The sequence below is a fragment of the Malus domestica genome, chromosome 02 (assembly GCF_042453785.1).
Source record: "Malus domestica chromosome 02, GDT2T_hap1".
In the NCBI taxonomy this organism is placed as follows: Eukaryota; Viridiplantae; Streptophyta; class Magnoliopsida; order Rosales; family Rosaceae; genus Malus; species Malus domestica.
In genome coordinates this window covers 34,577,501-34,633,445 of record NC_091662.1, presented here as the reverse complement: position 1 = coordinate 34,633,445, position 55,945 = coordinate 34,577,501, and the positions used below count along the sequence as shown (strand labels likewise).

At 38.9% G+C, this 55,945-nt stretch overlaps 4 protein-coding genes and 1 pseudogene across 8 annotated transcripts; 2 read left to right on the top strand and 3 right to left on the bottom strand.

Moving 5' to 3' along the window:
• The first annotated feature begins 7,952 nt into the window (after positions 1-7,952).
• LOC103407424 (flowering time control protein FY-like) lies at positions 7,953-19,484 on the top strand. Of its 2 annotated transcripts, XR_524772.4 has the most exons (20): positions 7,953-8,204; positions 8,680-8,994; positions 9,421-9,512; positions 10,017-10,085; positions 10,225-10,329; positions 11,798-11,893; positions 12,250-12,332; positions 12,427-12,498; positions 12,569-12,666; positions 13,985-14,044; positions 14,135-14,195; positions 14,278-14,365; positions 14,449-14,512; positions 15,728-15,806; positions 16,405-16,494; positions 17,404-17,492; positions 17,877-18,394; positions 18,606-18,842; positions 18,940-19,126; positions 19,217-19,484. XR_524772.4 is itself a non-coding variant. In XM_008346361.4 (19 exons), the coding sequence occupies exons 2-19, from the start codon at positions 8,700-8,702 to the stop codon at positions 19,006-19,008; spliced, it is 2,265 nt and encodes a 754-aa protein (XP_008344583.3). In that variant the 5' UTR covers positions 7,953-8,204; positions 8,680-8,699; the 3' UTR covers positions 19,009-19,484. The 2 variants fall into 2 exon arrangements, 1 of the variants encoding a protein (XP_008344583.3); XM_008346361.4 differs by having other exon boundaries at positions 18,940-19,484.
• A 1,490-nt stretch (positions 19,485-20,974) lies between these two features.
• LOC103407446 (putative disease resistance RPP13-like protein 1) lies at positions 20,975-25,354 on the bottom strand. Its single transcript, XM_070813194.1, has one exon. The coding sequence runs from the start codon at positions 25,352-25,354 to the stop codon at positions 20,975-20,977; it is 4,380 nt and encodes a 1,459-aa protein (XP_070669295.1).
• Positions 25,355-28,947: 3,593 nt separating this feature from the next.
• LOC103411438 (F-box protein At3g54460) lies at positions 28,948-35,268 on the top strand. 2 transcript variants are annotated; one of them, XM_008350071.4, is made up of 9 exons: positions 28,948-29,728; positions 30,356-32,872; positions 32,965-33,178; positions 33,274-33,555; positions 33,643-33,702; positions 33,805-33,935; positions 34,209-34,323; positions 34,497-34,646; positions 35,006-35,268. In XM_008350071.4, exons 1-8 carry the CDS (start codon positions 29,193-29,195, stop codon positions 34,641-34,643), a joined length of 4,002 nt encoding a protein of 1,333 aa, XP_008348293.2. In that variant the 5' UTR covers positions 28,948-29,192; the 3' UTR covers positions 34,644-34,646; positions 35,006-35,268. The 2 variants fall into 2 exon arrangements, 1 of the variants encoding a protein (XP_008348293.2); XR_003770167.2 differs by having other exon boundaries at positions 28,986-29,728; positions 33,274-33,510; positions 33,618-33,702.
• A 380-nt stretch (positions 35,269-35,648) lies between these two features.
• LOC103411430 (PH, RCC1 and FYVE domains-containing protein 1-like) lies at positions 35,649-43,965 on the bottom strand. 3 transcript variants are annotated; one of them, XR_011578545.1, is made up of 10 exons: positions 43,365-43,965; positions 42,330-42,416; positions 41,041-41,130; positions 40,684-40,764; positions 40,306-40,497; positions 38,152-40,224; positions 37,644-37,790; positions 36,582-36,946; positions 35,915-36,135; positions 35,649-35,830 (listed from the first exon to the last, which is right to left on the bottom strand). XR_011578545.1 is itself a non-coding variant. In XM_029096088.2 (9 exons), the coding sequence occupies exons 1-9, from the start codon at positions 43,431-43,433 to the stop codon at positions 36,003-36,005; spliced, it is 3,237 nt and encodes a 1,078-aa protein (XP_028951921.2). In that variant the 5' UTR covers positions 43,434-43,944; the 3' UTR covers positions 35,649-36,002. The 3 variants fall into 3 exon arrangements, 1 of the variants encoding a protein (XP_028951921.2); XR_011578544.1 differs by having other exon boundaries at positions 35,924-36,135; positions 43,365-43,944; XM_029096088.2 differs by having other exon boundaries at positions 35,649-36,135; positions 43,365-43,944.
• Positions 43,966-44,930: 965 nt separating this feature from the next.
• Positions 44,931-46,657, bottom strand: LOC103412137 (two-component response regulator ORR9-like; annotated as a pseudogene).
• Positions 46,658-55,945: the final 9,288 nt, after the last annotated feature.

Sequence of the window (55,945 nt, the reverse complement as noted above, 5' to 3'; positions counted from 1 at the left end):
GAATGCTCAATACAAAGTAGGAACTGGTCATTCTTGTCAGCAAACAGATAATATTACATTTGAGCATCATTATCACATTGATATCTTCAATAATGCAATAGATTTTCAGCTGGCAGAGCTAAATAGTAGGTTTAGTGAGGTGGCAATGGAACTTCTTATTCTCAGTTCAGCTTTAGAACCAAGAGAAGCTTTTAAGGCGTTCAACATTGATCACATTTGCAAGCTTGCAGAGAAATTTTTTCCTCTGGATTTCACTTAAAAAGAGCTACATACGTTGAGATGTGAGTTGAAAATCTATGAATCAGACGTACCACATCATCTTCTGTTTTAAAAAAAAAATGTGTACTACTTCGAAATTATGTCGGGGATTAGTTGAAACAAAGAGATCCGAAAGGTACTATTTGATTGATAGGTTAATTCGACTTGTATTGACTCTTCCCATTTCTACATCAACTACTGAATGAGCTTTTTCAGCAATGAATCTTATTAAAACAAGACTTCACAACAAGATGGAAAGTGAATTTCTAGCTGATTCAATGGTTGTGTACATTGAAAAAGAGCTTGCCGAAAAGATTGATTCAGAATAAATAACAAAGGATTTCAATTCCATTAAGGATCGAAGGGCACAACTTGAATAGGTACCTTTCATTTATTTGTTAAGTTGTTATGACAAGATTGATGATGTATGTTTCTTTCTACTATAAGTTGCAACTTCAAATGTTTTCTTTGTTAAATCTAGTTGAAACTTGCTTTATTCATAGTTAAATTTCTTACTTTAAATTATTACTTTCAGGCTTTTTATTGTGTAACTTTATGTAAATAACAAAAAAAATTTAACCATTTGATCTCCTAGTAATAATTTTAGTTTAGCTCACTCACCAAATAATTCCTAGCTCCGCTAATGCTAATACGTAGCCAAATAAATGGCACTCTGACTATCACAATGCAACTCCACCTGCTTCTGATCAACCTCCAAATCTTTAATAAGTCCATGTATCCAAATGGCCTCCTTTATAGCTTCAGCAACAGCCATATATTCAGCCTCTGTAGAGGACAAGGCAACAGAAGACCGCAAAATAGACTCCCAACAAACTGGCCCTTTAGCCATAGTAAACACACAACCTATAGTAGACTTCCTTTTATCCAAATCACCTGTATAATCTGAATCAACATAACCAACTGCAAAGTGACCAATACCAAAGTCATCCCCCTCAAAGCATAAACCAACATCTCAAGTACCGTGGAGATACCTCAATATCCACTTAGCAGCATGTCAATGCTATTTACCAGGATTATGCATATATCGACTCACCATATCAATTGCATGAGCAAATCCGGTCTAGACCATACCATTACATACATCAAACTACCAACCAAATTTGCATATGGTATATTTTTCATTTGCAGCTTTTCTTTATCAGTTTTAGGACATTGTAGAGAACTCAATTTAAAATGAGGAGCCAAAAGGGTACTAACCGGTTTGGTTGAATTATGAACTCCAAACTTCCGAATCAACTTCTCAAGGTATTGTATTTGATTCAAGCATACTAAACCCTTCTCTCTATCTCTAATGATCTCCATGCCAAGGATCTTCTTCGCTTCACCAAGATCTTTCATCTCGAACTTGTTCTTCATTTGTTTATTCAATTTCTCAATCTCTTCGACATCATTTAAGGCAATCAACATATATCAACAAATAAATGAAAGACTCATCTTGCAACTACTTGGAGTACACACAATGATCATATTGACTTCTAGAATAATTTTGGCCTCTCATAAATTTATTAAACCTCAAATACCATTGTCTTAGAGATTGCTTCAAGCCATAAAGTGATTTCTTCAACTCGCAAAACAAATTCTCTTTTCCTTTCACTTTATACCCATTTGGTTGACACATATAGATCTCTTCATTCAAATCACCATATTGTGCAACAAGAGCTAACATAATACGAATTGAGGAGTGCTTCACAACCGGAGAAAAGATTTCATTATAGTCAATGCCCTACTTTTGTGCATACCCTTTAGCAACTAATCTTGCTTTGAATCTCACATTGCTTTTCTCATCGATACCTTCCTTCTTGACATACACCCATTTGCAACTGATAGCTTTCTTACCCTTAGGCAATTTAGCTAACTCCCAAATCTTGTTCTTCAAGAAAGAATTCATCTCATCACTCATGGCATTGCACCATTTCTCATTTTCTTCACTCTCAATAGCTTCCTCAAGATTGGATGGAATCTCATCAGTGATAATAGGAAGAGCAAAAGAAACAGAATCACTATACCGAGCTGGCTTTGTAATATTTCTCTTTCCTTTATTCTTCGCAATAGACTCTTGAGGTAAAGCTTGCATTTCATCTAGAATAGAATCTTCAAATTCAACTTCTTCAACATCTTCTTGGTCTTCCACTTCTTCACTTGTAGTGGCTTCGACATCAGTGGAAATATGATTTGAAGCACAAGAGGCAATTTTCTCAAGCTCCACCTGTTGGACATCTATCACATTCTTCTCAGAGTTTTTGAATATACTTTCTTCATTAAATGTCACATCTCTACTGATTACAAGTTTCTTCATCTTTGAGCACCACAACCTGTAACCTTTGACACCACTACTAAAACCAAGAAAGATAGCCTTTTTGGCTATAGGATCAAGTTTATTTCTAGTTACATGAAAATAAGCAGGTGAACCAAAAATACGGATATAGTCATAATCAGAAGAAGGTTTTCTAGTCCATACCTCCATTGGTGTCTTGCCCTAAACAGTAGTTAAGGGTAACCAATTGATTATGTGACATGCATAAGTAACTGCCTCTACCCAAAATGACTTGCTCAAACCCGACTGAGACAACATACATCTAACCTTCTCAAGCAAGGTTCGATTTAATCTTTATGCAACTCCATTTTGTTGTGGAGTTCCCCAAACATTGAAATGCCTCGCAATTCCTTCCTCTTTGCGAACTTTAAAGAAAGTGTAACATCTCACATCGCCCAGGGAAGTGGATCATGTAAGCTTTATATGTATATTCCCATCTCTACCTAACATGAGGCCTTTTGGGAGCTCACTGGCTTCGGGTTCCATCGGAACTCCGAAGTTAAGCGAGTTCGTGCGAGAGCAATCCCATGATGAGTGACCCACTGGGAAGTTCTCATGTGAGTTCCCATAAACAAAACCGTGAGGGCGTAGTCAGGGCCCAAAACGGACAATATCGTGCTACGGTGGTGGAGCGGGCCTGGGATGTGATGGACCCTGGGCTGGGATATGACAGAAAGGGTCAAATGTGTATTCACCACCATTATCCGATCTCAAAATCTTAATCCTTCTCTCAGTCTGGTTCTCAACCATTTTCTTCCAACTCAAGAAAATGCTCAACACCTCATTCTTGTGCTTTATAGTGTAGACCCAAGACCTTCTAGAATAATCATCAACAAAGGTCACGAACCAATGTCTACCACTCATTTTAATGTACTGCAGTACTAAACTTCACTCTAGATTTTCAAGCTTGAAAACCAATCATTGTGAGGAGTCATATGATGAGTACAATCCCTATCCAATACCCACTTGGTAGCACAATCAAATGATGAGGAAACGGTTAAAGCAAAATCAGAAAAATCATTTTCAAGCTTAGCAACATTAGCTTCAGAACTCACCTTCGGTCTTCAACCTATGACAGTCTTTCTTCCAATGGCCTTTATTATGACAAAAAGCACATTCATCCCTTTCCAAATTTTTTCTACCTTTAGAAGTTCCTCTAGGTTGAGAAAGTGATTTTTTCTTACTAGAGAAAGATCTCCTCTCTGATGATCTACCTCTAACAAATAAAGCTTCAAATGTACTATCATGATTTTTATCTCTATGCCTCATTTCATAATTCATCAAGGCATTTGACACATCTTCAAATTTCATAGTTTCTTTACCATACATAATAGTGGTAACAAAATGTTCATAAGAGTCCGGCAACGAATTCAACAATATTAAGGCCTTATCTTCATCCTTAATATCCTTATAGAAATTCATCAAATCGGCAATCAACTTATTAAAAGCATCAAGGTGTCTAATCATTTTTGTACCTTCTTTATATTGGAAGCGGTAGAGCTTTTTCTTCTAGTGTAGCCGATTCTCCACACTCTTCATCATGTACTTGTCTTCTAATTTTTGTCACAACACATTTGCCAATGTCTCTTGCATCACAATATATTTATGAGTTTTTGCAAGGCACAACCGAATTGTGGAGCAAGCCCACATATTTAATTTCTCCCATTTCAACTTCGACATAGCTTCTGGCTTATCTCCCAAAGCGGCAAGTAGATCTTGTTGAGCCAACACATCCTTGACCTCACATTGCCACAACTTGAAGTTGTTTGTGCCATCAACTTTTTCCACTTCAAACTTTGCATTTTGCACCGTAGTTCTTGCAAATCCGGAGTTGCTTCCAAAATGATTCTCATCTTGCCCGTTTAACATCTTTAGCAACTAGATGGTACCCAATAGCTACCAGTGCTCTGATACCAATTGTTGTGCTAGGATAGCACCAAACTAATTGGAACCAACTCAAGCTAACCCATAGATAATATATCAAATGAAATGCAAGAACAAAATATAAAAAACACCAAGTCAGTGTAACTGGAGTACGTCCTCGAAGCAGTAGGAGCTCACCCAATAATCCATTATCAACCAAATGGAAGTTTACAAAGTGTTGGCAATCTCACAACCCAAAACCCCAATACACCCAATAACTCTCACTCTCCAAAGAAACAAATAGATAAGGAAATATAGTGAATAATTTCCTCTCTATACAAAGCTCAAAGCTAATACACAAATACAACTTTGATTGAGTGAGTACTAACCAAGTGAGAGGAGCACACTTTCTTCTTCTCTCCAAAAAGGGGTTGCGGCACTTTTTTTTTTTCTTTTCTTTTTCTGCTACTAAAAAACAAAGGCAGTTGCTGCTGCCAATTAAAACCCTAGTCACACCCGTGGCTTTTCACATGGGCCAAAGAAGAAAGGCCTTTTAAATGGGCTGCTGGGCTCATAAATAAAGGCCCACGACAATTTGGCCATATATTCAACACAAAACTTAACCCCATGCCCTATATCGACGCCATTGCACATGATCCTTAGTTTTGTAAATAAACAAATGCTTTTCTTAATTTGTACAATCTTTTTGCAGCGAATCACCACATTTTTTACACAAGATTTGATATATGAAATTTGGCACGACATATAGCTTGATTTATCATTTATTTAAACAAGAGTTATTATTATAGACTATCCTTGATATGCCCATAATCGACCATAAATGACTCAACTGCATAAGGGATGAAATGATCTTGCTGTAAAATCAAACAGGTACGACGAAAAGGATAGAGAGGTCGATGTATGAGGTGTGTTTAGACCCAAACTAGACATTGGGTCTGGAGCGCGGCCCAAGTGTGTGTGATGCCCCAGGAAGGCACTAGACCTTCAAAGCAAGGAAATCTAAAGACGGAAACTCAAACCATGAATCAAGATATTAAGCAACGTGACAAGATTGGGCGGCAAACCTATGCAACTGGACAAGCATAGGGGTTATTACGATAGGTTTTGTAGAGGGCAAAAACACATTTTTAAGGCTAAAACCCTGTAATTTCAAGGAGGTTAAGTGTGAAATTACCACTTGTTTGTCATATCAAGCAAGCGGACTTAACTTAGAAGGAATGAGGTGCTATAAAAGCTACAAAAGAACATAAAGAAAGGGACACTCAACTCAACTCTCAGAAAAACACTTAAAAGCTTTGTCATTTCCTTTACGTTCTATTTGCACCCCCATCCATTCACTTTAGTTATAACTCTGTTATAGCCTTCCCGCATACCGATTTAAATTGTAGTCATTATTGAACTCTTTTTCATCCCAAAGATTATCCATACTCTGTAAATTTGTAGAATGAGTGCCTAAGAGGCAAGGACTTGAGCCCGACAAGGTTTAGAACATGTCCGAACTCATTTGTTTAATTTCTATTGCATAGTAGCATGAGTTTGAAAAAATTTAGGGTTTTTATTCCGTAACCATAGCCACTTAGCCTTAGCATCTTGAGCCCACATGATTTCCTCATTCCTTAGGGATTGAATGAGCCGTTTAGAAGCACTGTTATAAAAATCCCCGCCTAGCTCCGCCTAGGCGCTAGGTTGTTGGTCACCGCTCTGATTGATCTTTAGGCATTTGAAAATCTTGAAAACACACCTAGGCCTGCTTAGGCATCTGCCTAGGCCTCTTAGGCACTTGCCTAGCACACTTAGATCCGCCTAGGTCACAATTCTCACTTATACAAAAAATAGATAACTTTCCTTTCGCAATTTAATTTTTCAATAAAATGAAAGAGAATTGTTGAACTCGAATAAACACTTATTACATCATTGTTCCTCATGTTTTCATTATGTTTTAATACTATATAATTCATATGTCATTTTATTTGCAATCTATGTGTTCTTTGAAGTATAAATAGACATTTATTTATACAATATATAATAAATCTATTTAAATATGCCTAGTCCGCATAGGCACTAGGCCCTAGCCGGCCACTTGACTAACGCCTAGTGTCTTTTATAACCTTATTAGAAGTATTCTTTCTTCCTCAGATGTTAAGGGTTAGGGTTGTCGACCATTCTTTTAGATTTAGTATCAACCAAGCTGTCCTGCAAGTTTCTTAATTTCAAACTAATGTTACTTTGTTCCAAACACTAATCAAATGATTAAATGTACCAGCACAAACTCTGAATTGATCATTAGGATTGCCATCAAGTGACAGACCAAAGCCTTTTTAACCGTATCCTGAAACTCAGAGTGTTGAAGCCACATAGCCTCAAACTTAAAAAGAGAACTTTCTTTTAGGGCAAGTTTTATACAAGGTTAAGCAAATAGGGTTGTGATCCGACCCAAAAATAGGGAGGTTATGCAAATTAAAATTAGGAAATAGATTTAACCAATTAGGATTAGCAAGAGATCTATCAAGTCTTTCAAAGATCACAATATGATTCTTATGACAATTAGACCAAGTAAAAGGGACACCAGAAGCATGCAAAGAAACTGAATTTTCATCTCTAAGAAAATTTGAAAAATTAATCATACAATTTATTCGTACTTTGAGTTCTGCCAATCTTTTCCTCTAAAGAAAATATTGCATTGAAGTCACCAATTAGCATCCAAGGTTTGTCAATGGGAGTAAAAAAGGAATTCAAGCCACAATTGTAGTTATTTTTGTGGGTAAGAATAAACAGAAGTAACATACCACTCTACATCCAACTTTAAGTCTTTCAAGGTACAATGAATGAATGTAGACTAAAAAGCAATAACATTAACAAAAATAACATTAGAGTTCCAAAGTAGGCAAAGGCCTCCAGATTGGCCAACATTTAGTGCAACAAAATACTTATAAAAAACCATTATAAATACCCCTAGGCACCTTAGTAAAGCACGATTTGAGTTATGTTAAACAAAACAGATCTACACGAGAGTCTCAGAGGATCTTCACTACATACTTTTGGGCCTCCAGTGGTCATGGGACTACCTCAATGGACATCCATCTGTTTTACTTTCCACACACTATCTGTCATTTTATGTTCTTCATTTTATTCGATTCAACAGTGAAAAATTGAGAGAAAATGTGTGAATGTAAAACAAAAGTGTGTTATAGTAGCAACCTTAAAAAAAGTGCAATTTAAATGATTAAGAAGGGTAAAATATACAGAAGTAATATTTAAAACAGTAATATTAGGAACACCAAAATTTTAAACATAATGATGTGTTATCAAAATTTGGTCCCTTGTATTATTCTTTTTAAAATTCGTAAACGGGCGAAATTACTATGTTAATTATTAGTTGCGGAGTTGTAATTTCCACCGTTGGATGGAACCAACGGCGTAGATGTAAGTAAGTGCAAAACGCAGCCGAATTTGACTGAACATGAACCCGCTCGAAGAGAGAGAGACCCAACTGAAAACTCAGGGACTGCCCTTACCCCGCTTGAAGAGCACAAGCTCTCGCTTTCGTAATCGGATTCCGGAATGCTCAAATTTCTCAGGTTCCTACTTCAAATTTAATCCCTCTCGGATTCATACCTTCCGTCTCCACTCTTCTTCCTCAAGAAACGAAACCGCTTCTAGCATTCTGCATATATCCTACTGCAGTTCTCAGAACTAAATTCTGGGTTGAGAAAGTTATCAAATCCCGGTAAGTCTTTTTTTTAATTGTTTGGTTTTTATTTTTTATTTTTTATTAAATTCCACTATTCAGTATGATATTCTGGTTCAACTCCATTATTCAATTTATGGGTTGTGAAAAAGAACCCCTTTTTATGTCTTTTTGCTGTATTTGTAGTTTTTTTATTTGTTAATTTATTTTGAACAGATTAAATTTTCGCTCTTTACATGCTTTATTACGCTCTAATTGTTCAAGTCTGTCGATTGATTGATGGGTTTTCTCTCAATTCATGAAAAGAAACCATATCTATGAGAAGGCCATGCTGTGTTAAAACTCTAAATTTCCACCCCTTAGGCCTTCATTGCCTTGAATTCATAGCCAATCTGACTGCTAATCCCAATTGAATTCGATTTCAGCTCACCGGAAGGCGTTTAAATTGGTGCAACTTTCCTCTTCTCTGTTCTCTAATCCTGGGGTTTTGGTTTTTGTTTTCTTTTCCCCTTAGTACTTTGATTTGGGGCTACAATGATGTACCCTGATCCACAACAGCAACACCACCAACAGCAGCACCCGCAACATCAGCAGCAGCATTTGCAACAACATCAGCAGCAGCAGCAGCATTTGCAACAACAGCAGCAGCAGCATTTGCAACAACACCAGCAACAGCATTTGCAACTACACCAGCAACATCAGCAGCAAGGTGGAGAATTTCATAGGGGCCCGCCACCACCGGCCCCAATGATGCGTCAGCCGTCGGCATCTTCAACTAATATGCCCCCAGAGTATCACAACCAACCTGGGCTCGCTCCTCCTTATGATGGTTCGTACCAAATTATGCCTTTGTCTTTGCTATTTTGTTCTGGTTCTTTTGGGTTGGAAATTAATGGAAAAAATAAAAATAAAAGAATTTTCAGTGTAGGGAGGTACCTACACAAGAATTTGGTTGCAATTTACTTCTTTTTCTTTTACTGGGATTTTCAACTTTGGATTTACAGTTTTAAAGCGCCACGGCTTTGAATAAAGAATCTGTAAATAAAACACTTAGAACTGGTTTTGGATCTTGAAGTTCTTTAGATTTGCAATTTAAAAGGGTGTGCCAGTGAGGCGGAAGGTGTAAACAATATCCGAAAATAGTGGTTTAATTTTTTTAAGAGGTTTAGTGCAGAATTTAATGAATTTTCCCTTTTTATTTTTTTATTTTTTTTATTTTTTTATAATGAGTGACAAATGGTTTTGTTTGTTGCAGCTCATGCTGACAGTTTTCCTGGAAAAAGGATGAAAAAGCTTACACACAGGAGGGCAGTTGATTATACTAGCACTGTCGTGCGATATATGCAGGTAAAGTTTTCATTTTTTTGCATTATGCTTTTGTTCATGTCTCTTTGACTTTCCTACAGTCATCAGTTCAGCAAGAAGTCATCCTCTAACTTAATGGGTGCATGTAATTTGGATGTGCATTTATTTGTTAATTTTTTTATGTTATTTGAACCTATGTATCTTAAAAGTTATGTCCTGCAATATGGTCTGATCTATGCTTAAGGAAGGGACCATGGTTTAGCATCTGTTCCGGGCCAGAAAACAGTTCAACAGACCTCCCTGCAATGACCCAACCACAACCCCTACGAAGCGCAGATCAGAACAGAAAACACCTCACTAAAATTAAAAATAAACTCCCACCCAGATGTTAAACTCACAAAAGATCACTATGTTATGTCCTTTGGATATTTCTATTTCATTTTCAGGTGTACATAGCCTTTAAGGATTCTGGTTGTCATTGTCTCGTAAACTTGCAAATTTATATTAGTGATCAAGTATCCTAAAATCATTTATTATTGTGTTCAGATTCGAATGTGGCAGCGCGATGCAAGGGATAGAACAGTATTGCAACCCACACCTGCAGCAGCAATTGATGTCAGTTGTCCTTGTTATTTCTATTTCATTTTTTCTTTGTGTTTAAGAAATTCTTAATTGGAAGCATGATGGTAGTCCAATTTTTGTCTGAACTTGGTTTATATGTTCATTTTGCATGAATATTGTGTTTTCGATGTAGATGTTGCCGTCAGTTGCCTACTCAGATAATCCATCCACTAGCTTTGCTGCAAAGTTTGTACACACTTCTTTAAACAAGAATCGTTGTCCGATTAATCGGGTTTTGGTAAGTTTCACTACAATTCAGATTTGGTCAAAAGAAAATCTAAATCCTCTTTCTCTATGTGTTTTTTATGTTTCTCTGTGCATCCTTCATTGAGCGTGTTGATGTTTTCTTTTTGAGTTTGGAGTTATGTTGTTTGGAGGGAGATTTGAACTTGGGGATCCCTATTTTGGATACCGGCTGGGATATTTCCAACCACTTTTCAATAATGAATAATCTTATTGTTCAACTATCACTTCTGTAGTATTGTTGTTTGATTGACATTTGACATCAATGACATGTAGACCCTGTTGGGAATAACCTCCCTCCTTAGTGGAGGTGCATGGCTTTTGAAATTCCCATGAATTTACACGTGATAAACGGATGTGGTTGGACGTGTATTAACAAAAAGACATGCATTATTTGCATACTGGGTTCTTGGTATTGTATTGTAATTAATACAGTGGTCATTTGGCTGATTATTGGTGTATTGGTGGATAATGATGGCTGGCTCAAGAGAGTTCTATTAGTGGAACAACTTTTGTATATTTAATGCAAGTCGGTGCATTGTGCAAGGAAGTGGCTAGTGATTTCTAGATGCTTCTCGTAAGCCCTATATAAAAGTGGAGGCCTTGATCATTTGAAGTATGACTCAGATGGGAATTATCTGAGTGCATGGGATACAAAAGTGGATTTACTCTTGGGTGTGTTACAAGAGTGGGTTTACTCTTGGGTTACTAAAGAGGATATATCTCTAGGTTGAGAGAGTGATCCACACGGTTTCAGAGAGGGTGTACAAGGGGTGTATCCTATTGGATACGAGCTCTGGTGTTATACACTAGAGTGGTTTTACTTTTATGGTTGTATTTTCTCTCTGGTTATACTGAAGATCGAAACACTCTCCATGGACATAGCTGGTTTTCTCGCCGAACCATATAACTCTTGGTGTTCTTTCTTGCTGCGTTTTACTCGTTTGTCATCTCGCTTCCATTTTATTTCTTCCATCGGGTTTCCTTTCCGCAACGATGGGGATTAATTTTCCAACGGACCCCACTTGATTGAAAAGGCTTGGTACTAATTTCTGACTATTTAAATGTTGGACGGTTACTGTATTGGCTATGTAGAAAAAAACTAACATAGTAACATTACTTGTGTTGCTAATTCGCTAGGCTTCAAGTCTATCTATCACAGTGCTATCTACTGTTACAATGCTAGGAATATTAAAATTAGTGGGTGAAGGTTTTAAAAATGGGTGGTGGTTCATCCAGTTATTTTTATTATGTACAAGAACTAGACCTGGCTTCTGTATTGGGCCATGAACCAGAAAGGAAAAAAAATGCGTTAGTTCTCATATTTCGAAGATAACGGGTTTAAATTATATAACTTGGTTGGAAGATAATAGAATTTTTTTTATGTCATTTTATTGGTTTTGTTGGTGAGCTATCATTCTAATCTTCGCTGACCTCATCCTCTCTCTTTTTCTTTTTTACAGTGGACTCCTACAGGAAGACGTCTTATTACTGGCTCTCAAAGTGGGGAATTCACTCTTTGGAATGGACAATCATTTAACTTTGAAATGATTCTTCAGGTTAATAGAAGAATTTTGAGGATTATAAGGGAGTAGGAATAGAGGAACTATGGGTAGAGTAAGATACTGGGCATCAGTTTCGAATGAGTTTAGTGATTATTATCTTTCTTATATAGTGATGGATGTGTTAGCAGCTGTAAAATGAATTTGATACAGCTTTAGTTACTTGTAAAGTAGTCCTACTGGAGAGGTCTTAGCTAGTTGGTGGATTTCTTATCCACTTGTTGTAATTTCTTCTGCTGTTATAATAAAATTCTATAGTTTCTTCTTAAAAAAAAGATTAGATGTCCAGTTCTTTTAATTACTGTCCAATGGATATCAGAATGAGAGCTAATTATTTTTTCGTCAATTTCTAGGCTCATGATCAAGCAATCAGGTCTATGGTATGGAGTCATAATGACAATTGGATGGTCTCTGGTGATGATGGCGGTGCAATAAAGTAATTACCGATATGATTTTAATTTTTAATAAGTTCCATTAAATGAAAAATTATGATAGTTTGATGTGTTCATACATATGGGTGTATTTGTTAGGTATTGGCAGAACAACATGAATAATGTAAAGGCAAATAAATCTGCTCACAAAGAATCTGTTCGCGACTTAAGGTAAATTCTCCCATTTGCATAATATTATTCATTCTGCTTCAGACATTTGTTAACTGGGCCGTTTTAACAGTTTCTGCAAGACTGACTTGAAATTCTGTTCCTGCTCCGATGATAATACTGTTAAAGTTTGGGACTTTGCACGGTGCCAAGAAGAGCGCACATTGACTGGTAAAGTGCTTTGACTACACAATGGATATAGACTGAGCTTGTTGAGCATGGGTTGCGAGTTCAATCCAAGTACTTCTGTACAATGTTATTGATATGTTGTTATCTGTACAATAAAACAAATGCAAACCCTTCATCCAAAGCTCTGAACACATAGACATCCATTTTCTATGTGAAATTGAATTCATCTTAATATTATATTTTCTCTCTTTATTTAAATACGTTTCCCATTCAGATTAGTAAAGGAAAACCTTAGGATCTAGATTCCTTTTTAACCTACAGCTTTCATAATTGGTAACCCCGGTTGTCTACCAGAAATTTTCTGGTTTTGGCAATGGATTGGAATGTTGTGACAGAAATATACTTTATTTCGAAGTGTTAGATTGTTTCTGGGGATTTCTTGTTTTCTACAACAACCACCACCACCACCACAAAGCCTTATCCCACTAATTGGGGTCGGCTGTATGAATCCTAGAATGCTACTGCGCTCAGTTTAGCACCAAGTTTTCCATTAGCTCCAAGTACTCCATATCTTTTCTTAAAGTCTCTTTCAAGCTCTCTTTCCAAATACTCCAATTTCTTGTTTTCTGCATTACGTATTTTGACACCCAGTAAACTGATGTTTATTGGGACCTGTTTGTTTATTTATATTTTGTTGTATTGAGAAGTGGGAGTTGCTATATATTTAGTTAATTTGGGTTGGTATGACTTGAGATACATCACATCAACCAAGTTAAACATATACTATGGCTGGTTGAAAATCACAAGTTCATGAAATGAAGAGTCCATTTCCTCAAATGTTTGTTAATGGAGAGTATGTTTACCCATTTCAGCATGTGTTTTGAGTGTGCGTATGAGAAAAGCTTCTAAGTTGGATCTCGCATTGCAGGACCCCTAGCTGTTTGAACGGCCAATATAGTTGTTTCCCTCCCTCCTTAAATGTCAGGAAGTATTACTAGGGTGTAAAGTTGGGTTAGCTAGACCATAAGACCAAAAGGGGTTTTAACTAAAATTTAACTTCGAATGGCACAAAATCTTGTTTAAAAAGCAATTCCTATTCCGTAAGTTTGGGACTGCTTTGATGCTTCATCTAAATGCATAAAGCATGTAGCGTTCTCAGTACTCGGGATATGTTGTTGATCTATTGTTGGAATACTTTATTGTGTTCAAAGCAGAAAATCTATGAACAGATTATCTTAGATTCATAACTGCATTAAGTTTCTTTCTTTATCAAGTTTTTGATGTCATGTTCTTGGGATTTGCTTGCTTAAGAAGTGCATGGAGTAACCTTAGAATTTCTCTGTGGTTTGGACTCAGGCAGGCCATGGTTGGGATGTAAAGAGTGTTGACTGGCACCCTACTAAATCTCTACTAGTTTCAGGTATTTGCAAAAATTCTCTTCCGAGTTGGTATCGAGATTTTATTGTATGTCAATGTTTGATTAATTCAATATGGTTGGGTTACACTGTAGGTGGGAAAGACAGTCTTGTTAAACTTTGGGATGCTAAGTCAGGGCGAGAACTCTGTTCGTTGTAAGTAGAGAGATATTGCAGTTAAACCTGTAAGTTGTTTATTATTTAAATTTCTATTAAAATGTTATGCATGTCTTTGCAGTCATGGCCATAAAAATATGGTGCTCTCGGTTAAATGGAACCAAAATGGTAACTGGGTGCTAACTGCTTCGAAGGATCAAATCATCAAGGTTGGTGGCCATTTTTTTTTTTCTTCGCACTGTCACTTAAATTGATAATGGGCTGATGATATTGTTGCACCCCATACTCTCAGGTTTACGACATAAGGGCCATGAAGGAACTTGCATCCTTCCGCGGGCATCGAAAGGATGTGACTGGTCAGTGAAGTTTCTTCTCATATCACCTTAGTATTTCTCTTATCTTGTCACCAATAGGTGCCACTTTCGATGTTTCCTTAATGCCTTGGTGTTTTGACTTACCTTTTTTAGTTATCCTGATCAATCCATCTTAATATTCTTATCTCTGTGTACATTTTTTTTTTTTTGGATAGGAAACACAATGACATTAAAGAGAAAGGAATAGTTTTCACAAAAAATAAAGAGAAAGAATTAGCATAAAACAGTGGAAAAGATGTTCACCAAACAAAGATTTGGAGAGCTCTAAAATAAAAACAAAACAAAACAAAAAAAAAAAAATTAGCAAAGAAACAATGGACACTTATTACAGCTGCATTCCTATTTGAAAGCTTGCAAAGAAAGAACTCTCTCCCAAAAATACTCTACCTGCCCACCCGCTCACATTGTCAAATACCCTTCTTTGACTCTCCACTCGTAGAATATCTCTGAGCAAACCCTGATAGAATTGCTCAAAAGAGAACCCTCTCCGACAAATACTCCACCCCCCCCCCCCCATCCACTCACATTGTCAATTAACTCTCCACTCATATTACATGAAACGCAGCCATCACGGCGCATCTTCCTAGAATCATAGCCTTCTTCCTCTTGCCATAAAGCTAATGCATCTCCCAAAATAAAGCCTCTCTCATGTTTGATAACCCAACTTAGATGGCCTCGCTGAACACCTTTAACCAGAACCATAGTCTCTGCTACATCCATACATTTCCCTTGCTTTTATTAGAAGTAACATTGGCCCCATAAAGAATAGCTAACCTAATGGCAGTTCTTTTCAAATGATTTTGTGTTTTTTCTATCACAAAAGGATTACCTTCATTTCGTCCATCAAACTCTTATCATCTATTTTCTCGAAATTTTGCCTTATTGGTCCCAAGTATTCCATTTTGTTCATCCCTGTTGGTTTGTTTTTATTATTTCTGGTACTGTTTGTCATTATTGTTGACTCTTGCTAAATTTCTCATGGATGAATGTCATTATGATTATTGTCAGTTGTAACTTGTATTATTAGTATTGCAAAATATTTCTGTCTGGAAAACTTCCTCCCATTTCCTTGCATCTTTATTATGCACATGCCTTATCGATGGAGGGCCAAAGTTAATGTGCTCAAGATATTAATCAACGTTTTATACGTGTATAATGTATAATATTTATGGTTGTCATTCTTTGAAATTTTGTCAGCTCTGGCTTGGCATCCGTTTCATGAAGAATATTTTGTTAGTGGGAGTTTTGATGGATCCATTTACCATTGGCTTGTTGGGTAAATTCTATTCTCAATCCTATTACCTCCTATGATCTTCAGTTTCCTTTATGATTTACTCTTAATTAAGACAACGTATGTATTTTCTAAACCTCTTAATTTTACATACTTGTCTTTGTTGCAACACGTATGTATTTTCTAGAAAGAAATGAATGGTTTAGAAAGTAAGGAAACCCGTATTTTAATTCTATTAGATTTCTAAGGTAACCCTTGAACCAAATTAGTCATATATATATGGAAACTTTAATCTGTTATCAGGAAGCATATATGTAACTGATCCATCTTGAGGGGAGAAAGGACAGTATCAGTGTTTCTTGGAACTTAAGTATCACAGAAAATGCTGGAAATAATTGAGGAAAAATAATAGTAAGATATCTTATGAATTAATAATAGTGAAATATAAATTGCTTTATTGCAAAGATGTATTATTGACCGAAAAAAAAAAGACGTCATACATATTTACAATTTATGTCCTTTTAGATGACTGGAGAAAATGACGATATCTTCAAGTTTTCAGTACGAATTACTATTATTATGTTCATATGGATCATCATTATAACTTGGAAGTTTCTGAAAGCTAAAATATCCTCATGCACAGGCATGAAACTCCCCAGGTTGAAATTCCCAATGCACATGATCACAGTGTGTGGGATCTTGCATGGCATCCTATTGGTTATCTTCTCTGCAGGTATGTATTACTTGTCTTCATAACGTGTTTTCTGTCCTTTTCTTTTTTTTTTTTTTTTTTTTTTTTTTATTAAGATCTTCCCCCTTTCAAACTTTTATGTTATAGATGTGAATTGTGAAAATTGCCAAAACTGGAATGTTCCCAAAATCAATTCACTTCATCAATAAGGGTTTTTTACTTGTAAAATGATCTCCTAAGATGGCCTACCTTTGATTTTCCATTTGTGAATTCAGATGCCTCAAAAGCTATTTCATTAAAGCATTCAATTTTTGACAGAGCACTTTGTCCTAGGATTTAGTGGCAATTCCAAGATGCTCTGATGATTTTTTTTCTTTTTTTCTTTTTTTCTTTTTCTGTGTTAATGAATCTCAAGGGAACTAACATATGGGAAACCAGATGAATAGAAACTATATTGGGTTTGTCCTTAATCACTTTCCTGGCTGGGAGGTTGCTGTTATAAATTTTTATGTCAAAGTGGAGCATAACACGTCATAACGTGAGTTTGCTTCTTGACAGTAATGCAATTTCGTACAAAAATTACTAGAAGTTTAGATCAACGGGAACCACTTTTAGAACCTTGTGATTTGTCAGAGGATGCATGTCTCTGGTATAAGAACATTCTTTGTGCCCTGAGTTGTTTCCCTTAACTTATGGATTGGATCTTATTTGTTTAATATGAGTTGTGTATTTGTCTCCTACCTTTACCAAAATCCAAATTCTGTAGTGATTGGACATCGTTTAGATGTGTCTAATGTTCGGCCAAGGATCAATGAGCATATGGATCTTGATGTTTTGGATTTTTTGTTATGGAATAATATTGGTGTACTTTCAACAAGCTAGTGTCACATTTATCTGAAACACTGTTTTGGTTTGGCAGTGGCTTCATTTACTTTTATTATTCTTCTGCAGTGGTAGCAATGATCACACTACGAAGTTTTGGTGCAGAAATAGGCCAGGAGATACTGGTCATGATAAATCTAACACCGGCCAAAATCAAGGTAGTACTTTGCCACCCCAAAATCAAAATGGTAAACTATATAGCCCATTATCTTATCAAATAGAAGTCATATTTTAAGCATTTTACATTTGACTTGTGCAACACCAAGCATGACTCAACATTTCCCTTTAAGGGTTTATATTTTTATTTAAAAAATAACTAATGTTGTCAGCGTTTAGGATACTTGTTTTCAAGTTTGGGTGTGTCATGGTCTTGATACTCGATATGCTACATACAGGGGTGATATTATAGAGCAAAATGCACATATAAGTGTGTGCGCACACAAAAACCCACCCACCCACACCCTGCATATGAATTTGTAGTTTAATTAAGGTATATGTGTGCTGAATTGATCAGCGCATCATGTTATTTTTATTTCTCTCAGGTTATGGTGAGCAAAACCCTGCTTTTGGTGGTCGCATGACTGGTAATTTTCCAGTACCTGAAGGACCACCAACTCCTGGACCATTTGTTCCTGGGTTGACTCGAAATGAAGGAACTATTCCAGGTGTTGGAGTTGCTATGCCGTTATCTCTTGATGCATCAAATCAGGGGGAGCAACAGCAGCCTCATGCACTATCGATGGGGTTAGGTGCTCCTCCTCTCCCGCCTGGTCCACACCCCTCTCTTCTTGCTGCGACTCAGCAGCAGCAATATCAACAAAATCCTCAACAGATGCCACAACAGCAACAGCAACACCAACACCAAGGTCACCCGCAACAAATGCCCCCTATGCCTATGGCACCTCCAAATATGCCACATCTGCAGCCTCCATCCCATTTACCCTTGCTGCCGCATCCTCATTTACATCGACCGCCACCCCAAATGCCCCCACTTGGTATGCCATCTTCAGGGCCTGGATCTATGCCTTCATCTGTTCCTACCTCACATTCAATGCCAATGGTATGCCTTCTTTTTTCACAGAATTATTTATTACATTATTCACGTCTTATTTTTATAAATTGGAACCCCCTGGAATATTGTTTTATAAGTTAGATATTCTTACTTCAAGAAATAGTGAAGATTGCTTTCGGTTTTAGAACGATCCTTATTGACTATGTACTCCTGGAAAATCTCATAGTTGGTGGTAATTAACATTAGTTTGGTTCTTTAGGGAATTCAAGGTACAATGAATCAGATGGGTCACCCATTGCCACAAGGTCATTTTATGGGCATGAACCCAATGCACTCGGGATCTCTACCTACAAGCGGTGGAGGTTTTCCAAATGGTATGCCAAACATGCAGGGCCAAACAAATGCAAGTGGAGCTCAAATGTATCCTCAGGGTGGTGCCTTCAATCGGAGTCAGCCTGGGCAAATTCCCATGCATCCGGGGTATAATCCTTATCAGGTAAGACAATAATTTGTACCTCGGTGGTACAGAAATTTTCATAAATCTCAACATTAACTCGGGAAAAGCTAATTTGTCCTTGTCTTGCATACTGCAGTCTAGGGGTCAGTCTGGTATGCCCCAACCTCCACCAGGGCCACCACCGCACGGGCAAACACCTCAGTAGACCATTTTATATCGGCCTTGACTTCTTTAATCCTCCCGATCTCCTCTCTCCTCTCTCCTCTCTCACCACCCTCTCTTCGGGCCAGCTTGTTTACATGTAAATCCTGTCATTCGGCTTGGTAGGTTTTTACTTCAGCATAGAATTGAATCATTCGGATAGCTTTGGTCGAGCAAACAGAAATGTTGCACTTAGCGTTGTGCGTCTGCAGGTGGCTTTTCTAGTCTGCCATCAAATTCAAGGTTAACCCCGGACAGAGGGGAAGCTCCTCCTAAGCTGGAGTATGGATATACGTCTTCTGTTCGTTTTTTTGTTGATGTACTGCGGCCTAGAATCGACTCAATCGAGATTGCTTTGCTTGAGAACAAGAGATTTTATTTAAATTGTCTCATGCTCGTTTTGGCTTTTGTATTGTCATTTGTTTTCCTTGAATGAGAAATTTAGACCAGAAAATGAAATCAGTGGCCATGTTCTTCTAATCAGTAGAGATTTTTGTTTTCAGAAAATAGAAATTTGATTAAATACGAATAGAAATGTTTGCATCAGCAACTAAGATATTTAAAAGCCAAATAGGCTCAAAATGATGACATGTATGCTTCTCAACAATCTTTTCTTTCTTTTTATTTTACCAACTATAGGGGTGGAGGAATAAATTAATTCAAATTTGTTATTTACGAGATTTGAACCTAAAAAGAAGTTATTGAGTATGACTTCTTTACGCAATCTTGGAACGAATAAAGCGACACTAACCTTGAATCTTGTGCGAATCGTCGTATATCAAACATCAGGCATTCCAGAACCTCATGCATTTCAGTCTCTGCTCGAATTATTCTAATGAGGCTTATTTGTAAAGAAAACCCTTTTAACTTAATCATAATTTCGCTTTGCTCCCTTAAACTTAAAACGTTCCACTACCTCAATGTCCATTTCTCAAGTTACCCGTTTCCGTCAACTCCATAAAATAAAAGAGTTAAAAAGGACTAAAACTAAAGAAAAATAAACAGTTCTAAATAGACCAGAAGAAACCTTCCTCCACAGACATTACTGCTGCAATACTTTCACATAAAAAGTCGATGTTTAGTTTGCACCTCCATCCGCCAAATACTAGACCACACCTTCTCCCTTCCTTCCTAGCTAGCTCTCCACTGCAACTCAAAACATTTGCTATTTTATAACCAGACTTAACGGAGTAGAAAGATTCCGGACATAAAATAGGAGTGGTCCGGGCAATATTTGGCCTTAAGTGGCGGCGCTAAGAGAGATTCCGGACACTGTAGAATGTGCCATCCAAACTTTGGCAAGCATTTGCTATGTTGTGACCTTGCTCCAAGTACCCCAATGAACTCCTTTCTGAGTGCTTTTTTGTCCCTCCACCAAACCTTGATGGTAGTCTTTCTATTTCCTTGCATAGATTGACCGGCAGTTTCAAGCTTGACATTGCAGAATCGGGTAATGCCGAGGCCACAGCTTTCAGTAGAACCTCTTTACCCGCCGGAGATGAGAAATGTTCCGCCTAGCCATGAACCCTCACCTCCACCATTCCAGACATCGTCAGTACTTTCTTCTTTGAAGCACCGTCCGCCTGCAATCCAAGATGATCTTCATCACTTCCATCAATTGCTTCTTAGGTCTTTTTGTGTGCTCTCCCACATAGTCAGACTATTCGCCGAGATTTGAAAGCCATGTAGACAACCATCTTCCTTCCTCCTCCGCACATAATAAAAACAAGACTGGAGAGACTGGATCACCTTTTCTTAATCCCCGACTTGGTTGAATAAGTCCTGAAGGTTCCCATTGACCAGAATGCTGTGTGTCACATATGTAACACAGATTGGGGGGGAAGAGAGAGAGAAAGAGAAAGAGAAAGAAATACAGTTCACATCCTAGATTTTTAAACGACATGTATCGACTAGTAAGAAATTGAAGTGAATGGATCTTTTGCATTGATGAGCACAGAATTATAATCAATTTACACAAAACCACTAGTGAGAGTAGATCCCAGAATTTCAAAATTTTGAAGCATCTTCGGTTGCTCCTCTTCAAACAAGGTTTCAAGTATGTCACATTCCGATATTTCCAGATTATCGAGAGAGGGGAGATTGTTAAGTCTGTTGGGTAGGAACTTGAGATTTGGCAGTCGCTGAAGCTGAAGAGAGGATAAACTGATAGGCAACAGCCAATCCTCTGGGAATGATACCAGTCCTTGACAACCACCAAAGGTGAGGTTGGTGAGACAAGTGAGTCTGTGCAGCCCCCACTCGAACGAAGGCTTGAAGTTTTCACAATCCATGATCGACAACGAAGATAGATTGGTTGGCAATCCACCCTCTGGAAATGAGACGAGACTAGAGCAACTTTCGATGCATAGTTCTTGAAGAGATGTGAGGCCGTGCATACGTTTTGGTAGAGACTTGAGGTTTCTACAATCGGAAACTTTAATAGCTTTCAGCATGGAGGTTGGCAGGCCAAATTCCGTGATAGACTCGACAAGTGGACACTCAGTAATTTCCAAATTATTGAGATGTATAAGGTTGTGCAGGCCTTCAGGTAAGAACTGGAGGTTGGCGCAGTCGTTGATGATGAGCTGTTTAAGGTTCATGACTAGGCTGGATGTTGCTGCAGGGAGACCAAAAGTACCTCTCGGAAAGGATGTAACAGAAGGACACCCGGAAATCTTAAGAAATTCAAGAGAACTATTATTGTGAATCATGTCCTTTGGAAGGGATTCCAAATTTTTGCAGTTTTGGATTTCAAGTTCTTTGAGTGTGCTGGGAAGCTTACCTTTTGGAAACGACTTCAGAGAAGAACAGCCTTCAATTACCAAGTACTCGAGCGGAAAACACAAGTCATTGCTGTTCTGCATCTTCCATTCTGGTAGGAGTTGGAGAGCATCACAACCCTTGATCTCAAGGCCTCTAAGCGTGGAAGGAAAACCTGTTTCCGGAAAGCATACAAGTGAAGGACATCTCCAAACTTTAAACTCCTTAAGAGATGAGAGTCGGTGCAAGCATTGTGGCAACTCCTGTAAGAATGGACATCCTGAAATTTCCAAGCGTTGGAGGTGCATAAGATTTTGCAATCCAATCTCATTAGACAAAGTGACAACCTCGCTGAGATGCACAATCTTCAAGTCTTCAAGAGCTGTCAAGTGTTGTAGAAACCCTTCAAGTAGACGTGTCAGCCCGGGAATTTGATGCAAATGCAAGTAGGTCAGCGAGGAAAGTCCGACTATACTTTGTAGTATCCCCTCATTGCACTTTTTAAGTTCCAACTCCCTGATCAAAGGGAGCTTGGGCAGCTCTGTTAGTTCTTGACATCCATTTATCTCAAGGACTTGCAGAGACGGAAAGATGCTAGGTAATTCATTTAGGTTGGGACATGTCCATATAGAAAGCTCAAGGAGGTTAGGGAATTCTCCGCGTTGCTCTAAACGATTATCTGTCTTTGAAAGGCTTGGAAGAGCAATCAATTCCTCACACCACTTAATTCTCATTTTTCTCAAGGCTGAGAAGTTGTGAGAGAACTTTTTGAGCTTTGGACAGTTTAGAATTTCAATCTTTTTCAGGCAACAGAAATCTTCCCGTCCTTCAACCCCAGAAGAAGACCACTCCTCCCAGTTTATCATGTAGTCAAATTTTAGGGTTTCCAAAGACGGAAATGGAAGGACAGATGAATGGTAATCCCCATAGAACTCAGCGCCTATACTTGTTATGCCCTCCATCCCTTCAACAATGAGGTCTTTTAGTGAAGGAAGTTGTCCGAGTGCCGGCAGTCGTGTACACTTCCTGCAGTTGATGAGCTTTAAATATAGAATATTGGAGAACAATGGGGACGCAACCCAACGAGGGAATTTTGTGCCTCCATAGTCTTCAATCGTAACTTTTTTTAGATTTTTATGAGGTTGCAGCATCTCGAATACAACCATCTCAGTTCTTTCATTTCTTGAACCATCCATACTGTTTCTCCTTTTCAACCTTAACTCATTGGCCTCTTGTTCATAAGCATCCATGGTTTCCTTAAAACTCGGAAATCTCGTAACACTATGACCTCTGATGTTGAGATCGTCTAGGATTCTGTGAACTTGTGGCATGTCAGAAACATCCTCTTCATCTGTATCAGCGAGTGAATCATCAGAACTGTCACTCCATTGGAACACCAAGTGATCAAGTCCTTCCTTTCCCTTCAGATTAGCCTCCATTGCATCTACAAAATTCACAACATTCTGCAGTCCTGAAATGATAAGGGATCCCTTAAGTTGCAGCATGTCGCTCAAGTCTTTAATTCCACAACCATTCTCCCTACCTACCATAAAATTAGACAAGGATTGGAGATTCTTCAGTCTACACATTTGCAGTGGCATCTCCTTTAATCTGCTTCCGTCAATATGAAGATGGCGTAGGCTTGTCAGGTTCCCCATTTCTGCTGGCAACTTAGTGAGAGAGCGACATTCTACTAATAACAATGTTTGTAAATTGCAAAGCATACTCATAGAATCAGGCAACCTTTTAATTGCAGTGCGAGAGAGGTCCAGATAGCGTAGATGCTTTAAATTGCCTATTGTATCTGGCAATTCAGTAATACGACAAGCATTGAAAGATAGCACCCGTAGATATCGCAACTTCGGAAGTAGATCACGAGGGACTTTGTTAGCCAAATAGCTAAATCCAGTTCCGTCTGTTGGATCCAAATCATCCAATGGAAGGAAGGTGCGTAAGCACTCAAGTCTGCTGAAGGAGTCAAACCTTGTAGTTAACTCGCGCTGACGGCGAATATATGAAGAATGACGAGCCTTCTCATATGCTTTATATTGATTGCTGTCGTCGACTTTATCCTCCAATCTGAAACAGAACTCTCCAGAAACAAATTGAGCTAGCTCTTTCATGAGGTTGTGCATTATAAATCTTGATCTATTGTGAAGTGATTGTTGAAAGAATGATCTGGATACCAGCTCCTGAAAATACTCACCACCAACATCTTCCAAAGTTTTATTTCCTTTTGGTTGCTCAAGCAAACCTTCAGCCATCCACAACAGAACAAGTGAATCTTTGTCAAATTCAAATTCCGTAGGGAACAAGGAACAGTATGCGAAACACGGCTTCAAATGTGCAGGAAGGTGATGGTAGCTTAATCTTAAAGTCTGAAGGATGTTACTTTCATCATCTGGTAGATCCCAAATTTTCCTACTCAACATATCTTTCCATTCATCTTCTTCCATTCTAGAGTGCAATAGGATTCCAAATCTTTTCACTGCCAAGGGCAAACCATCACACCTGTTGACAATCTCCTTACCAATGGCTTCGAGATTAGCATCAATGGTTCGATTCTCAAATGCCTGGCTCTTGAACAATAACCAAGAATCTTCAAATGACAAACCTCTCAAGTGATAAGCTGGAACCGTACCCATGCTTGATGCAACATCGCTGTTTTGCGTTGTTACAATTATCTTGCTTCCGCTTCTCCCTGCTCTGAACGGAATCCACGAGAGATCCCAATCATCATTCCTCTTGTTCCAAACATCATCCAAAACAATCAAGAATCTCTTACCAGCCAATTTTTCTTTCAAACAAACTTGAAGTAGATTCAAGTCATCAAGATCAACATTCTGCATATTGACCGACTCGAGAATTGTTTTCGTCACCCTCACTGCATCAAAATGATCAGACACAAACATCCAAATTTTTAAATCGAAATGCTTGTCCACTCTTTCATCATTGTAAATCAGTTGTGCAAGAGTCGTCTTTCCAATTCCAGCCATGCCAATGACAGGAACTACACCAACCTTACTACTAGTTGGTTCATCACATAACAAAACTCGAATTATCTCCTCTTTGTCACAGCTCCTGCCGTAAACACATGATTCGTCTACCAACGAAGTTGTTGGTGATCTATGTCTAAAGGCTAGAACATTGTCTTTCAACCCTAGAACATTTTTATATTGGGCAATCAATTCCAACCTCTCAATTATCTTTAACAACTTATGTTCGATCCCTCTACTAGATGGACTGAGAGAAGTAGAAATACGGTTCCAATTCCATACCTGTTTAGTGGTGGCCGGAGATTCAGCTGCCGCCTTACAAGCCAAGGCTTCGCTAGCGAGATCATCTAGTAAGTCCTCGGCATCATAGAGCGCATTTTTAGTCATGTGCAACCACTTCTTCACAGCAACTTTGTAAAACTGCTTCTCCTCAGCATCATTAAGCAGCGTCGTAACAGTCAGAAGAGTGACCTTCAACTTGTCCAGCAAATCATCGTACTTCCTCCCACACAGTAAACCTACAACCTCATTGGAAGCCAATCTGTCAAACAGAACTTGAAGAAAGGCAGAAAGAAAGGCCTCTCCGATAGCCATTGTTCCTTTTCCAGGTAAGAAAAGTGAAGAGAAACAAAAAGCACTTCTAGAGGTTGATTTCTAACAGTGAATACTTTTGGCTTATGCTTATGCAACTTCATAAGAAATGCTTCTTCTTTTTTTAACTTCCTGGAAGTTGCGTTTGCAGCTGCCAGGCCAGGCCAAGTCAATACAATACTTTTATGTCCTGATGTTTTTTCTAGGTGGTCAAGTCTGCCGGCAAAGAGTCAATACAACACAAATTGTTACAGGGTCATTAAATTAAATTCCCAGAGTATCCCTATTTCTTTGATTTATTTCCCTCTTAACGTTCATCATCCTATCCGTTTGCAGCTGTCTTTTTCTCTTCTAGTGGGGCATGCCAAACACTAATGGAAGCAGATGTGCAATTAAAAGAACTGGTAAAGAGTTAGGAAGTGTGATCGTAATCAAATGGACGCAGTCAGATTGTAACATTCTGTGTATAACGATATTTACTGTATAAATGAACATACTATATCGTAACGAATGAGTTTCTCTTGGCATCCTTTACATTTCTAGTGATTTTCTATTATTTGAATTTCGAAAGTTAACTGTACCGAAGATTTTGTGTTTGTAGTCGACGATCAAATTTACAGTGATATGAAACTTTCCGATGACATTTTGATGGGGGGTTGAGTTCTAATGGATAGAGTCACCCTGCATGGATTGATTTTTAATGTTTGTAGTTTGACTCCATTAACGCTTCATGTTTTAATTTGACGAGCACAAAACTGGGGTTTGACATTACCATAACACACTGGCAAACCATCACACCTTATTGTTCTTTGTACACGAATTACAAAGATTACATATAGAGAATCACAATTTGTTCAAGAAAAAAAAATCAAATTAACCCAGAGAATTAAATTTGGTCAAAAAATTCAAATATTAATAATTTCTTTATGATAACGGGAATATGAACAGTGGTTTTCCAGAAAAATAATGAGTTTAAGAAGAAATTTAAAAAAGAAAATTAATGAAAAAGAACTTCAAATCTTTGCATTTTATTTAAAAAAAAATCATCAACTAACTTTATTTAATGATTATTGACAAAGGCGAATTTGAATTACATTATTACTAGCCCGTTATAAGGCTAAACTCACCCTCCTCCCCTTAGTATAGATAATATCGATTGATCAAATAAAAAATCATTTACCTAACTTCCACCCACCTCCCCCTGACCTCCCCCCGTCCTCCTTGTCACATCACAGTTCATATAGTAAGATATATATTGTCCGCTTTGGGTCACGCCTTCACAGATTTGTTCTTGGGCTTCCACCCAAAACGTGTCTCACTATAGAGAGGTGTGCATGTACATATAAAACACATCACCTCCTCTCCCCCGGGCGATGTGGGATCTTACACTCCTTTCCACTCTCTTTTTTTCCGTTGTCTTAAGAGTTTGTTTGTTTGTTTTTTTTTTTTTTTTCCTTTTTAGAATATGAGAAAGACTTCAAATTGATTACATTTCCTAGTTTTATTTTTTGATGTGGTGTTTCCCAATAGTAATCAAGATGACGAGAGATTTTTTCAATGTGCTCAGAACACGGGATGGTACACCACGTGTCTCCAAAATGACACCCAAGCTAAAGAAATTGGATGGAGAGCTACATTTAATTATTGTAGGTATGTAAAAAATGTGAGGGAATTTTAATTTGGTAATTGAAAACAATTTTTCAAATATAATTACTGAAGACATAATCTTCTCGAGATTTTGATCTAAAGGATCACTTACGGGTTCATCTTTTAGGCACAATGGGTGCTTTTACAGGACCAAAAATGGTCTAAATTTCAAACCTTATGAAACTGAACTAAAAATTAGACACTATTTATAAAACTTGACCAATAAGTAGACACTATTTATTAAACTTGACCAACAAGTAGACACTATTTATGAAACTAGACCAATAAGTAGAACTATTTATGAAACGAAACCAAAGAATTAGGCACCATTTCTAAAACTAAATCAATAGGTGGAAACTATTTATGAAACTAGACTATACACTATTTATGAAATTGGACCAAGAATTAGAAGCTATTTATGAAACACGACCAAGGACTAGGCATTATTTATGAAAGTTGAGCAATGACTAGACACTATTTATGAAACCAGACCAAAAAATAGACATTATTTATGAAAATGTACCAATTATTATACACTATTTATGAAACTTGACCCAATAATTAGACACTATTTATGAAACATGACCAAGAACTAGGCACTATATATGAAACTGGGCCAATAAATAGTGTAGTACCATTCAATTTTGTAAATAGTGCTTCAGTTTCATAAATAGTGTTCAGTTTCATAAACAGTGTCTTTGATGGACGCACAAGTCTCACGCTTCAGGTCTTTTTTTATAATTTTTTTTATATTAAAATTGTTTCATTTTCATTAAAAATTAAGTTCTTTTATACTCTTTTATTGAAATATAAGGGTTTTTCATTAATATTTAATTTTTTTTTATTTAATAAAATTATAACATGATTTTTGGTTAAAATAAACTTAACCCAAACCCTTTTCACGAAAGCTTCCAATTCAAAATCCCAAAATCAAAAACCCTACCAACAATCTAAACACCAATATATATATATATGAATTTTCATAATGCATTTGGAAGTGGATTTACTATTTATTGAGCAACAAGCTATCATATTCTTGTTCTTCAAAATATATACTTCCGTGCGTGGAGCCCGACTCGTCTTCTGAGCACGTGGGAGTTCGCCTCATCCTGCGTGCACGGAGCCCACCTTGTCTTGTATGTCTCAGTATCCCTCTCTTCCTCTTTTTACTTGCAATCCTTTTGTCTATTTATAACAAAAAGGCTTCTTCTTTTTTTTTTGGTCGAAACCAAAAGGCTTCTTGGGTCTTTGAAAATGGCAAATCCTAAAATTTATCCACACATTTGGAACCAAAATGCAGGGACTGTTGTGGCTTATTTTAATCTGACATGGGAGAGAGGGGGCACAACAGAGAGACTAGAGAGAGATGTATTTGTAGGGTTGTGTAGATAATGTTATTCCCTACCCAGTATCTTTATTTATAGTAATAAGGGAGGGAATAATCATTCTCGTCCAAGGAATACAAGTCCTAATAAGGAAAAATAACTATTTTTAAATCTAATATAGAATTTACACAATCACACTTAAATACAATGTTTATAACAGGGACCAAATTTTTCTTTAATTGATCTAGACTTTTTATTTTATTTTTATTTTTTAATAAACGATATTATCTGCACTAAGAAGGACCTTACAATAACTAGCAATAATGTAGTCCAAATTCGTTTTTTACAAGGTGATAGTACTAATTGGCAATTCATCTAAAGTTAAAATCTTCTTCTTTAATTTACTGTGTTTCAAATTTAAATTATCTATCCTTCGTTTTAATTTAATTTAAAATATAATGTCGATTGTTTTTTATTATTAAATGGATACATATAATAAAAATTTGGTGCCAATAAAAGGCAAAAAAATATAATAATAAATAAAATAAAAAAAGAGTAACCACAGCGCAGCACGGAGTCGTAAGTGCCAAGTAAAAATCGAAACCACGTGCGATTTTATTTTCTGGGAGTAAAAAGTCCGCCAAGTAACTGAACAAACCTCCAAAGCGGGCCCCCAGGAAAACCAAAACCAAACCTCCGCCCGCAGCTCCAGTCCCTCATCAAATCATCGCATCCCCCTCCTCTTCGTGTCCTAATTCCCTTCCAATTCGAAGTTCAAAACCCTAATTTATCACTCAATGTCCCCTTAATTCCATGCCCTAATCCTCTTTTTTATTTTTTTTTCTCACTGCGATCCCCAATTCAGTTCCATGGAGGACGATACGTCGTCCTTCTCCGACCACAAGCTCTGCGGCTTCCTCTACGCCGTTCTCACTGTCACTTCCTCCCCGGACCACCGCCAAATCCCACCCTTCGGCACCCGCTTCCGAATTTCCCAATGCGACGTCAATTTCACTTCCCAAAACGGCGTCGTCCTTACCCCCGTTGACCCAGTTCCCAGCGCCGATGTCTCGGCTGAGGAGCCCAAGCAATGCGAGGTTCCGGTGCGGGAATTTGGGAGGAAGAGGAAGGTCCCGGTGGTGGCTGGGAGGAAGATTGGGATGAGGAGGAGCAGGAGGAGCATAGGGCTGGTGCACGGGAGCATTAGCGTGGTGCACCAGCTCCACGCATTGGTTGTGAACAAGTGCTTGAGGATCGATGCTCGATTGGTTCGGGTAGAGGCCGGAGACAGTGGAGAGGTCAGGGCTGTGGTGCTGGTCGATGTCTATCTCCCTATTGCAATGCTGGCTGGTTGGCAGTTCCCGAGATCAGGCTCCGTTGCCGGAGCTCTGTTTCGACATTTGAGGTAAATGTGTATATCCATTAGGTTTCAATTAGCTATTTCCCAATTGTTAAACCGAAGAGGGAGAGGGCTGAGAACTGAGAAGGGTAGAAATGAACATTATCGTATCAAGTTCTACATTTTCGTTTGGTAGTAATGTCATCTGCTGGTATAGAAATCGCTTGCATTTCTACAATGTAGGTTCTGGTTCCAACGCTATGCAGCGAATATTTTGACTTTTTATACGCAGCATGATTACACACATCTTTGTGGATTCATATGCACCCTCTCATGCTTCTTTCAACAAAACTATCACTTGTAAATAAAAAGCATATACATGTCATCATTCTTTTTTAAAGATTTCCACTTTTCTGTTCTCCGGTTTCTATGTTTTGTCTTTTCTGATATTTAGATGCTGGTACAGAACACTGGCTGGTATGTGTAGAATTAAAAAATTTCATGTTATGCCTTGTTATGAATCCTGGTTATTCTTGTGTGTTGCAGTATCCCAGGGTACACTTTCATTTTCTTAACTAAGAAAATGGTTGTTGCCGCTTTGAATTTTGCTTTCTTTCTTGTTATTTATCTGTGTGGGTAAACAGGCATCTATCCTCCTTCTCACCCTAACAAGTTCAACAACATCAATTGCAGTTCTGACTGGGGAGAGAGAAGTGCAATGCTCATCAATGGAGATTATCTTGAAAGTACTCTAGGAGCAGACAGAAGCATATGGAATCTTTCCGATTGTCATGTTTTTGGTTGCAAGCTGCATCATGACTTCACTGATTCTTCGAAGAAAAGGCTTTTTGAGCTTCATGAAATTTTTAAGAGCTTACCTTGTGTTGCAAAGACAGGAAAACCTGTTTCTTCTAGAATACAACCATGTGACAACTCTGGCAGCTCTGGTATTTGGGAGATATCTGATGACATTTTACTTAATATTCTAGCTGCACTTAACCCAAGTGACCTCGTTATGGTGTCTGCAACCTGCCGCCATCTTAGACTGTTAGCCATCTCAATCATGCCATGCATGAAACTTAAACTTTTTCCTCATCAGCAGGCAGCAGTAGAGTGGATGCTACAGCGTGAGAGAAATGCTGACATCCTGCCACATCCTTTATACTTGTCTTTCTCAACTGAAGAGGGATTTTCTTTCTACATAAATACCATCTCTGGGAAAATAGTCACTGGGGTAGCTCCCACTGTGAATGATTTTCGTGGGGGAATGTTCTGTGATGAGCCTGGATTAGGCAAGACTATAACTGCTCTTTCCCTTATTCTAAAGACACAAGGAACACTGGCAAATGCACCAGACGGGGTACGTGTTAATTGGTGTACACATAATGGAGAGAAAAGAAGTGGTTATTATGAGCTTAATGGTGATTATGTTGCTGACAGGAGAATGCTCATGGAAAAGAGAGACACTGGTCAGAATTCTCAAAATTATATTTGGGATTCCAACTACCAACGATCCAAAAGAGCTAGGCTAGTTCTTCATGATGAGAAAATGACAGGATTTATTAATTCATGTCCTGGACCTTCTGGTAAAGGAATGGAAACACCAGCAGCTGCATATTCTGATTTAACAGTGGGTGGGGTCCGATGCACCGGGAGCTTGAGCTGCATCAGTAAAAATCTTTTTCCCACATTTGAAGGTGCATCTAACGAGGCGAGCAAAAGCTCTAGTAAAAGGAGGCCTATGAAGGTTAATGCAGATAAGTATGATTATAACGACTCCTGGGTTCAGTGTGATGCTTGCCACAAGTGGCGGAAGCTTCCAGCTAGTATTGCTGATGCTAGTGAAGCATGGTTTTGTAGCATGAATGCTGATCCTTTCTACCAGAGTTGTAGTGTTCCTGAAGAAGCCTGGGATAATTGTCTTCAAATAACACATTTACTGGGATTTTGCACAAAAGGAACCTTTGAAGGAGAGGAACAAAACGTTCGTTTCTTCATCAGTGTGCTTAAAGAGCATTATCCCTTGATAAATTCCATAACAAAGAAATCCCTAATTTGGTTGACTAATCTTTCTTCTGACAAGCTTTCAGCAATGGAGACAAATGGTTTGCGAAGTCCTTTCATAAGCACTTGCACGGCTCCTGGTGAAAATGCTCATGGGTTTCAAAAAATATTTCAAGCATTTGGTCTCAAAAGAAGACTAGAAAAGGGTGTTAGTAGGTGGTTTTACCCACGAAATCTTGACAATATGAGTTTTGACGTTGCTGCTCTCAGAATTGCTCTTTGTTCACCATTGGATTCAGTCAGGCTGTATCTTTCTAGGGCAACCCTAATTGTTGTTCCATCAAATTTAATTGATCATTGGAACACTCAAATCCAGAAGCATGTAAGGCCTGGTCAGCTACGGGTTTACATTTGGAATGATCATAGGAAGCCTAAGGCACACAGTCTGGCTTGGGACTATGATGTTGTCATAACCACATTCAACCGTTTAAGTGCAGAGTGGGGTCCTCGGAAGAAAAGTGCGATGATGCAAGTGCATTGGCTTAGAGTCATGCTAGATGAGGGGCACACCCTTGGCTCAAGTCTTAGCTTGACCAACAAAATGCAGATGGCAGTTTCATTGATGGCTTCAAACCGTTGGATATTGACTGGAACTCCAACTCCTAATACACCCAACAGTCAAGTCTCACATCTCCAACCATTGCTCAAGTTCCTTCACGAGGAAGCTTATGGGCAGAATCATAAATCATGGGAAGCTGGGATTCTTAGGCCTTTTGAAGCAAAGATGGAAGAAGGACGATCGCGTTTGTTGCATTTACTGCATAGGTGTATGATTAGTGCAAGGAAGGTAGATTTGCAGGCTATTCCACCCTGCATCAAGAAAGTTACTTATCTTGATTTTACAGAGGAACATGCAAGAAGTTACAACGAATTGGTAGTTACAGTGCAGCGCAATATATTAATGGCTGACTGGAATGATCCTTCTCATGTTGAGAGTCTTTTGAATCCAAAGCAGTGGAAGTCTAGAAGTGCAACTATTGGAAATGTCAGGCTATCGTGCTGCGTGGCTGGGCATATAAAAGTAACAGAAGCTGGTGAAGATATTCAGGAAACAATGGATATTTTAGTTCAGAATGGTCTAGATCCCGTGTCGGAGGAGTATGCTTATATAAAACATTACCTCGTTTACGGTGGCAACTGTGTTAGGTAATATTAGTTGTTGACACCCACCCCCACACCCCCACCTTTGGGAGATAAAATATGATTACTGATTAAAGATTGTGTTTTTATTTTATCAGGTGCAAGGAATGGTGTCGGTTACCAGTCATTACACCATGCAGGCATCTTTTGTGCCTCGATTGTGTTGCTTTGGACAGTGAACGGTGTACGTTTCCTGGTTGTGGCAATTTATATGAGATGCAAACTCCTGATGAATTAGCCCGACCAGAAAATCCCAATCCTAAATGGCCTGTTCCCAAAGATCTTATTGAGCTACAACCCTCATATAAACAGGCAAGCATGGCTCTCAAGACAAGTTGAACTATTTTCAGTTTTTGTTTCATGTGTTTACCATATTTACTTATGTAGGGCTTTTGGTTTTTATGCAGGATAACTGGGATCCTGATTGGCAATCAACATCTAGCAGTAAAGTCGCCTATATTATAGAGAAATTGAAAGCATTGCAGGAAGCTAACAGCAAAGTTCATTGCCCTCCAGATGGCAACAATAATTCCTTGCACACTGAAAATTTACTGTCTGAGATAACCGATTCAAAAGGATCGATGCAAGTCCATGACTTTAAAATGAGCACCAAGACCCATGATACAAACTTGGAAAAAGTTTTGGTATTTTCTCAATTTCTTGAGCATATACATGTCATTGAACAGCAGGTGATTATTAAATACTAAATTATTTCATGATTTTTGCTGCTATATGATTCTGGCGGTACAAGTAATGGGAAAATTCTTTTTGGTCAGTTGGCGATTGCTGGTATTAATTATGCTGGCATGTATAGTCCAATGCACGCTAGTAACAAGGTACATATTCTATGATATATATATTTTTCTTGTTTTGTTGTGTGCTCTTAGTTAAGTTGCTTTTCTTTTTGTGTGTGAAGTTAATATACTTTCCTTGTTCAGATGAAGTCCTTGGCCAGGTTCCAGCATGATCCAAGTTACACAGTTCTTTTGATGGATGGAAGTGCTGCATTGGGTCTTGATTTGAGCTTTGTGACCCATGTATTTTTAATGGAACCAATATGGGACAGGAGGTTATTCTTGAATCCCTATTATCATCTCTTTTTTTTTTTTTTAAACCGAAAATATCATATGCGTTAAATATATGAAAATAAAAAGAAAAAGTCTGACTGCTTTACTCAACTCTGTTTTGGAAAAAAGAAATTTCACTTTCTGTTCTAACCTGTGTTTTTGAAAAATCAAAGCTTTTTGTTACATAATGGCTTCAATAAGTCACAATACAATTGTCAATACATTTATGTTTCCAAATGATATTTAATCTTTTCTGTACGTTTAAATGTCATTAGCATGGAGGAACAAGTTGTTAGTCGTGCCCATCGGATGGGTGCTACTCGTCCAATACATGTGGAAACTCTAGCAATGCGTGGTACAATTGAAGAGCAAATGCTGGAATTCTTACAGGTAAACTTATAGCAGTGGTTTCAGTTCAGTGTTCTAGCAGTCGTTTAGAAGACTTAACAGGTGTTTGATTAATTCTCATATGATTGTATTTGTGAGGAAACAGTCTCTCTCTCTCTCTCTCTCTCTCTTCGTGGATAGTTCTCTTGTAATATGCTTCCTTCATGTTGCTTCAGGATGCTGATGAGTGCAGAAGATTTTTAAAGGAAGAGGCTGGAAAATCTGAGCCTACAGGGGCACGAACTCAGCGTTCATTACACGATTTTGCTGAGAGCAATTATCTGTCCCACCTTAGCTTTGTGCGGACAAATTCTAGGACGTAAAAGGTTGGTGCATGATTTATCTCGATCAGGGTAGTTTTGACTTGAACTTAATTTTTCATTTTGCCAAGGGTGTTAATCTGGATATGGGATTTTTACCAACCGTACTTGCACTCTCTTTTATTAAAGTATGCATTTCATTCCCCCACCAAAAAAAAAAAATTCCCTCGATAGTCTTTGCAATTCCACCACTTAGTTTGAAAAGGCTTTGTTGTTGTTGTTGTAGTCTTTGCGATTCCTCTTTCACATATGAACTATTAACTCTCGAGTGAAATGTCTTTCATCAATGCAGAATGTTTTGTTTTCCTGATTTTTTTTCTTTTTAATGGTTTGGTTTTCTCATACATTTCGTTTTTCGCGTGCAGGAATGTGACCATCTTGTACATGCCATCAATGATATTTTGACAATTTTAGCATTTGAATTGTGCTACCATTTTTGCTGGTTCTTTGGAGCAGTACAAAACTTGGAACTCACTGATCTTAGGACCAGGTGCAACAAATGCCGAATTGGCTTGGGAGCATCCTATCATTTTTTATTTCAATTGGAGCATTGTATAACTAATATGTCCCAGAAAAAGTAAATTATTTCTAATAATTAGATTTAAATATATTTTATCGCCCCAACAAATACTTTGTAGCTCGACTACGTTTTTTCTCTTTCCTGAATCGCATATAGCTTGTCACGCGATGAAGTGATTCTCTTGTAACCAATTCATTGTTTTAGTAGCGTCACCTGACAAAAAACTGCGGTGATAAAATAGGGCTTATCAACAGAAAAGTGCATTTTTCATATGAACAGAACCCTTTCAGTACATATTGTCGACACCGATTACGCCAGCTGCCGAGACATTTTATTTTATTTTGTTCTATAATTGGAGATGTCATTGACACTCCAAAAATCAAGTTATACGAACATAAAGATTAAGCGACCGCGATAGTTCAAAGACGAGTCGGCGATCGGAAACTTTCTTCGTTTCAATTCACGAGTAACCAGGCACAAGAAGGAGATTGCCGTAACCTGTTAAACTGTAACTGAATTTTCTGAGCTTTGTATGTAAATAGTTCTTGAGTGAGGGTATTTACAAGGAAAGCTATTTCGGAAATTGAATCCAGCAATCAACGCACTTACAAAGAATTTACACAAGCCTGACTAACCTACTCTGACCGCTTCCCCTCCGGAAAACAAATATCTGCGATGAGATGACGATACATTTCTCAGGGGAAAAAGAATAACAAGGATAAGAGCCAAAATTCAAGGGAGGAGAAGAAATTACCACATTTACCTCCTTAAAATGAAAAACTAAAGGGTCAATGAGGGTAAAAACCCTTCTCTCCGCTTGTGTCTTGACTGACATTAGCAGCTCAATGAGCTAACCCTTCTCTCCCCATCGGAATACTGGATTTTTCAACCACCGGAACATTGTACTGCTGATATACTCTACCCCTATTTGCCGCCCACCACTGTTCTGCTTGTTTCTCGCTGAACCGCTTTCGACTGAAAGAATTGAGGCACTTGAAAGTTAGTCATCGTCAATTAAATATGATTGACAGTGTACGTTAAATTATAGTTTGGAACATGCAGGCCTCGTAAGTGAAGGACATAACATTTAGGATCCCTTGAAAGTAACGTTACTATTAGGAAAAGTAGAAAAATGAATAAAAGATTAACATTGACATGTGAAATACGTATTGACATTCAGACTTTAGATATCAGCACGAATCCGTACTAAAATTTGGACATAATATGTGCAATATGGGAACCCTTTCATTAGTTTCCTGGACTAGATTAGACAGCTCCTCCTAATTTGTGATATGCAACTAAGATGCACGTGATGACACCATTCAATCCACCTTTGAAAACACAAACACATTCATTTTCGATACCTGAGGACCTTTTTTTTGAATTTGGGTGCATGAAGTAATCTGGAAAAAGGGGCATACCTGAAACGAACACGCTTGAGATCTTTGACACCTCCAGGCAAGGAAACAAGGGTAATATATACACCAGGCTCATCTTGCTCAACCCACTCGTCCCCTTGTGCTATTTCAGTCTTTGTTCCTCTGTTTTTATGCCTAGCTGTTGCTTCTGAATGTGACACTTCTGTGTGATTCGAAGTGGCCCGTGGCACACCAGAAATCATCACACTGTCCGATACAACTGAATAAGGTTCATGGAAATTCAATAGACTGCTTGTTTTCTCGACGGCTGTAGTAGAAACTTCATGAGTGGGACTGGAAGAGTCTAACGGACGGGTATCCATGTTTCTTGCCGTTCCAATTGGTAACCTTTCAGCCATTTCCTTTAACTAACATAAATGAAACAAGGTACTAATTCAGACCTTTCTATCGAACAGTATTATTTCAGCTACTGTAATGCTTACTTGCATAAAGGGGTTCCGAAATGTCACGACAAAGAACTTAAAATGTCAAAAGTCTATCCTTGGATTAAACAAGTTTGAAACAATCAATGCATAATATGAGATTAGGACTGTAATGCACTTCTGAAAGGGATCAAGTATGCATTTTTTCAGTAGTAGACATGAAACCGACATAATAAATCTAACTTGCATGACCGATCCCGCACTAAAATTTCCATATTAGACATGTCACCCTCAAAACTTGAATTTTAGTACAGCAGTCCTAAATAGGATAATCTACAGAGGACCTAAATAAACTTAAAAAGTGTAAATTGTTAGTTATATATCTATTAGCTGTTTATCATTATTTCCATATTATTGATTACGAACTGTAAACTTGATCATATGCACATAGCACCTAAGTAAGGTTGCTGTTTGTTACGAAATTCCATACATCCTCACTGATACAAAAAACGAATTGATTTCATCATTATATTCTTTTCTTTTGCATTTCCCACAGAATGTTAATATCCAGATAAATTACTGCATGTGCTTGAAAAATCAAACTGACCACAATCTTTATTTCAAACACTAACTGTTTAAATGCAGAATGCATACTCACTATAAACATAAGAATGAAACCTACTTGGGCTGTGAGTGACTTAATTACTTCCTTCGCTGCTTTGCATTTCAGAGTTTCTTCCCCTGCTACTTTCAGAGCCTCCTTCAACTGTTGGGTAGTTTTTTCCATCTCAATGTCTTGAAGTTGAGCTTTATGAGTAAGATCTTCAACCTACACCATAAAAAAAAAACAGAATAAAAAGGTAATCACCATGGTAAACTAGAATGAAGGAGATGAAGAAAATATAAGAGAAATATTTCAGTACTGCTCATTGCCCTAAAATTATTGTATACATAGTACTGACACACAAAGTAGAGAAAATGCCATCGACATCTAGCAGTCTTTGTCCCTCTTAGACATCGAGATATTGCAGAGTTGCATACAGAATCAAATTGTTACTCAAACAGAAAGGCAAGTTATCCTCGGGAGAAAGTAAATTTGCTTTGACCGAAATGCAGGGAAAACTAGATATTGAACAGAAAAGTGAATTTTCATACAGTTATTGACATTCAAAAAAAGACAAGCAACATACCTGAGCTTTTAATTTTAGAACTTCTTCACTTAGATTGACATTTTTCCTTTTAGCATCATCCCCAATTTTTGGAAAAGTAAGCCCTGAAAGAGCTGGGGTTGGTGTTGTGGAACGAGGTGGACTAGATCGTCTCGATGTTGGTGATGTTGCTCGAGATGCAATTCTGGATCCAGGAAGCGAAGCAGAGAAGAACTTTTTGGATGATCCAGGGTTGAAAGATTTAGTCCCATTGAGTGCGCGACGCTCAGAAACTCCATTTGCAATGGGAGTAACACAATTGCTGCTGAAATCCATTTTCTTGTTGCTTTTGGAAGATCCATTTTCCATTTCTTTAACATTGTTTTCAATCAGTTCGTTGAATCCCTGATTCATACTTCCCCTTCTACTGATAGCAGACCCAGATGAAGAGTTGGTTTCAGTGGCCTTCCTAAGTTTTGCAAAACAGTTATCACAGACACGATAAGGTTTGTTTGGGTTTGGTGCCATGGACGCCTTGAGACACTTGTTGCTGCTGCATGAATGGCATAGCACAAGTCCACAATTATAACAATTGTGTCTTTTTCTTTTAAAATTAAAGGGAAGGCGACAGCCAGAACACATTGATTGATCAATACCAGAGACCCATTTGTGAAGACAGATAGCAGCAGTAAAGTTAGCACCACAGACAATACTCTTGACTTGTTTGTCTTTTAAAGCTTCAACTAGTGTTGGTGAAAATTTGTCTTCTGTATCCCCAAGACCTAATCGACCATTTGCACCCTTTCCCCAAGTGTAAACTTCAGTTCTTGAAGTTAAAACCGCAACATGATTATCACCACAAGCAATTTCTTCAACAAAACTCTTCATTAGCTTTCCCTCGACACGTCTTGGAAGTTTCCCATCAGCTTTAGGGACCCCTAATTGACCAAAAACAGGGCTTCCCATAGTGTAAACATGGCCCGTAGTTGTAAGTGCAACAGTCATGCTTTGTCCGCAGGCAACTTTACAGAAGTTGGGTTCAACCAAAGCAGCAACACAAGTGGGCACAAGTCTTGCTTCCTTATCACCGTGTCCAAGTCGACCTTTATCTCCATCTCCCCATGTAAAAAGCTTTCCAGAAGAGCAATTGCTGGAACTTGATGACCCCACCATAACTTCAATTACTGCTGCAGTGTGCCAAACACCACAAGCTACTCGCACAGTGCGGAGACCTTTAAGGGAATCAACCTCCCTGGGCACCGAAGTGCTCTTTCGATCCCCATGACCTAGAACACCAAATGTGCCATCGCCAAAAGTAAACAGTTGCCCAGCAGAGGTCACAACAGCTGTGTGCCATGGTCCACATGAAACCGATGAGACATGAATTCCCTCTAAAGGTCCATTTAGCTTTTTTGGGACCCATTGACTTGATTGAGACCCATGACCAAGGAGTGCAAAATTGGAATTACTGCCACCCCATGTGTACATGTCACCGGAAAGTGTGACAGCACAAGAATGGTATTCTCCACATGCTAATAATTCAATATTCATGTTTTTCAGAGCATCTATGAGTTTTGGATGTGAAACATCAGCATCCACACCTTGTCCAAGTCTGCCTCCTAATTCTTCACCCCAAGAAAATACCTCCCCTTGCTTGGTTACAAAAGCAGCATGCCGTCCACCACATGCTATGCTTTGGACATCAAGCACTACGGCAGATTCCAAGACTTTAGGCACAAAAGAATCCATCTTACAACCAGAAGAACTTCCAACTCTATGTGATCCTCCACCGAGAAAGCAATCACCAACGCCTTCCCCCCAAATGAAAACATCCCCTAAAGCTAAAGCATCACCTTCATCATGACCAGAGCCTTGACTTGATGAGCTAACAGCACTTGATAAACTTACTCTAAATGCATCCACACCGGCACCCTTTGTTCGTCCGTTCATTCCATCTGAGCCTCCCGAAGACGGGACTGAGCCACAAGAAGCATCTGAAGGGAAGGGAATTTTTGGAGGCAGGGCATACAACATGACATCCGATAAAGCCTTCTCTAAACCAATTTTAGGAGGGCTTTCAAATGCAGCATGAAGATGAAACGGTTCCACGCCATCCTGCAGCAGTGACAAGAAGACAATTTACTTCTATATCACAGTTTAGGGATGGCAATAACAAGAGAAACAAAAATAGATCACCTTCTGCGAACTATCACCACTACAAAATGGAGAGCTCAATGGAGAACTTTGTTGGGTGTGTGATCTAGGACTATTTGCCTCAGATGTAACTCCACTTCTTGATTCTGCTCTCCGCTTCTGGTGAAGGCCACGTGATATTAATGCTTTTAGACCAGTAAACCAAACTTCAGCTTCATCTTTATCCTTGCATATCTGGCATAAACAAGTGACATTAAAAAAAGTAAATGAAATTTATGGAAGAGCACACGGGGTACGATACATAACTAATAGATAGGAAAGTTAAAAGAAAATAAGTAAATGGATTGGATAAAAGAAAAGAAAGAACAAAATATCTAAGAATCAGATGCAGCAGAAATCAACAACGAAGAAGATGCTTACCAAATCCAAAGACCTATCATTATATATAAGAGAAAATGACTGATATTCCTTTTCAGGCCGAGGATACCTCTGAAAGGTTTGCTGCAATAATATCAAAACAAAATGTTCAGTTACATTCATAACTGAGAAATAAATTACAAAGAGAATTAAACAAGCAATACAACATTAAAATCCTTATCAACAGGAAACCAAATATAATCTGGAGGAAATATAGTTCTAGAAAGAACTAAAGATAAATCTACGGGAAAACAAATAAGTGATTTATACTATTTGTATGTTCTTGTCATCTATATCTGGCATACTATTGAAGTATTCACCATTGAAGAGGTGTAGGAGACCACAACATGAGAAACTTACAGTGCGCTGACCAGGTACAATTCTTGAGACTTGGGTTAGTTTAACATATTTCTCCTCTTTCCCTGAGTACCATATTAGAAAAGATTCATCCTGAAAGAAGAAACATGGAATAACATTGAAAATCCAACGAAAAAATGGAATAGACGGCAATATTCTTTGCCCAGTACATCACTTGAAACTGCAATAAATGACTCATAAAAATCATGTTATTAGATTTCATAAAGCTTAACAAAATTATCATAAAGGAATAATAGTTTTTTAAGGCTGAGTAACAGTAGAACTTCAGATGAAGAATTTACTGCAACATCAAGAAGGTTAGAACTAGACATGAGCAAGCACCCAAACCTTATTACTAATGATGCTAATCCTATATTCAACTGAAACAAGCACCACATAGCAGATTTAGTAGAATGTGAATACCGAGCAGTATGAAGAATATGTTCCACACTGTCTAAACCCTCTGAGTGAACCAGTTGTTCAGGTTTTTTACTTTATTAATCATATCAATAGCATATACGATGGTTTTCATGGTGTTTGTCTATATGTAGCCTTGGGATCATATTAAAAAGTAAGCCATAGATGCACTGGAGACCAGTCTCTCTCTGAACCCAGCAAAATTACTTTAAGGAGAGGTACTAGCAAATCTGATAGCCATTTCTTGGTTACTTCTCATAGGGGTATCCTTCTCACTACATTCCAGTTAACTGTAACCATTTTTCTTTAAAATGAAAATTTTTTTGAGTTGTTTCACCCTATAAGCCCAGCCTAGTTTACTCTTAACAAATTGTTCTGGAATATGAAAGATAATGCCTAAGGCATACAGATATTGTAGACATTTCGCTTCACTTACTGTGCCCTGCCTACTTTACTCTACCAAGTAATTTTTTCTCGCTAGACTATCAATCCAGACCTAATTCACCATCTAGAGGCATAACATGCCAAACATATGATATAACTAGAGACTATTGCTCTATAGTCTATATACAAGTCTAAAACATTATAAAGCCATCAAATACTTCACTGCAAATCCCTTTTGACATACCTTAAAGGCGTAACATAAGCTTAGTGAAGCAAGAAATAGATAATCAATATAAACAAGCATGAATGCAAGACCAGTCGTTCATAAAAACTCTGATTCACATTTGAAAACTCCAAGAAAGAACAATAAGCAACAACAACAACAACAAAGCCTTTTCCCACCAAGAAAGAACAATAAGCAATTTAGAAAAAAGAAACAAGCAAAATAGATAAAAGAATGTATGTTGCTCTTCAAATACAATTGGACATACATTGGACAGCCTGAAAGGACAAAATTTGGGTTTCCCTCTGCGTCCATACTTGAGCAATTGTGCCCCCTTTTTCAGAGCAGTGATGGCCTGTTTGGGAATAAGCAGAACATGAATTAAAACAAACTACAGATGTTCTCCAAACTGATAACTGTATGGAAAAGAACGATATTAATAGCACTGCAGAGCAAGATGAATCACTGTGGATTAGAAAACAGTGCACAGTTAATTACAAGAACATCCAACTAAATGTATGAATATTAAACATATTTAGCACATCTGAGAAGCATTCACTTCCTTCTGCAGAGGCATATGTTGCCACATCTATCTATGTTACGTCAGAAAATTTATTCTCTTGAGCAAAAACTTATCAAGTCACTTCTAATACAGCATCTGTGTTTCGAGGCATATGACACAGCTATTCGTCGAGTTTAATTTTGTCAAAGCACCATGCTACACCTCTTAAGTTCATCAAATATTAACCAAGAACTTTATTTGTGGCAAATTGGTTGCGGCAATAAACTATCGTTGTTCTCATTCATCCTTTCTCATTTATTTCAAGTGCGCGCACACACACACACAAAAACATGTGCGCATAAGCATAGGAAATAATCAATACAACTGTCTATGTAACACGGCAATGTAGACACGAACAGTGAGTGATCTCCTGAGTGCACACACAACTTCTTACATATTCAATAAGGCAATTCAACAACAAATGCGGCATGAGATTACGTTGCGGAATAACAGTTGCTTCGGTGACTTTAAGTATCGTCATATTTAAGTTTCTTGCATTGCATTTTCTCATCAACACAGCTAAGCTTACAAACTATAAGAGCTTGCAAATTTTAATAACAAATTATTGGAAAAACTTATCAAAACCACGAAACACTAATGAAATGAATAATTAACAAAAAATAATCACTAATGACGCTTCTAATTCATTCATCAACTGCAATTTCAACTTCAAATAAAAATAAATAAATTTAATCAAAATAAATAAAAATAAAATAAATTCCAAAGCGAATGAAAGTTCACCAAGTCAATGTCCCTTTCGAGTGGGCCCGCCTTTGCCTGATCCGCAGTCATCCTGTCCATACGCAGCATCAACGATTCAATCCCCCTTTCCCTTCCGAAACCCTAACCTCCATCGCCACCACTGCACCTCCCACTGCCTCCTTCCGCAACTCCAATACTCTCGCCCTCTCCCTCGCCGGAGACTCAATCAGAGCCGTCGATTGAACTTCTCGATGGAGATCACTGATTCGGATTGAAGTTCATTCACTTCCGAATTCGAGGCAGCTCGGAATCGAGCTCGGAGAAGAGGAACGAATAACAAGAACGGCGGCGGAAAAGCACCAAGTTTGTCCCTAAACGACGAGGCAATGCGGCCAAAAGTGGTATTGGCAGCGGTGGTGATTTCCAAGATTCTCGGCGTCGTTTACTTCGAGGCACAGTGTTTGTATGGGAGATTAATTCGGGCAGTGCGCCACAAGGAAAGGGACCGAATATGCGGGGAAAATAGTGAGAGAGAGAGAGAGAATCTGAGTGAGTGAAGGTGTCGAAAGTGATTGATTGATCCGGTGGGACTCTGGAGTCGTAGACTGTGGCTTTGGCTGCTTCTTTTTTTTTTTTTTTTAATTTATAATCATATTTTGGGGTTTCTATATTGTAGCTGTGAAGTCAACTACTGACTATTGTGGTCAACAGCCATTCAGAAATTGCCACGACTTAATGGGACAGAGAGGAACACTACTTTTTTGGTTCTTTTTACCTTTTTTATTACCTTGTGTTTGGACGCTTGGATGGGAAAATTTATGGATTTAATTTTTTAGAATTTGTAAATTTTTTTTATTTGCTTAATTTAAAAGTACAATGAGATTTAAATAAGAATTTGATAAGAACGTAGAGGTGCTAATATATAAATGAGGCAATAGTTATTAGTTAGCAAGTGTGCTAGTGGTGGTGGCAATAGTGATTCTGGTGGGTGGTGGTGGTGACAACAGTAGTAAGAGTGGTGGCGGTGATCGTAGAGGTGGTTGCGGCGATCATAGAGGTGGTGACGGCCACTCTCGAACCAATTGATCACCAATTGATAGGGGAAATTGTCTCATTAAATCTATTTATACTATGATTAAATAAGTAAATACATCTTAACCTCCAATAAATGGGAAGCAAATCCCCTCAAGGGATCTAATCTAATGGCATAAAAGCATATATAGATTGTTGGTGTTAAAACTCAGTTAGAGCCTGACTAGGCTCAACACATGATATGCTCCGAGTGTTGTTTTCGGTCTTAGTGCCACGAAATGGCTTGGGCAAGAGAATAGACAATTTTTTTCTCCAACAACCCACTTAACATGGATTTCCCTACATGGCTACATGTTCAAGTTTCCAAACAAAAGTTGTCCATGTTTGCAAAATCTCCAATAGCACTAAATGATACTGAAAATGAGTGGTTAAGATTGAAAGTAAAAAATTAAATTTTCTTTCCTCTATTAGTTTATTTTGGCTGTTAGTAGAGAAAATAGAAGAATCTCTTAGAAATGAACTCTAGAGATCAAGTTTTTTTCTTTCGACTGTTAGTTACTCATCTATGTCATGACATGTAACATGAAACCCACATATATTAACGTTTGACAATCCATCCACCATCGTTCCTATGCGATACTTCCACTAACAAACGAAAAAAAACTGATGAAATGCTCATGAAGTGATCAAGTCATTATATTTTGTTCTTGTTCTCTCTTATTGAAGTTGGATTGGTCCTCCATATCCATACTGCTTCTGCCCTTCAACATGTGAGGTCTAAGCTTGTTCATATCTGATAATTGCATTGGTTTAACAAAAAACTCTTCTGCTCCTTCCTCCAAGCATCTGATCAATAATAACCCATCAACCCACAAGTCAGATCATGATCATATATATAATTATATACAGATATATGTGTGTGTGTGTAATGAATTAAGTGTATACTAAAATATTCTCCTAATTACCTGTTGATCCTTGATGGCTCATTCTCTGAGGACATTATAACAACTGGTATGTCTTTAAACACATTAGATTCCTGCAAATCAAATAAATTTTTATTAGTTTTCTGAGGAAAAACTATCACCTTCGATGGATCTGCTAATTGCCTTAGGATTTGGAACAATCAAGAATTATTTGGAATTGAATTTACAAGCCTTGAAGATCAATATTTCTCTACACTATATGATGCACCAAATTTAATCATTCAATCATAGAAAATTAAAGATTCTCCAAAAGTGGGATCTAAATTAGGGTTTTGAATTTGCATGCAGAGCGAGAGGATTCTCCCAAAAAGGGGGAGCATAGCAAAATTTTCATCTAAAATATTTGGATTTTGATTTTAATTTAAATCATAATGATTTGCTGAAGATTTCGGTCCTGTGTTTTACCTTAATCTTTCTGAGGAGATCATAGCCAGTCATTCCTGGCATGCAGTAATCTGTAATGATCAAATTTACATAAACATCTTAGTGATGATTATTTGGAGAAAGAGAGGGAATATCTGCAACACTTTGATCACCTTGTTCATGCAAACGTAAAAATTCCAAAGCCTTGCTTCCAGAATCAACAGCAGTAACTGCAAAACAATGCACCAAGAGATAAGCGCTAAAGATTTAGCAATCAATTAAACAAAAGTAAATAAACATAATCAATATTTTCCATAAAATAAATCAAAATCTTATTTGTTTTTAGGTAAAACGATAGTGGTTTAATAAGAATTTAAAGAAAAGTACAAACTTTCTTAAAAATAAGGTACAAACTTAAAAAAGGTGCCCTGGTTAAAATCCAAAAGGTTCTCAAACTAAAAAGACTCGAAAGCGAAAAACAAAGCCAGTTTGGCCAATCTAATAACATATCATACTGACGTATCGATAAGCATGACGAGCATACAAAGCAGCAAAGGAACGCATCCAAACTTTGAAATCATCGTGCTTATTGATCAAATTAATTATATGTTTACCTTGGTAAGAAGAAGTCTTGAGAAATCTCTCGATCAACTTTCTATCAATAATGCTAATCATCAACAGCAAGAACATGAAACTGATGAGTCTCTGCAGCTGCCAAACCCATAATTCCAATCTTGTAATCTCAAAAGCAACACAGAAGGAAGAAGAACGAGATGACCGTTATGTCGATGGTGAAGGGAGAGAAAGGGTGGGTGGGATTTAAATGGGGAAGCCATCGGAGTAAGAGATATAGAGAAAATCCACTTGGAAATCTGATAGTTTGGAAAGAAAGATCCGACAGATTTCGTCCAGAATCTCGAGGATCTTAGGCCATCTCCAACCCAGGATGACCAGATGACTCGTTTTAGCCCTCTGGTCCTCTAAAAAATTAATATTTTAATAAATAGTACAGGGTTATATTTGCTTCCATCTTCAACCGAGGGTCATAGGGCCAAATATAATTTATTATTTAAATTTAAAAACAACAGCAACTTAAATTTAAAAATTACAACTTATATTTAAAAACTACAACTTAAATTTAAAAACGACAAATTAAATTTAAAAACTACAAATTAAATTTGAAAACAACATTAACTTAAATTTAAAAACTACAACAACTTAAATTTAATATCTATAATCAACATGCCATTGTAGGAGTATAGTCAAAGGTAAACAACTGTCGTCGGGTCATAATTTCTTTTTTTTTTTTTCCTATCAAAATAGAAAGTTTGCTCCGCTATTAAGCGCAATGAGGCCACCACTTCGTGTTGATCGGCGTAACCATCATTTGCCTTACCCTTTTCCTTCAACCTTCGTGCCTTGTTTCGTCCCATACCTCTAGGTATGGAACCTTCACCCAAAGACATATTTTCTACCCTTATTTGTTGAATGGAAGGAGATCCATCTTTATTCATATATGCAGCTGAGGATGCAGTTCCGAACACCGGCGTAGGATCTACTCTATGTTGAGGTGGATCTTCAAATAACACTCATCCTTTACAAATTTCCCAACAACTATGAAACTGAAAGGGTTTCAAGCTGCCCTCCATATACAATTCATCCGCTTGGTGTACCTAGAAAATATAATTACAAAAATTAAAGGAAATTAATTTATGAAATTAAATGTAATATAATTAAATGTATTTACAAAAATTAAAGGAAAGTAATTCATGAAATTAAATGTAATATAATTAAATATTTAAAATAAATTGTGAAAACACTTACTTCGTCTTAGTAGTTAGTACCGCTTTCATGTTTACTTGCGGTTGTTAACAGTGTTTGATGCCATTTGTTCAAACTTGGGTGAAGATGTTTCTTCCATCTTGAAGAACAACTCTCGTGGTTTCGGACATTCAGTGGAGCGGTACTTTCATAGAACTCTAAGTATTTTTTAGACACACGAGTCCAAACACCTTCAATTGTTTGAGAACTCCCCCTCACACTATCTTCCGACATCCATCTATAAGCCCTGCAAAGAGCTTCATCTTATTTTCGGGTCCAAGCCCTACCTTTTATTACAGACGAGGCCATTTGAAAATTATTTAAATAATTGAAGGAAATATTTTTGAAAGAGGTAAGAAAATAGGAGAATTGAAATGGTGAAAAATTTGTGAGGAATGGTGAATTAATGGTTTAGGTATTTATAGAAAAAAATTTAGAATTTTTAAGAATTAAAAAAAAAAGGCCCAAAAAACCGAAATTTTTTTTTTTAATCCAATTGTAACTGGCGCCAGCTAGCCATTGGATTCAAATTGTTTTTTTAAATTTATGTCGGATAGAACCGACACTATTAGAAGCATTGTTGTCGGTTATAACCGACAACAAAACCGACACCAGTAAAAAAATTTCAGCCAGCCCAAGGTTGGCTAGCTGCATGTGGCCAGCCTTTTGGCCATTTCAGATTCTGTGGGGCCCATGAGCCCTCTAGCCTGACCCTCAATTGGAGACAATTTTCAGGCTATTTTCGACCCTCTAGACCCTTCGGTTAGAGATGACCCTATATGTTGCTTTTTGAATTAGTGAACAACCAAAGAAGGTGCTTGTAGACATTGCAATTTCGGTGGCATAAATGTTAGCCATTGCATTAAGATTACATTTGTAAACATTGAAATTTTGGTGAAAAAAATGTTGACCATTGTATTAAAATTACAACCTTCATTCACTTCACCTACATCATACACTAAGTTCACCTACAACATCCACCAAGTTCACCTACAACATCCACCAAGTTTCACCTACAACATCCACCAAAACAAATGGATGGTGGTGATTCGTTCCCAAAGCCTATAAATAGGCTCCTCCATCAAAGAATAGGAAAAGGAATTCACAAATACATTTCTCTACTCCCAAATTGGAAGAGAATCCCCCAAATCTTTGAAGCTTTGAAATTCTCAAGCATCCAAATTCCCGAAGAATCAAGAAAGCTCTCTTCGTTCTTCGTTCATCGTTCTTCCAAGATCAAGCCCCAACGGCCATTTGGATCAACAATCATCTACCAATTCAAGATCAAGCCCCGACGGCCCTTGAAGAAAGTGTTCTTCGTTCTTCGTTCATCGTTCTTCCAAGATCAAGCCCAAACGGCCCTTTGGATCAACAATCATCCACCAATTCAAGATCAAGCCCCGACGGCCCTTGAAGAAAGTGTTCTTCGTTCTTCGTTCATCGTTCTTTCAAGATCAAGCCCCGACGGCCCTTGAAGAAAGCACCATCGTTCATCATCCGTTCATCTAAAGATCAAGCCCCAACGGCCCTTTGGATCAACAACGTCGACAAATCCACACATCCAACCGTTCTTCAAGATTAAGCCCAAAAGCCCTTGAAGATCCGTTCATCACTGTTCTTCAAAGATCAAGCCCAAAAGCCATTGAAGATCCGTTCATCACCGTTATTCAAGATCAAGCCTTAACGGCCCTTGAAGAAACATTCATCCTTAAGATCAAGCCCCAACGGCTCCTTGAAGATCCGCTCAAATCCACCTTCAAAGATCAAGCCCACGGCCCCTTGAAGAAACTTCCAACAGTTCATCCAAGATCAAGCCTCAACGGCCCTTGGATCAACGAAACATCCACAAATCAACGCCTTACGTAGATCGAATCAGATGATCAAATAGAGAGAGATTGTAACCCAAAATCATCAAAACACAAAATATTTGTTTGTGCACGTTGTTCTTGTCTCTTTCGTTTCAGGAATTTTCGGTGTTCAAAAATTGGCATGCCCAGTGGGACCCCTCTACCTCTCATCTCTTTCTCCGTTCAAGAAATTCGAGCACACTTCCAAAATCAATGGCATCAAGGAATGCTCAAGCTGTTCCCACAACCAACACGAAGAACAAAAGCATCTTTGCCGCAGGCGGCGCCATTTCAGGCATCGTAACTCGAAGCAAGACAAGAGCTCTTGTTGCCTCATCTTCCACCCCTACATCAACCCTGCCAAAGGAACAAGAGTACCCGAGGTACGAACCTGTGATCACCCTGGCCTCGCTAAGGGCACAAATGGAGGAAAGCCCAAAGAAGTACTCCAAGTCTTTGTTTTCCGATGCTGACTCAAGCGACAGCACATCCATGCAAGTTATGGCTACCGGAGCAACTTCAATCGATGAGCAGCTGGCTCAGATGAATGAAGCAATTGCAAGGTTAACCCGAACTGTGGAAGAAAAAGACTTGCAAATTGCAGCACTCGTCAACCAACTAGAGGCGCAGGACGGCGATAAACCCGACCTAGAGAATGATCCACTAAAGAGAAGAGATGACGAAGAAGATGAACCCCCGGTGAAGAAAATCGATGTGAAGCAGGAGCCAGACCAAGCAGCGGCACTCATGGGATCTCTTTCTATCCAGCAGCTGCAAGAGATGATCACCAACACCATCAAGGCACAGTATGAAGGAAACTCTCATGCTTCCACATTGTACTCGAAGCCTTACTCCAGGAAGATTGAAGCCTTAAGGATGCTGAAGGGCTATCAACCGCCGAAGTTTATGCAATTTGACGGAAAGGGAAACCCAAAGCAACATGTCGCACATTTCGTCGAAACCTGCAACAATGCAGGGACGGATGGAGATTACCTCGCCAAGCAGTTTGTGCGCTCGTTAAAAGGAAATGCCTTTGAGTGGTACACAGACCTGGAGCCCGAGTCCATCAACAGCTGGGAACAGTTGGAAAGGGAATTCCTCAACCGCTTCTACAGTACCCGTCACACTGTGAGCATGCTGGAGCTGACGAGCATGAAACAATGGAGGGAAGAACCAGTCATGGACTACATCAACCGATGGCGTAATCTAAGCCTCGACTGTAAGGACAGGCTCTCCGAGATTTCTTCAATCGAGATGTGCATCCAGGGCATGCAATGGGGTTTACAATACATCCTTCAAGGTATCAAGCCACGAACTTTTGAAGAATTAGCCACCCGTGCCCACGACATGGAACTGAGCATCGCCCACCATGGAAAGAAGGAGCCAATCACCGATTTCAAAAGGGATAAGGTGTTTACTTCAAGAGCAGACAATCATGGGAAAAAGCCCGCCAAGGAAACTTTTACCACCAAAACCATCCCTATCAAGACCTCGTCCCCACCAGTCAAAATTTCCTTCAATAACAAAGCAAATGAGATAAAAAGAAGTGAGCCTTCCCGCACCCAAGATAGGTACAAAAACACCTTGAGGGAACTGGAGCAGAAGGTATACCCTTTTCCAGACTCCGACATGGACGCAATGCTGGACGACCTGCTGGAGAAGAAGGTGATTGAATTGCCTGAATGCAAACGCCCTGAAGAGATGAATCACACCAATGATCCTAAGTACTGCAAGTATCATCGTATCGTGGGTCATCATGTGGGCAAGTGTTTCATCCTAAAAGAACTCATCATGAAGTTAGCACAGCAAGGGCAGATTGAGCTCGACCTAGAAGACACAGCCGCAACGCACACCACTACGATCGTGTTCGGATCCTTTGATCCCGTGCCTCTTCAAGAAATGCCCGACCATTCCTATCAATGCACAAGCTACACGGCACCTTCTGCACGACCATCATCGGGGGCAAACAACCAGGATGCACCTATCGATGATGAAGAATGGTGGACATTGGTGACCTATAAGAAGACGAGAAAGCCAAAACCACAAAGGCCAAAGGGGGAGCAAGCGAGAAAGCACCGTCGCCGCAACAATAGGAAGCCTAAAAGAAGCTTAAGAGTTGTTAAGCCAACATATGCTGGGGAACCTATGGAGCAAGAGCCATGTATTCCCGTCTCCTTGCACGAATACTTCCCAGAGGACTTCTTCCAACAGTGCACTATCACTGCATGTCACATGGTCGAAGTAGAAATAGAAGAACCTTCAGAAGGCAAAGCTGTCACCACTGAGGGGGAAAAGACTCTTACAACTAAAGAAGGTCTGCCAACATACCTTAGCATCGAGGGAGCACTCCGGTTGCCAAAGAAGATGCGAAAAGCACTGGCAGCAATCTTGGTAAGTCCTGACGACCATGAAGGGCAAGAAAGCAAGAACAAAGGCTTAAAACTTCGGCCATATGAATGTGCCACATGCTGTGCCACCGATGACACAATCCACTTCACCGATGAAGACTTGCTGCTAGGATCCAAGCCTCACAACTGACCTCTCTTCGTCTCTGGGTACGTAAGGGAGCACAAAGTCAGCCGCATGCTTGTGGATGACGGATCAGCCATAAATATCATGCCAAAGTCAACAATGATCGCAATCGGCATCAAGGTGGATGAACTATCCCTAAGCCGTCTACTAATCCAAGGTTTTAACCAAGGAGGACAAAAAGTGATGGGCATGATCCGAGTGGAGATGACCATCGGTGAACTCAAGTCAAGCACAATATTCCACGTGATTGATGCAAGAACTTCCTACGGTTTGCTCTTAAGAAGGCCTTGGATCCATGTGAATGGAGTAGTACCGTCCACCCTTCACCAATGCTTAAAATTTTACCGAGAATGAGTGAAGGTGATCTATGGCGACACCAAGCCATTCACTGAAGCCGAATCACATTTCGCAGACGCCAAGTTCTACATGGATGAAGACATGGTGCCCGAAACTCTTCCAAAAGAGATCAAATCCATGGGCAAAGCAACACCTAAAAAGCAAGAGTGGCAAGTCGTGCCCAAGAAGCAAGAAGAAGAAGCTATGCCATCTTCAAGCAAAAACAACGATGAGCTTGCGAAACCTGCAACAACCAGAGGGAGTAGGACGCCTTCAAATGGACCAAACATACCCGTTTTCCGATACATCCCGACGTCGAGAAGAAAGAATGGTCAATCCCCATTCGAAACTGCAGCAAGCAAAGCCGATGCACAGCGGCACATGGATAACGTAAAGTTGCTTAAAACAAATGCAGTTTTACCTCTGACACAGCTAGGCGACACTAAGGTTGCAAGACCATCACAATGCTTCATAAAAGGCCTGCCAAAGGGGGTAGAACCAAGCTTTCTCCCAACCAAGAGGACCGAAGAAGGTTTTGATCCAAACGCCTACAAACTTATGTCGAGAGCTGGGTACAACTTCACATCATCTGCAAATTTGGGAAAGAAGGATTTGAACACCGTCAAAGACAACGAACGTGATCTCACTAAAACTCAAAAGAAGTTGGAGGAGCATGGTTACGGGGTCAACAACAACAAAGCTGGACTTGGCTTCATACCAAATGCACCGGTGAAGATCTCCAGCCAGGCAAAAAATGCTAGCGCTCAACACATCAGCGTGAGCATTATACAAGATAAAAATGAGCACCAACCTGTCCCCCAGACATCAGTATTCGATAGAATGAATCATCCAAGGCCCAAAGTTCCGGCACCTAAACTCATTGGTAGTCAAAACAGAAATTCCGTCTTCAAAAGGCTTAACACGTCAGCATCTCGAAACTCTGTTTTCAAAAGGTTGTCGAAACCTAAGAAGCAAAGCAATACGACTAGCTTTCCTCCACGACAGTCAGTTATGGAAAGACTTGAAGAAGCCAAAGAGCATTCCAGAAAGAGAAAGATGACACCAGAAGTAGAAAAGATCGATCATCTGGCAGAAAAAGATGACATTCGAAGTTCCATTCCTTCAAGAATGAAACGCCAAGCAATTTTGGAGGTTAACACAGTTGGATCATTGAAAGTGAAAAGGCGCACCATCATCCACACTGGACAGTCTTCATGCCAACAAACTCGAGAGGTCAACACCGAAGAAGAGACCCAAGACGTCTTCCACATCACAATCCAAGAAGGTGAAGAAGATGAAATCCTCGAGGAAGATGTCATTGCAGCGCCATCACAACTCGAAGATGGGGGGCAAGCCACAGTCGACGATCTCAAAGAACTCAACTTAGGCACAAGTGAGGAACCAAAACCTATCTTCGTAAGTGCATTACTAAGTGCAGACGAGATAGAGAAGTATTACCAGCTGCTATTAGAGTACAAGGACGTCTTTGCTTGGACCTACAAGGAAATGCCCGGCCTCGACCCTATCATTGTTGTGCATCGTCTTGCAGTTAAACCTGGCACACGACCAATAAAGCAAACTCAAAGACGCTATTGATCCACGCTCATCCCACAAATCGAGGCCGAGATTGACAAGTTGATCGAAGCAGGCTTCATTCGAGAGGTGCAATACCCCAAGTGGATCTCCAACATCGTCATAGTCCTTAAGAAATCTGGACAAAGACGTGTTTGCGTAGACTTCCGAGACCTCAATGATGCTTGCCCAAAGGATGACTTCCCCTTGCCAATCATTGAAATCATGGTGGACGCGACCACTGGCCATGAGGCACTATCATTCATGGACGGCTCTTCTGGATACAATCAAATTCGTATGGCTCTTGAAGATGAGGAACTAACAGCCTTCCGCACTCCAAAAGGTATCTACTGCTACAAGGTGATGCCCTTTGGTCTGAAGAATGCTGGAGCTACATATCAACGTGCAATGCAAAAGATCTTCAATGACATGCTACACAAGAACGTAGAATGCTGTGTAGACGATGTGGTGGTCAAGACAAAGAAAAGATCAGATCACTTGAAGGATTTGCGACTAGTGTTCGAAAGGTTGCGAAAATACAACCTCAAGATGAACCCGTTAAAATGTGCATTTGGCGTCACATCTGGAAAGTTCCTTGGCTTCATTGTCAAGCATCGTGGCATTGAAGTGGACCAATCAAAGATCAAGGCAATTCAAAGCATGCCCGAGCCAAGAAACCTGCACAAGTTGAAAAGTCTACAAGGACGGCTAGCCTTCATTAGACGCTTCATCTCCAACCTTGCAGGGCGTTGTCAACCGTTCAGTCGACTCATGAAGAAAGATGTTCCGTTCATATGGGACAAAGCATGCAACAATGCTTTTGAAAGCATAAAGAAGTATTTATCAAGTCCACCTGTCCTGGGGGCACCTGTACCAGGGAAACCGCTTATATTGTACATCGCTGCTCAGGAAAGATCAGTTGGAGCACTTTTGGCACAGGAAAACGAATCCCAGAAAGAATGAGCGCTCTACTACCTCAGTCGAACGCTCACCGGCGCTGAGTTGAACTACTCCCCGATAGAAAAAATATGATTTGCCTTGATGTTTGCCATCCAGAAGCTCAGACATTACATGCATGCTTACACCATCCACTTGGTTGCCAAAGTTGACCTGGTCAAATACGTCATGTCCAAGCCAGTTTTGACAGGACGACTAGCTAAATGGGCATTGCTTCTCAATCAATACGAGATCATCTACGTCCCAGCTAAAGCCGTCAAGGGACAAGCACTAGCAGACTTCCTTGCCGACCATCCAATCCCAGCCGATTGGAAAATCTCAGACGACTTGCCTGACGAAGAGGTGTTCTACATCGACATATTCCCGACATGGACGATGTTCTTCGACGGATCTGCACAAGCAGACGGAGCGGGGGCAGGAGTAGTATTCATGTCGCCACAAAGGCAAATACTACCTTATTCATTCCAACTAAGCGAATTATGCTCCAACAATGTCGCTGAGTACCAAACACTGATCATCGGGCTCCAAATGGCAATCAACATGGAAATCACAGCCCTTGAGATATATGGCGACTCCAAGCTCATAATCAATCAACTCCTGACTGAATATGAGGTGAAGAAAGATGATCTCATCCCATACTTCCGGCTGGTAACGCAATTGCTACAAAGGTTTGAGGTCGTAACACTAGAACACGTGCCAAGAAAAGAGAATCAAATGGCAGATGCTCTCGCCAACCTAGCCTCAAGCATGACATTAGGAGAAGACGAAGCTGCAAACGTGCCAGTCTGCCAAAGATGGGTAATCCCGCTTGTCACTGAAATGGTAATAAGTGATACCAATGTTATTTCCATACTTCCGGTCAACGTTGAAGAATAGAGACAGCCTCTAATTAATTACTTGGAGCATGGAATACTTCCAGATGATCCAAAACACCGCTCTGAAGTACGTCGGCGAGCACATCGCTTCCTCTATTACAAAGGGACACTCTACCGGCGATCTTTTGAAGGAGTACTTCTGAGATGCCTAGGCGAGGAAGAAGCCAATCAAGCCATGGAAGAAGCACACTCAGGAATATGTGGGGCGCATCAATCCGCACCGAAGCTTCATTTCCAGCTCAAAAGAATGGGTTACTACTGGCCAAGCATGGTAAATGACTGCCTAGAACACGCCAAAAGGT

Coding starts and splice junctions, on each gene's coding strand:
- LOC103411430 (XM_029096088.2), bottom strand. CDS start 43,433: ATGCTGCGTATGGACAGGATGACTGCGGATCAGGCAAAGGCGGGCCCA. Junction 40,225..40,305: donor GTGGTGATAGTTCGCAGAAG/GTGATCTATTTT, acceptor TCACTGCTGCAG/GATGGCGTGGAACCGTTTCA. Junction 36,947..37,643: donor TTAAGTCACTCACAGCCCAA/GTAGGTTTCATT, acceptor CATTTATGTTAG/TTAAAGGAAATGGCTGAAAG.
- LOC103407424 (XM_008346361.4), top strand. CDS start 8,700: ATGATGTACCCTGATCCACAACAGCAACACCACCAACAGCAGCACCCG. Junction 11,894..12,249: donor ACTTTGAAATGATTCTTCAG/GTTAATAGAAGA, acceptor GTCAATTTCTAG/GCTCATGATCAAGCAATCAG. Junction 14,366..14,448: donor CGAAGGATCAAATCATCAAG/GTTGGTGGCCAT, acceptor CCATACTCTCAG/GTTTACGACATAAGGGCCAT.
- LOC103407446 (XM_070813194.1), bottom strand. CDS start 25,354: ATGGCTATCGGAGAGGCCTTTCTTTCTGCCTTTCTTCAAGTTCTGTTT.
- LOC103411438 (XM_008350071.4), top strand. CDS start 29,193: ATGGAGGACGATACGTCGTCCTTCTCCGACCACAAGCTCTGCGGCTTC. Junction 33,179..33,273: donor TACAACCCTCATATAAACAG/GCAAGCATGGCT, acceptor GTTTTTATGCAG/GATAACTGGGATCCTGATTG. Junction 33,936..34,208: donor GAACCAATATGGGACAGGAG/GTTATTCTTGAA, acceptor AAATGTCATTAG/CATGGAGGAACAAGTTGTTA.